We start from the raw sequence: 72,089 nt of genomic DNA on the forward strand, positions 1-72,089 counted from the left end.
GGAGATGGGGAAGAGATATCCCACAGGAGGAAGGGGGATGGGGGAGAGTGCTCCTGCAGGAGGAATGGGGATGGAGGAGAGGGTTCCCTCAGGAGGAAGAGGGATGGGGGAGAGAGATCCCACAGGAGGAAGGGGGATGGGGGAGAGAGATCCCACAGGAGGAAGGGGGATTGGGGAGAGGGATCCCACAGGAGGAAGGGGGATGGGGGAAAGGGATCACACAGGAGGAAGGGAGATGGGGGAGACGTATCCCACAGGAGGATGGGGGATGGGGGAAAGAGATCCCGCAGGAGGAAGGGGGATGGGGCAGAGAGATCCCACAGGAGGAAGTGGGATGGGGGAGAGAGATCCCGCAGGAGGAAGGCGGATGGGGGAGAGGGATCCCACAGGAGGATGGGGGATGGGGGTGAGAGGTGCCGCAGGAGGAAGGGAGATGGGGAAGAGATATCCCACAGGAGGAAGGGGGATGGGGGAGAGTGCTCCTGCAGGAGGAATGGGGATGGAGGAGAGGGTTCCCTCAGGAGGAAGAGGGATGGGGGAGAGAGATCCCACAGGAGGAAGGGGGATGGGGGAGAGAGATCCCACAGGAGGAAGGGGGATTGGGGAGAGGGATCCCACAGGAGGAAGGGGGATGGGGGAAAGGGATCACACAGGAGGAAGGGAGGTGGGGGAGACGTATCCCACAGGAGGATGGGGGATGGGTGAGAGAGCTCCCGCAGGATGAAGGGGGTTGGGGCAGTGAGCTCCAGCAGGAGGAAGGGGGATGGGGGAGAGAGATCACGCAGGAGGAAAGGGGATGGGGTAGAGAGCTCCCGCAGGAGGAACGGGGATGGGGCAGTGAGCTCCCGCAGGAGGAAGGGGGATGGGGGAGAGATCACACAGGAGGAAGTGGGATGAGGGACAGTGATCCTACAGGAGGAAGAGGGATGTTGAAGGGAGATCCCACTGGAGGACGGAGATGGAGGAGAGAGATCCCTCAGGATGAATGGGGATGGAGGAGAGAGATCCCACAGAGGGAGAGAGCTCCCGCAGGAGGAAGGGGGATGGGGGAGAGAGATCCCACAGGAGGAAGGGGGATGGGGCAGAGAGATCCCGCAGGAGGAAGGGGGATGGGGCAGAGTGCTCCCGCAGGAGGAAAGGGGATGGGGCAGAGAGATCCCACAGGAGGAAGGGGGATGGGTCAGAGAGCTCCCGCAGGAGGAAGGGGGATGGGGGAGAGAGATCCCACAGGAGGAAGGGTGATGGTGTAGAGAGATCCCACAGGAGGAAGGGAAATGGGGGAGAGAGATCCCACAGGGGGAAGGGATGGGGCAGCGAGATCCCACAGGATGAATGGGGATGGGGGAGAGAGATCCCACAGAGGGAGAGAGCTCCCGCAGGAGGAAGGGGGAAGGGGGAGAGAGATCCCACAGGAGGAAGGGGGATGGGGCAGAGAGATCCCGCAGGAGGAAGGGGGATGGGGCAGAGAGATCCCACAGGAGGAAGGGGGATGGGGCAGAGAGCTCCCGCAGGGTGAAGGGATGGGGCAGCGAGATCCCACAGGAGGAAGGGGGATGGGGTAGAGAGCTCCCGCAGGAGGAAGGGGGAAGGGGGAGAGAGCTCCCGCGGCAGGAAGCGGGATGGGGCAGTGAGCTCCAGCAGGAGGAAGAGGGATGGGGCAGAGAGATCCCACAGGAGGAAGGGGGATGGGGGAGAGAGATCCCACAGGATGAATGGGGATGGGGGAGACAGATCCCACAGGAGGAAGAGGGATGTTGAAAGGAGATCCCACTGGAGGACGGGGATGTGGGAGAGGGATCCCACAGGATGACTGGGGATGGGGGAGAGAGATCCCACAGAGGAAGAGAGCTCCCGCAGGAGGAAGGGGGATGGGGGAGAGAGATCCCACAGGAGGAAGGGGGATGGGGCAGAGTGCTCCCGCAGGAGGAAAGGGGATGGGTGAGAGAGCTCCCGCAGGAGGAAAGGGGATGGCGGAGAGAGATCCCGCAGGAGGAAGGGGGATGGGGGAGAGAGCTCCGGCAGGAGGAAGGGGGATGGGGGAGAGAGCTCCCGCAGGAGGAAGGGGGATGGGGGAGAGAGATCCCGCAGGAGGAAGGGGGATGGGGGAGAGAGCTCCGGCAGGAGGGGGGATGGGGGAGAGAGATCCCACAGGAGGAAGGGGGATGGGGGAGAGAGTTCCCACAGGAGGAAGGGGGATGGGGGAGAGTGATCCCGCAGGAGGAAGGGGGATGGGGGAGAGAGTTCCCACAGGAGGAAGGGGGATGTGGGAGAGGGATCACACAGGACGAAGGTGGATGGGGGAGTCGTATCCCACAGGATGAAGGGGGATGGGGGAGAGGGATCCCACAGGAGGAAGGGGGATGTGGGAGAGGGATCACACAGGAGGAAGGTGGATGGGGGAGTCGTATCCCACAGGATGAAGGGGGATGGGGGGAGAGTTCCCACAGGAGGAAGAGGGATGGGGGAGAGAGATCCCGCAGGAGGAAGGCGGATGGGGGAGAGGGATCCCACAGGAGGAAGGGTGATGGGGAGAGAGATCCCGCAGGAGGAAGGGGGATGGGGCAGTCAGCTCCCGCAGGGGGAAGGGGGATGGGGGAGAGAGATCCTGCAGGAGGAAGGGGGATGGGGGAGAGAGATCCCGCAGGAGGATGGGGGATGGGGGATAGGGATCCCACAGGAGGAAGGGGGATGGGGGATAGGGATCCCTCAGGAGGAAGGGGGATGGGGGAGATAGATCCCGCAGGAGGAAAGGGGATGGGGCAGAGAGATCCCACAGGAGGAAGGGGGATGGGTCAGAGAGCTTCCGCAGGAGGAAGGGGGATGGGGGAGAGCGATCCCACAGGAGGAAGGGGGATGGGGGAGAGTGATCCCGCAGGGGGAAGGGATGGGGCAGCGAGATCCCACAGGAGGAAGGGGGATGGGGTAGAGAGCTCCCGCAGGAGGAAGGGGGAAGGGGGAGAGAGCTCCCGCGGCAGGAAGAGGGATGGGGCAGTGAGCTCCAGCAGGAGGAAGAGGGATGGGGCAGAGAGATCCCACAGGAGGAAGGGGGATGGGGGAGAGAGATCCCACAGGATGAATGGGGATGGGGGAGAGAGATCCCACAGGAGGAAGAGGGATGTTGAAGGGAGATCCCACTGGAGGACGGGGATGTGGGAGAGGGATCCCACAGGATGAATGGGGATGGGGGAGAGAGATCCCACAGAGGAAGAGAGCTCCCGCAGGAGGAAGGGGGATGGGGGAGAGAGATCCCACAGGAGGAAGGGGGATGGGGGAGAGAGATCACGCAGGAGGAAGGGGGATGGGGGGAGAGAGGTGCCGCAGGAGGAAGGGGGATGTGGGAGAGAGATCCCACAGGAGGAAGGGGGATGGGGGAGAGAGATCCCAATGGAGGAAGGGTGATGGGGGAGAGAGATCCCACAGGAGGAAGGGGGATGGGGGAGAGAGCTCCGGCAGGAGGAAGGGGGATGGGGGAGAGAGCTCCCACAGGAGGAAGGGGGATGGGGGAGAGTGAACCCGCAGGAGGAAGGGGGATGGGGGAGAGAGCTCCCACAGGAGGAAGGGGGATGGGGGAGAGTGATCCCACAGGAGGAAGGGGGAGAGAGATCCCACAGGAGGAAGGGGGATGGTGGAGAGTGATCCCACAGGAGGAAGGGGGAGAGAGATCCCACAGGAGGAAGGGGGATGGGGTGAGAGATACCACAGGAGGAAGGGGGATTGGGGAGAGAGCTCCCACAGGAGGAAGGGGGATGGGGGAGAGTGATCCCGCAGGAGGAAGGGGGATGGGGGAGAGAGTTCCCACAGGAGGAAGGGGGATGTGGGAGAGGGATCACACAGGAGGAAGGTGGATGGGGGAGTCGTATCCCACAGGATGAAGGGGGATGGGGGAGAGGGATCCCACAGGAGGAAGGGGGATGTGGGAGAGGGATCACACAGGAGGAAGGTGGATGGGGGAGTCGTATCCCACAGGATGAAGGGGGATGGGGGGAGAGTTCCCACAGGAGGAAGAGGGATGGGGGAGAGAGATCCCGCAGGAGGAAGGCGGATGGGGGAGAGGGATCCCGCAGGAGGAAGGGGGATGGGGCAGAGAGATCCCACAGGAGGAAGGGGGATGGGGCAGACAGCTCCCGCAGGGGGAAGGGGGATGGGGGAGAGAGCTCCCGCAGGAGGAAGGGGGATGGGGCAGTGAGCTCCAGCAGGAGGAAGAGCGATGGGGCACAGAGATCCCACAGGATGAATGGGGATGGGGGAGAGAGATCCCACAGAGGGAGAGAGCTCCCGCAGGAGGAAGGGGGATGGGGGAGAGATCACACAGGAGGAAGTGGGATGAGGGACAGTGATCCCACTGGAGGAAGAGGGATGTTGATGGGAGATCCCACTGGAGGACGGAGATGGAGGAGAGAGATCCCTCAGGATGAATGGGGATGGGGGAGAGAGATCCCACAGAGGGAGAGAGCTCCCGCAGCAGGAAGGGGGATGGGGGAGAGAGATCCCACAGGAGGAAGGGGGATGGGGCAGAGAGATCCCGCAGGAGGAAGGGGGATGGAGCAGAGTGCTCCCGCAGGAGGAAAGGGGATGGGGCAGAGAGATCCCACAGGAGGAAGGGGGATGGGTCAGAGAGCTCCCGCAGGAGGAAGGGGGATGGGGGAGAGAGATCCCACAGGAGGAAGGGTGATGGGGTAGAGAGATCCCACAGGAGGAAGGGAAATGGGGGAGAGAGATCCCACAGGGGGAAGGGATGGGGCAGCGAGATCCCACAGAGGGAGAGAGCTCCCGCAGGTGGAAGGGGGAAGGGGGAGAGAGATCCCACAGGAGGAAGGGGGATGGGGCAGAGAGATCCCGCAGGAGGAAGGGGGATGGGGCAGAGAGATCCCACAGGAGGAAGGGGGATGGGGCAGAGAGCTCCCGCAGGGGGAAGGGATGGGGCAGCGAGATCCCACAGGAGGAAGGGGGATGGGGTAGAGAGCTCCCGCAGGAGGAAGGGGGAAGGGGGAGAGAGCTCCCGCGGCAGGAAGCGGGATGGGGCAGTGAGCTCCAGCAGGAGGAAGAGGGATGGGGCAGAGAGATCCCACAGGAGGAAGGGGGATGGGGGAGAGAGATCCCACAGGATGAATGGGGATGGGGGAGAGAGATCCCACTGGAGGACGGGGATGTGGGAGAGGGATCCCACAGGAGGACGGGGGATGGTGGAGAGAGATCCCGCAGGGGGAAGGGGGATGGGGGAGAGAGATCCTGCAGGAGGAAGGGGGATGGGGGAGAGAGATCCCGCAGGAGGATGGGGGATGGGGGATAGGGATCCCACAGGAGGAAGGGGGATGGGGGATTGGGGATAGGGATCCCACAGGAGGAAGGGGGATGGGGGAGATAGATCCCGCAGGAGGAAAGGGGATGGGGCAGAGAGATCCCACAGGAGGAAGGGGGATGGGTCAGAGAGCTCCCGCAGGAGGAAGGGGGATGGGGGAGAGCGATCCCACAGGAGGAAGGGGGATGGGGGAGAGTGATCCCGCAGGGGGAAGGGATGGGGCAGCGAGATCCCACAGGAGGAAGGGGGATGGGTTAGAGAGCTCCCGCAGGAGGAAGGGGGAAGGGGGAGAGAGCTCCCGCGGCAGGAAGAGGGATGGGGCAGTGAGCTCCAGCAGGAGGAAGAGGGATGGGGCAGAGAGATCCCACAGGAGGAAGGGGGATGGGGGAGAGAGATCCCACAGGAGAATGGGGATGGGGGAGAGAGATCCCACAGGAGGAAGAGGGATGTTGAAGAGAGATCCCACTGGAGGACGGGGATGTGGGAGAGGGATCCCACAGGATGAATGGGGATGGGGGAGAGAGATCCCACAGAGGAAGAGAGCTCCCGCAGGAGGAAGGGAGATGGGGGAGAGAGATCCCACAGGAGGAAGGGGGATGGGGGAGAGAGATCACGCAGGAGGAAGGGGGATGGGGGAGAAAGGTGCCGCAGGAGGAAGGGGGATGTGGGAGAGAGATCCCACAGGAGGAAGGGGGATGGGGGAGAGAGATCCCAATGGAGGAAGGGTGATGGGGGAGAGAGATCCCACAGGAGGAAGGGGGATGGGGGAGAGAGCTCCGGCAGGAGGAAGGGGGATGGGGGAGAGAGCTCCCACAGGAGGAAGGGGGATGGGGGATAGGGATCCCACAGGAGGAAGGGGGATGGGGGATGGGGGATAGGGATCCCACAGGAGGAAGGGGGATGGGGGAGATAGATCCCGCAGGAGGAAAGGGGATGGGGCAGAGAGATCCCACAGGAGGAAGGGGGATGGGTCAGAGAGCTCCCGCAGGAGGAAGGGGGATGGGGGAGAGCGATCCCACAGGAGGAAGGGGGATGGGGGAGAGTGATCCCGCAGGGGGAAGGGATGGGGCAGCGAGATCCCACAGGAGGAAGGGGGATGGGGTAGAGAGCTCCCGCAGGAGGAAGGGGGAAGGGGGAGAGAGCTCCCGCGGCAGGAAGAGGGATGGGGCAGTGAGCTCCATCAGGAGGAAGAGGGATGGGGCAGAGAGATCCCACAGGAGGAAGGGGGATGGGGGAGAGAGATCCCACTGGATGAATGGGGATGGGGGAGAGAGATCCCACAGGAGGAAGAGGGATGTTGAAGGGAGATCCCACTGGAGGACGGGGATGTGGGAGAGGGATCCCACAGGATGAATGGGGATGGGGGAGAGAGATCCCACAGAGGAAGAGAGCTCCCGCAGGAGGAAGGGGGATGGGGGAGAGAGATCCCACAGGAGGAAGGGGGATGGGGGAGAGAGATCACGCAGGAGGAAGGGGGATGGGGGAGAGAGGTGCCGCAGGAGGAAGGGGGATGTGGGAGAGAGATCCCACAGGAGGAAGGGGGATGGGGGAGAGAGATCCCAATGGAGGAAGGGTGATGGGGGAGAGAGATCCCACAGGAGGAAGGGGGATGGGGGAGAGAGCTCCGGCAGGAGGAAGGGGGATGGGGGAGAGAGCTCCCACAGGAGGAAGGGGGATGGGGGAGAGTGAACCCGCAGGAGGAAGGGGGATGGGGGAGAGAGCTCCCACAGGAGGAAGGGGGATGGGGGAGAGTGATCCCACAGGAGGAAGGGGGAGAGAGATCCCACAGGAGGAAGGGGGATGGTGGAGAGTGATCCCACAGGAGGAAGGGGGAGAGAGATCCCACAGGAGGAAGGGGGATGGGGGGGAGAGATACCACAGGAGGAAGCGGGATTGGGGAGAGAGCTCCTACAGGAGGAAGGGGGATTGGGGAGAGTGATCCCGCAGGAGGAAGGGGGATGGGGGAGAGTGTTCCCACAGGAGGAAGGGGGATGTGGGAGAGTGATCACACAGGAGGAAGGTGGATGGGGGAGTCGTATCCCACAGGATGAAGGGGGATGGGGGAGAGGGATTCCACAGGAGGAAGGGGGATGTGGGAGAGGGATCACACAGGAGGAAGGTGGATGGGGGAGTCGTATCCCACAGGATGAAGGGGGATGGGGGGAGAGTTCCCACAGGAGGAAGAGGGATGGGGGAGAGAGATCCCGCAGGAGGAAGGCGGATGGGGGAGAGGGATCCCGCAGGAGGAAGGGGGATGGGGCAGAGAGATCCCACAGGAGGAAGGGGGATGGGGCAGACAGCTCCCGCAGGGGGAAGGGGGATGGGGGAGAGAGCTCCCGCAGGAGGAATGGGGATGGGGCAGTGAGCTCCAACAGGAGGAAGAGCGATGGGGCACAGAGATCCCACAGGATGAATGGGGATGGGGGAGAGAGATCCCACAGAGGGAGAGAGCTCCCGCAGGAGGAAGGGGGATGGGGGAGAGATCACACAGGAGTAAGTGGGATGAGGGACAGTGATCCCACAGGAGGAAGAGGGATGTTGATGGGAGATCCCACTGGAGGACGGAGATGGAGGAGAGAGATCCCTCAGGATGAATGGGGATGGGGGAGAGAGATCCCACAGAGGGAGAGAGCTCCCGCAGGAGGAAGGGGGATGGGGGAGAGAGATCCCACAGGAGGAAGGGGGATGGGGCAGAGAGATCCCGCAGGTGGAAGGGGGATGGAGCAGAGTGCTCCCGCAGGAGGAAAGGGGATGGGGCAGAGAGATCCCACAGGAGGAAGGGGGATGGGTCAGAGAGCTCCCGCAGGAGGAAGGGGGATGGGGGAGAGAGATCCCACAGGAGGAAGGGTGATGGGGTAGAGAGATCCCACAGGAGGAAGGGAAATGGGGGAGAGAGATCCCACAGGGGGAAGGGATGGGGCAGCGAGATCCCACAGAGGGAGAGAGCTCCCGCAGGAGGAAGGGGGAAGGGGGAGAGAGATCCCACAGGAGGAAGGGGGATGGGGCAGAGAGATCCCGCAGGAGGAAGGGGGATGGGGCAGAGAGATCCCACAGGAGGAAGGGGGATGGGGCAGAGAGCTCCCGCAGGGGGAAGGGATGGGGCAGCGAGATCCCACAGGAGGAAGGGGGATGGGGTAGAGAGCTCCCGCAGGAGGAAGGGGGAAGGGGGAGAGAGCTCCCGCGGCAGGAAGCGGGATGGGGCAGTGAGCTCCAGCAGGAGGAAGAGGGATGGTGCAGAGAGATCCCACAGGAGGAAGGGGGATGGGGGAGAGAGATCCCACAGGATGAATGGGGATGGGGGAGAGAGATCCCACTGGAGGACGGGGATGTGGGAGAGGGATCCCACAGGAGGACGGGGGATGGTGGAGAGAGATCCCGCAGGGGGAAGGGGGATGGGGGAGAGAGATCCTGCAGGAGGAAGGGGGATGGGGGAGAGAGATCCCGCAGGAGGATGGGGGATGGGGGATAGGGATCCCACAGGAGGAAGGGGGATGGGGGATGGGGGATAGGGATCCCACAGGAGGAAGGGGGATGGGGGAGATAGATCCCGCAGGAGGAAAGGGGATGGGGCAGAGAGATCCCACAGGAGGAAGGGGGATGGGTCAGAGAGCTCCCGCAGGAGGAAGGGGGATGGGGGAGAGCGATCCCACAGGAGGAAGGGGGATGGGGGAGAGTGATCCCGCAGGGGGAAGGGATGGGGCAGCGAGATCCCACAGGAGGAAGGGGGATGGGGTAGAGAGCTCCCGCAGGAGGAAGGGGGAAGGGGGAGAGAGCTCCCGCGGCAGGAAGAGGGATGGGGCAGTGAGCTCCAGCAGGAGGAAGAGGGATGGGGCAGAGAGATCCCACAGGAGGAAGGGGGATGGGGGAGAGAGATCCCACAGGATGAATGGGGATGGGGGAGAGAGATCCCACAGGAGGAAGAGGGATGTTGAAGGGAGATCCCACTGGAGGACGGGGATGTGGGAGAGGGATCCCACAGGATGAATGGGGATGGGGGAGAGAGATCCCACAGAGGAAGAGAGCTCCCGCAGGAGGAAGGGAGATGGGGGAGAGAGATCCCACAGGAGGAAGGGGGATGGGGGAGAGAGATCACGCAGGAGGAAGGGGGATGGGGGAGAAAGGTGCCGCAGGAGGAAGGGGGATGTGGGAGAGAGATCCCACAGGAGGAAGGGGGATGGGGGAGAGAGATCCCAATGGAGGAAGGGTGATGGGGGAGAGAGATCCCACAGGAGGAAGGGGGATGGGGGAGAGAGCTCCGGCAGGAGGAAGGGGGATGGGGGAGAGAGCTCCCACAGGAGGAAGGGGGATGGGGGAGAGTGAACCCGCAGGAGGAAGGGGGATGGGGGAGAGAGCTCCCACAGGAGGAAGGGGGATGGGGGAGAGTGATCCCACAGGAGGAAGGGGGAGAGAGATCCCACAGGAGGAAGGGGGATGGTGGAGAGTGATCCCACAGGAGGAAGGGGGAGAGAGATCCCACAGGAGGAAGGGGGATGGGGGGGGAGAGATACCACAGGAGGAAGGGGGATTGGGGAGAGAGCTCCCACAGGAGGAAGGGGGATGGGGGAGAGTGATCCCGCAGGAGGAAGGGGGATGGGGGAGAGAGTTCCCACAGGAGGAAGGGGGATGTGGGAGAGGGATCACACAGGAGGAAGGTGGATGGGGGAGTCGTATCCCACAGGATGAAGGGGGATGGGGGAGAGGGATCCCACAGGAGGAAGGGGGATGTGGGAGAGGGATCCCAAAGGAGGAAGGTGGATGGGGGAGTCGTATCCCACAGGATGAAGGGGGATGGGGGGAGAGTTCCCACAGGAGGAAGAGGGATGGGGGAGAGAGATCCCGCAGGAGGAAGGCGGATGGGGGAGAGGGATCCCACAGGAGGAAGGGGGATGGGGAGAGAGATCCCGCAGGAGGAAGGGGGATGGGGCAGACAGCTCCCGCAGGGGGAAGGGGGATGTGGGAGAGAGGTGCCGCAGGAGGAAGGGGGATGGGGAAGAGAGATCCCACAGGAGGAAGGGTGATGTGGGAGAGAGGTGCCGCAGGAGGAAGGGCGATGGGGCAGAGAGATCCCACATGAGGAAGGGGGATGGGGGAGAGTGATCCCACAGGAGGAAGGGAAATGGGGGAGAGAGATCCCACAGGAGGAAGGGGGATGGGGGAGATTGATCTCACAGGAGGGAAGGGGATATGGAAGTGAGATCCGACAGGAGGAAGGGGAATCAGGAAGAGTGATCCCACAAGAGGAAGGGGGATTGGGAACAGAAACCGAACAGCAGGAAGCGTGATGCGGAAGAGAGACACCTCAGTATGAATGTTTATGGGAAAGACAGATCCCACAGGAAGTGGGGTGATGGGAACAGAGGCCCCACAGGTTGATGGTGGATGGGTAAGGGGGATCCCACCGGTGGAATTGGGATGCGGATGTGAGAAAATCGGATGGACGAGCGATCCCGAAGTAGGAATGAGTATGGGGAAGAGATATCCCACAGGTGGAAGCAGAAAGGGGAACAAAGATCCCGCAGGAGGATTTTGGATGGGGAAGAGAGATCCCACAGGAGGAAGGGGGATGGGGCAGAGAGATCCCGCAGGAGGAAGGGGGATGGGGTAGAGTGATCCAACAGCAGGAAGGGGGATGTGGGAGAGAGATCGCAGAGGAGGAAGGGGGATGAGGGATAGAGATCCCACAGGAGGAAGGGGGATGCTGAGGAGAGATCCAACAGCAGGAAGGGGGAGTGGGAACAGAGAGCCCAGAGGATGAATGGGGGATGGGAAACTGAGATCCCACAGGAGGATTGCTACCCGTGCCACGTGCTAGTGAGGCTAGAAATAATGCAGCTAAATACGTGGATGAGGGGATGGTGCCTGAGGGAGGGGTTCATGTTTCTGGACAATTGGGCTTTCTTCCAGGGGAGGTGGGACCCGTTCGAATTGGGCAGTTTGCACCTGAACTGGAGGGGGACTAACATCCTTGCCGGTAGGTTAGCAAGTTCTGCTCCGGGGGTTTTAAACAAGGTTGCAGGGGGTGGGGGCAGAGTGTTAGAGCAGATAGTGATGTGGAAGTGGATAATGGTCATGCGAGGACTGCCTGTATAGAGAGATATCAATGGTTTGTACGTGATAGAAATGTTCTCGGGTGCATCGATTTCAATGCAAGGAGTATTGTGTGTCAGGCAGATGAGTTTAGGGCGTGGATTGGCACATGATGATTTCGACATTATTGCTATTAGTAAGACTTGGTTTGCAGGAGGGGCAGGACTGGCAGCTTCATGTTCCGAGGTTACTTTGTTTCAGACGTGATAGAGGGGGAGGGATGAAAGGGGGAGGAGTGGCATTACTAGTCAGGGAGAATCTCACAGCTGTGCGTAGACGGGACTGCCCGGAGGGCTCGTCTGCAGAGACCGTATGGGTGGAGCTGAGGAACGGGAAAGGAGTGACCACACGAATAAGGTATTATTATATACGGCCCAATAGTCAGAGAGAATTGGGGGAGCAAATCTGTACAGAGTTAGCACACCAATGTAAGAAACAGAAAGTTGTAATCGTAGGGGATTTTAACTTCCAACATATTGACCTGGACTCCCACTCTGTGAAAGGGTTAGATGGCGTGGAGTTTGTCAAATGTGTTCAGGAAAGTTTTCTAAATCAATATATTGAGGTACCAACGAGAGAGGGTGCAGTACCTGATCTCCTATTAGGGAACCAGACAGGTCAGGTGACAGAAGTATGTGTAAGCGAACATTTTGTGTCCAGTGACCATAATGTCATTAGTTTCAAGATAATTATGGATAAGGATAGGACTGGTCCACCAGTTAAGGTTCTGAACTGGAGAAGGGCCAATTTTGTGGAAATGAGAGAGGATCTGGGAAAAGTGGATTGGGATACGTTGTTTTCTGGCAATGATGTATTCAGTAAGTGGAGTTACTGAACTGCGCTGACATCCGGAGTTTGCATGTTCCTGCCAGGATTAAAGGCAAAGTTAATAGGGATAGGGAACCTTGTTGTTCAAGGGATATTGGTGATCTGGTTAAGTAGGTGTTTAGCAGGTACAGGCAACAAGGAACAAATGAGATACTTGAAGAGGATAGAGAATGTAAGGGAATACTAAAGAAGGAAATCAGGAAGGCAAAAAGAAGACATGAGGTTGTGTTGGCAGATAATGTGAAGGTAAACCTGAAGGGTTCCTACGAGTATATTAAGAGTAAAAGGATAGTAAAGGACAAAATTGGTCCACTAGAGATCAGAGTGGTTGTCTATGTGGTCTATGTGTGGAGCATCATGAGATGGGGAAGATTTTAAACGTTTTTTTTGCGTCAGTGTTTACTCAGGAAACTGGCATAGCGGATATGGAATTAAAGGAAACAAACAGTAGTGTCATGGAACGCAGCCAGTGAGTGAGTGAGCCAGTGAAGGAGTGGAGATTTGAGGCTTTGACTCGAGAGATTCTGGCAGTTTTGGCAGTTGGACTGTGCAAATCAGGACAACCAAGATTTGAATAGCTCAGACTCAGCAGAAAGCAGCTGATTGACCAAGCAGTTTGAAAAGCTCAAACAAATAAATAGAGGGGTAGCTCAAGCTGAGCGGCCCGTGGAAAGCGGCCAGTGAGTGAGTGGAGATTTGAGGCTTTGACAGGTCTTTACAATGCCTCCTGAGACGGTGATGTGCCTCTCCTGTGAGATGTGGCAGTCTTGGGTGAACTCCCCTCTCCCACAGAGTCACATCTGCCAGAAGTGCTTGCGGCTGGTCGATCTGGAAGACCGTGTGAGGAATCTGGAGCAGCAGCTGGATGACCTTCGACTCATAAGGGAGAATGAGGCAGACAGAGATGAGAGCTACAGGGAGGTAGTCACACCTAGGCTGCCGGAAGCAGGTCGTTGGGTGACAGTCCGAGGGGGGAAAGCGAAGGAGAGTAGACAGGAGGTGCAGAGCACCCCTGTAGCCATTCCCCTGAATAATAAGTTTACCGTCCTGGATGCTGTTGGCGGGGACGACCGACCAGGGGTGAGCCACGGTGGCAGGGCCTCTGTCACTGAGTCTGTCCCTGTGGTGCAGAAGGGTGGGACGGAGAGGAGGAGAGCTGTCATCATTGGAGACTCAATAGTCAGGGGAGCCGACAGGAGATTTTGTGGACATGAGAAGGAAACACGCATGGTTTTTTGCCTCCCGGGTGCCAGGGTCTGGGATGTGTCTCACCGGGTACATGACATTCTGGTACGAGAAGGAAAGCAACCAGAAGTCGTGATACATATTGGTACCAACGACATAGACAGGAAGAGGGATGAGGTCCTGAATTGTGAGTTTCGGGAACTAGGCAGAAGGCTGAAGAACAGGACCTCAAGGGTGGTGTTCTGAGGATTGCTGCCAGTGCTACGTGATAGTGATGGTAAGAATTGGAGGAGATGGCAGTTGAATGCGTTGCTGAGGAGTTGGTGCAGGGGGCAGGGTTTTAGATTTTTAGACCATTGGGATCTCTTCTGGGGAAGGTGGGACCTGTCCATATTTGATGGGTTGCACCTGAACTCAAGGGGGAGCAATATCCTTGCTGGTAGGTTTGCTAGCATGGTTTGGGAGGGTTTAAACTAATTTGCAAGGGGGATGGGACCCAGAGCGATAGAGCAGTGAAAGAAGTGCATGGAGTAAAGCCAGATCTAACATATAGAGAGGCTTTGAGGAAAGAGCAGCAGAATAAAGGGTGTAAAGGCAGTAAGGTAGAAGGGCTAAAGTGCGTGTACTTCAATGCAAGAAGCATCAGGAACAAAAGTGATGTTCTGAGAGCTTGGATACATACATGGAATTATGATGTAGTGGCCATTGCGGAGACTTGGCTGGCACCAGGGCAGGAATGGATTCTCAATATTCCTGGATTTCAGTGCTTTAAAAGGGATAGAGAGGGGGGAAAAGGGGAGGAGGGGTGGCATTACTGGTCAGGGATACTATTACAGCTACAGAAAGGGTGGGTAATGTAGCAGGATCCTCTTTTGAGTCAGTATGGGTGGAAGTCAGGAGCAGGAAGGGAGCAGTTACTCTACTGGGGGTATTCTATAGGCCCCCTGGTTGCAGCAGAGATACCGAGGAGCAGATTGTGAGGCAGATTTTGGAAAGGTGCAAAAATAATAGGGTTGTTATCATGGGTGACTTTAACTTCCCTAATATTGATTGGCACTTGATTAGTTCCAAGGGTTTAGATGGGTCAGAGTTTGTTAAGTGTGTCCAGGATGGATTCCTGTCTCAGTATGTTGACAGGCCGACGAGGGGGAATGCCATACTAGATCTAGTATTAGGTAACGAACCGGGTCAGGTCACAGATCTGTCAGTGGGTGAGCATCTGGGGGACAGCGATCACCGCTTCCTGGCCTGTAGCATTATCATGGAAAAGGACAGAATCAGAGAGGACAGGAAAATTTTTAATTGGGGAAGGGCAAATTATGAGGCTATAAGACTAGAACTTGCGGGTGTGAATTGGGATGATGTTTTTGCAGGGAAATGTACTGTGGACATGTGGTCGATGTTTAAGGATCTCTTGTAGGATGTTAGGGATTAATTTGTCCCGCTGAGGAAGATAAAGAATGGTAGGGTGAAGGAACCATGGGTGACAAGTGAAGTGGAAAATCTAGTCAGGTGGAAGAAGGCAGCATACATGAGGTTTAGGAAGCAAGGATCAGATGGGTCTATTGAGGAACATAGGGTAGCAAGAAAGGAGCTTAAGAAGGAGCTGAGAAGAGCAGGAAGGGGGCATGAGAAGGCCTTGGCGAGTAGGGTAAAGGAAAACCCCAAGGCATTCTTCAATTATGTGAGGAACAATAGGATGATAGGAATGATGGTAGGACCGATTAGAGAGAAAAGTGGGAAGATGTGCCTGGAGGCTGTGGAAGTGAGCGAGGTCCTCAATGAATACTTCTCTTCAGTATTCACCAATGAGAGGGAACTTGATAACGGTGAGGACAATATGAGTGAGGTTGATGTTCTGGAGCATGTTGATATTAAGGGAGAGGAGGTGTTGGAGTTGTTAGGACTGATAAGTCCCCGGGGCCTGTCGGAATATTCCCCAGGCTGCTCCACGAGGCAAGGGAAGAGATTGCTGAACCTCTGGCTAGGATCTTTATGTTCTCGTTGTCCACAGGAATGGTACGGGAGGATTTGAGGGAGGCGAATGCTGTCCCCTTGTTCAAAAAAGGTAGTAGGGCTAGTCCAGGTAATTATAGATCAGTAAGCCTTACATCTGTGGTGGGAAAGCTGTTGGAAAAGATTCTTAGAGATAGGATCAATGGGCATTTAGAGTATCATGGTCTGATCAGGGACAGTCAGCATGGCTTTGTGAAGGGCAGATTGTGCCTAACAAGCCTGATAGAGTTCTTTGAGGAGGTGACCAGGCATATAGATGAGGGTAGTGCAGTTGATGTGATCTATAAGGATTTTTGTAAGGCATTTGACAAGTTCCACATGGTAGGCTTATTCAGAAAGTCAAGGCATAGGATCCAGGGAAGTTTGGCCAGGTGGATTCAGAATTGGCTTGCTTGCTGAAGGAAGATGGTCATGGTGGAGGTAGAACAATCAGATTGGAGGGTTGTGACTAGTGGTGTCCCTCAAGGATCTGTTCTGGGACTTCTACTTTTTGTGATTTTTATTAACGACCTTGATGTGAGGGTAGAAGGGTGGGTTGGCAAATTTGCAGATGACACAAAGGTTGGTGGTGTTGTAGATAGTGTAGCGGATTGGCGACGATTGCAGAGAGACATTGATAGGATGCAGAAGTGGGCTGAGAAGTGGCAGATGGAATTCAACCCGGAGAAGTGTGAGGTGGTACACTTTGGAAGGACAAACTCCAAGGCAAAGTACAAAGTAAATGGCAGGGTACTTGGTAGTGTGGAGGAGCAGAGGGATCTGGGGGTACATGTCCATGGATCCCTGAAAGTTGCCTCACAGGTAGATAGGGTAGTTAAGAAAGCTTATGGGGTGTTAGCTTTCATAAGTCAAGGGATAGGGTTTAAGAGACGCGATGTAATGATGCAGCTCTATAAAACTCTAGTTAGGCCACACTTGGAGTACTGTGTCCAGTTCTGGTCACCTCACTATAGGAAGGATGTGGAAGCATTGGAAAGGGTACAGAGGGGATTTACCAGGATACTGCCTGGTTTAGAGAGTATGGATTATGATCAGAGATTAAGGGAGCTAGGGCTTTACTCTTTGGGAAGAAGGAGGATGAGAGGAGACATGATAGAGGTGTACAAGATATTAAGAGGAATAGACAGAGTGGACAGCCAGTGCCTCTTCCCCAGGGCACCACTGCTCAGTACAAGAGGACATGGCTTTAAGGTAAGGGGAGGGAAGTTCAAGGGGGATATTAGAGGAAGGTTTTTCACTCAGAGAGTGGTTGGTGCGTGGAATGCACTGCCTGAGTCAGTGGTGGAGGCAGATACACTAGTGAAGTTTAAGAGACTACTAGACAGGCATATGGAGGAATTTATGATGAGGGGTTATATGGCAGGCAGGGTTTGAGGGTCAGCACAACATTGTGGGCCGAAGGGCCTTTAATGTGCTGTACTATTCTATGTTTTATGGAACATATAGAGATTAAAGAGGAGGAGGTGCTTACTGCCTTACAGCAAATAAATGTAAATAAATCCCCAGTCCTGACATGATACTTTCTCGGACCTTGAGAGAGACTAGTGTAGAAATTGCAGGGGTCCTGGCAGAAATATTTAAAATGTCCTTCACCACAAGTGCGGTGCCGGAGGATTGGAGGGTAGCTCATGTTGTTCCGTTGTTTGAAAAAGGCTCCAAAAGTACACCAGGTAATTACTGGCCAGTGAGCCTGACATCGGTATTAGGTAAATTATTGGAAGGTGTTCTGAGAGATCGGATATACAAGGATTTGGACAACTAAGGGCTGATTAAAGATAGTCAGCATGGCTTTGTTCATGGCAGATCGTGTTTAATGAATCCTGTAGTGTTTTTCGAGGAGGTTACCAAGAATGCACATGAAGGAAAGGCTGTGGATGTTGTCTACATGAACTTTAGTAAGGCTTTTGACAAGGTCCCATATGGGAGGTTAGTTCAGAAGGTTCAGACAGTAGGTATCCATGGAGCGGTTGTAGATTGGATTCGAAATTGGCTGTGTGGGAGAAGACAGAGAGTGGTAGTGGATCATTGCTTCTCTGACTGGAGGCCTGTGACTAGTGGTGTGTCTCAGGGATCTGTGCTGGGACCATTGTTGTTTGTTGTCTATATCAATGATCTAGATGATAATGTGATAAATTGGATCAGCAAGTTTGCTGATGACACTAAGATGGAGGCGTTGTGGACAGCGAGGAAAGCTTTCAAAGCTTGCAGAGGGATCTGGACCAACTGGAAAAATGGGCCAGAAAATGGCAGATGGAATTTAATGCAGACAAGTGTGAGGTGTTCCATTTTGTAAGGACAAATCAAGGGAGGACATACACTGTAAATGGTAGGGCACTGAGGAGTGCGCAGGAAGAAAGGGATCTGGGAGTTCAGATACATAATTCCCTGAAAGTGGCGTCACAGGGAGACAGAGTTGTAAAGAAGGCTTTTGGCATCCTGGCATTCATAAATCAAAGTTGAGTGTAGGAGTTGGAATGTTATGGTGAGGTTGTATAAGACATTGGTGAGGCCAAATTTGGAGTATTGTGTGCCGTTCTGGTCACTGAACTAAAGGACGGATATCAGTAAGACTGAAAGTGTGTGGAAAAGATCTGCGAGGATGTTGCCGGCTCTTCAGGAGTTGAGTTACAAGGAAAGATTGAACAGGTTAGGACTTTATTCCTTGGAGCGCAGAAGAATGAGGGGAGATTTGATAGAAGTTTACACAATTACGAGGGTATAGACAGGGTAGATGTGAATGGGCTCTTTCCACACGGATTAGGAGAGATAAATTACAAAAGGACTTGGCTTCAGCGTAAATGTGGAAAGGTTTAGGGGGAACGTCTTCACTCAGAGAGTTGTGAGAGTGTGGAATGAGCTGCCATCTGATGTGGAAAATGCGGACACACTCTTAAGTTTTAAGAATAAATCTGATAGATGCATGGATGGGAGAGGTCTGGAGGGTTATGGACTGGGTGCAGGTCAATGGGACTCGCGGAATAAAGCTTTGGCACAGAGCAGAAGGGCCGAATGGCTTGTTTTCTATGCTGTAGTGTTATATGATTTTGCGATTCTATGAAGGAATATGGGGAGGTCAGTTCCCACAGGAAGAAGGGGGATGGGGAAGAGAGATCCCACAGGAGGAAGGGGGATGAGGTAGAGAGATCCAATTGGAGGAAGGGAATTGGGAAGAGAGAACCTGCAGGAGGAAGGGGAATGTGGAAGTGAGATCCCACAGGAGGAAGGGGGATGGGGTAGAGAGATCCCACAGGAGGAAGGAGGATGGGGGAGAGAGATCCCACAGGAGGAAGGGGAATGGGGGAAAGAGATCCGACAGGAGGAAGGGGAATGGGGAGGAGAGATCCAACAGGAGGGAGGGGGATGGGGAAGTGAGATCCCACAGGATGAAGGGGGTTTGCGAAGAGAAATCCCATAGGCGGATGGGGGATCGGGAAAAGGGATCTGACAGGAGGAAGGGGAGATGGGAAGGGATAACACTGGAGGGAAGGGAATGGGGAAGAGAGATCCCGCAGGAAGGGGGTGGGGAAAAGACATCCCACAGGAGGATGAGGAATGGCGACGAGATCCCTAAGAATCGAACGGGGATTGGGATAAGAGGTCCCACAGGAGGATTCCAAAGGTAAACAATAATCCTACAAGACGAGAGGATGCAGAAAATTTTTGTACGCGTGTGTTGGGTCTGAACAGAGACCCAGAGGAGATGCGGCCTCGCTCTTTGTGTATCTGGTAGTGAGCAAAGTCACACACTACCAAGGGCAGGGGAGGAGAATCTCACAATGGTATTTCTTTCCTTCTCACTGGGACAGTCTGCAGACGGTCTCTTGTCCCTCACCGGGAAGGGGGTGTGAATCTCTGACCCACCTGCTGCAGTCAGTGTCGGTCTGGGTGTCAGTAACAGTGAGAAGGAACATTGTCAATGGACGTGTCACAGGCAGCAGGAAACATGGCCATTCCTGTGATTTACTACCATTAAACCAATGGTCGTTGTTCACTGATCTGATGAAGTCTCCAACATCCCTTCACAAGGAACCACAGAACCCTCCCGTCCTTGGGGAATTACTGATCGATCCCCTGGGCATTTGTCACAATTCTTCACAATCTGATTTATCACAGTTTAACCCAAATCCCTTTACATTGAAATGACACAATAGAACAGTTTCACAGTTCAGAGTGAGAGATAAATCAAGTTACCTCAACTCCTGGCACTTGTGCAGCCCGGGTCCCAGCCGCTGGATTCCTTCACACTGAATGTGGCAGTCCTCCAGGTCGAGGTGTTTTATTGTATCACAGAGTCCGATGGCATGAGACAGGACCGCGCAGTCAATCGGAGTCAGAGTCATTCTACTGAATGAAAGTGTTTTCACAGATCCCAGTGTGGCCTGAGCCAGTCCACGATTCTGAGACTCAAACAGGTAGTGCAGTGTGTTCAGGAGGCTCCTTTTACCAGCTTCACTCCCTGTGTTTCCACTCTGGCATTTAACCTCCTCCTTCACCCAGTCAATCACCCGGCAGGTTGTTTCATTAGGAAATGGACCCAGAAACTCCACCAGGCCCCGAGCTGTCATTGGGGAGGAGAGACCAGCAACAAAACGGAGAAATACCTCAAATCGCCCATCTGTCGTGCTGTGGGCATCAGTGAGGAATTTCAGGATTTCCCCGGGATGTGGATTCAGGAATTGTGCGACTGCAGCTACAAACTCTTGGATGGTGAGGTGTGGGAATGTGTACACCACACTCTGGGCAGAATCCTCTCTCTCCAAAAGCTCCATCAGGAACCCGGACAGGAACTGGGAAGGCTGCAGATTGTAGCTGATCAAATCTCCATCTGTAAACACAATCTTCTTCTCTGACACTCCTCTGAAGGCCATCTGACCAACCCTGAGTAACACATCACGGGGGTTCTCAATCTCTCGGCCGTGGTTTCTCAGGATGTTGTAAATATAGTAGGAGTACAGTTGGGTGATGGTCTTGGGAACTCGCTGTGGGTCCCTGACTCTTTGTGTGAAGAAGGGGCCCAGTGCCAGAGCGAGGATCCAGCAGTAGGAGGGGTTGTAGCTCATGGTGTACAGGATCTCGTTCTCCTTCACGTGTTTGAAAACAGCTTCGGCCACCGTCTGATCTTCAAAATGTCTGATGAAATATTCCTTCCGTTCCTCATCAAGAAATCCCAGGATTTCAGCCCGGACACTGATCTCCGCCTTTTCCAATAAATGTAACGCAGTGGGGCGGGTGGTCACCAGCACTGAACACCCTGGGAGCAGCTTGCCCTGGATTAAACTATACACAATGTCAGACACTTCACACCACCACTCGGGATCTGGGCACTGGTGCTTGGGTTCTGTATCTCTCCGACTGTCCGCAAAATCGATTTTGTGTTTGAATTCATCTAAACCATCGAATATAAACAGTAATCCCTCTGGGTTCTTCCAGACTTCTCTCAGGATATTCCCAAAGTAAGGATACTGATCCAGAATCAGTTCCCTCAGGTTTATTCTACAATTAACGGTGTTTAAATCTTGGAATTTGAAACTGAAGACAAACTGGAATTGTTGGTATATTTTCCCCGTGGCCCAGTCATAAACAATCTTTTGTACCATCGTTGTTTTCCCGATCCCCGGGACTCCGGCCACTGCTGCTGAACTCCCAGATTTGGATTTACTCCGGGAAAAGCTGCTCTGGAATAACTGATCAGTACGGATTTTTTCCAGCTGACTGCGGAGTTGTTTCTCTCTATAATCCTCATGGTCTCTGCCTCTTGCCAGCAGCTCATGTTCCACCAGTGTCCGATCTCGAACAGTAGAAATGACCGTGAGCTCAGCGTATCGATCAGCCAACTGGAAAACCTTCACCTTCTCCGTCATCAGGATCGTGTTCACTCTCAGTGTTTCAGTTTGTGCCCGCAGAGTTTCCTTGTGTTTCTGTTGAACATCTTCCATGGGAACAGAGAACATATTCAAAACGTTAAATGGCTCATCTGACAAAGAACTTTATAATGGTATTTCAGCATTCAGTGTTTGAGATTACATGAATAAATTCAGTGCTTCCATGGATATTAGGACAGAAAGTAAAATTCTGTTCACAGACACGGAATTGACAGCAATGGATGTCCCTGAAAATGTCCAATCCTCATGTTCTGGTTCTAGTTATTTGTGAAGGTGAACATTCCCCTGATTGCACTTTCTGAGGAAGCTTAAACAAGCATCACTCCCCACTAACATCTTAACTACATTCTACAGAGGCGTGGTTGAGAGTGTGCTGACCTTTTGCATCACAACCTGGGACTCCAGCTGCAGTGCTGCCGACAAAAAGCCTTGCAGGGGGTGGTTAGGGGAGCAGAGAAGGTTATTGGGGTATCCCTACCTTCTTCCAAGACCTCTTTCAACGTCGATGCCTCCAGAAGACACGGTACATCATTAACAACCCCTCACACCCTCTCCATGAACTGTTTGTTCTTCTGCCATCAGGTAAACGTTACAGGAGCATCAAAACTAAAACCACAAGGCTACTAAACAGCTTCCTCCCACAAGCAGTCAGACTGCTAAATAGCTGTTCTATCTGACTCTGCTTTGGACGCTTCTAACTTGGACTGGACACTTACAACTTGATTTAAAGTGACATGTGGCTGTTGTGTTTTACTATTTATTGTAGTGTTTATTATTTAGTGTTGCGTTTGTTATGTTATGATTGCACTGCTCCTGGGAAACGCTGTCTCATTCTGCCCTGCAGAGCTGATGTACGGTTGGAACGACAACAAAGTTTTTGAATCTTGAATATCCTATTGCAATTCTGACTGCACTCCCGTTACAACAACATTTCACTATATTTAAAGCATTGTTTGCCTCATTAACAGAGGATGTTAATGTTGATCTGGTGTGGAACTATGGAGAGCAGGACACTGTGCATTTTGGCCAATCTGCACACTGGGGAGTCACAGGTGTCCACTGCTCTTGCAACAAAACTGGAGCAGAATACGCGGGAAATACTCAAGTCGGGCAGCGTCTGGGGGAGAATCAGAGTGAAGTTGCGGATCGATAACCCATCGGAACGACAGGAATGAAAAAGGGTAGTTTTCAATCGCAGTGATGGAGGATTGGTGGAAAGATGGAATCTGTGTTAATGGAAGAAGCCACAAGCGTCTGTCTCAGTGATGTACATCGTGTCTGTGGGAGAGGGTGGTGAAGTCTTGGCAACTGCTACTCATCAGTCTTGCTGTGGGGGTGTGGGGCTCTGTCTAATGAGGCCTCCATCTGTCAGAGTCGACCATGGATGTCCTGCCCCTGCAAGCCAGGACACTCCGATATGGAGAGGAAGCTTCTGCCGATGTAGCAAGCTCCCTCTCTCCATGCATCTGATGTACACAAAGGAACGGCAGAGACTGACACAGCTTGGCACCAGAGGTGTCGCAGGAGATGCCAGTCTGCGTTGAACACCATTTAACACTGACTCAGGGACTCCAGCTCCAGGCTTTTCCCATTGGGTTTACTCCCAAACTCTTCCCCATGAGGGGTTACAGTTACAAGGCAGTGGAGTTTTGAGATCTTGTTCCTGGGTGAGCTGCCAATCACAGCCGACAAGCCCCATCTGCCCAAAGTGACTGGTTGTAAGGCACCAGTGACCCGCCTCTGCCCCTTCTCCTGTGGGAAGAAACGCTTCCACCGGGATTAGTGGCTAAACCGCACGTGAAGACCAAGAGCTGGACAGAGGCTACTCGCCACTGGGAGCATTTAATAGGTCGTGGCAGCTCATACGCACTGCCCCCCCCCGGTTATAACAATCTTAAGCAACCAAGGGGCGCTGTATTATTGACAATGAATCGGTAAATTGGTTTATTATTGTGACATGCACCACTGTAAAATGGAAAACTTTTCTGCATGCGATCCAAATAGATCATTACATCACATCGGTGCAATGAGGTTGTACAAGGAAAAATGGAACAGAATAGTTCAGGGAAACAGTGTTTCAGTTGCCGAGAAAATGCAGTGCAGGCAGACGATAAGGTAGAAGGCCAAAGGATCATTGGGAGGTCAGCGTTGAGTTTTTTTGGGACTATGTTCCTAAACTGTAGAAATCAACACCTTAAACTACAGTACTGTGCAGAAGTCTGAGGTGTATATTAGGACTGACACATTTTGTCTTTCATTTTCTAGTTTGCACTTTATCCCGTTGTGATGCGGTTTGAACGGCATCGTCTGGATGAAAGGTGCTTTATAAATAAGTCATTATTATTATTATTATTATTATTATTATTATTATTATCATCATCATCATCATCATCATCATCATCATCATCATCATCATCATCATCATCATCATCATCATCATCATAGCCTAAACTGGTAAAACTTGAGGTACAGGCATAGCCAAGCACACTCATGTCTCAATTGATAGGAGATTTCAGACTATTCTCGTGGTGTATTTTCGAAGATTTACACAAGTATCGCCGTGTGGGCCTAATTTATTAATACTGTTCTGTAAAGCCTTTAGGATGATACCAGTTATTGATATTACGATTGGGATAAATAATACCCTGTTCGTATTCCATAGTCTTTCATTTTGCCCTTTCAATTAGGTTGAAAGGAAAGGTTAAAGTTTTGAAAGCGCCGTGGGTTTCAAGCGATATTAGAAACTTGGTTCGAAAAAAGAGGGATGTCTACAATAGATATAGGCAGCATGGAGTAAAGGAATTGCTCGAGGAATATAAAGAATGTAAAAGGAATCTTAAGAAAGAGATTAGAAAAGCTAAAAGAAGTTACGAGTTTGGTTTGGAAAATAAGGTGGAAGTAAATCCGAAAGGCTTCTACAGTTATATTAAAAGCAAGAGGACAGTGAGGGATAAAATTGGTCCCTTAGAGAATCAGGATGGTCAGCTATGTGTGGAGCCGAGGGAGATGGGAGAGATTTTGAATGATTTCTTCTCTTCGGTATTCACTAAGGAGAAGGATATTGAATTGTGTAAGGTGTGGGAAACAAGTAAGGAAGTTATGGAACCTATGACAATTAAAGAGGTGGAATTACTGGCGCTTTTAAGAAATTTAAAAGTGGATAAATCTCCGGATCCAGACAGGATATTCCCCAGGACCTTCAGGAAAGTTTGTGTAGAGATAGCAGGAGCTCTGACGGAGATCTTTCAGAAGTCATTAGAAACGGGGATTGTGCCGGAGGATTGGCGTATTGCTCATGTGGTTCCATTGTTTAAAAAGGGTTCTAGAAGTAAGCCTGGCAATTATAGACCTGTCAGTTTGACATCAGTGGTGGGTAAATTAATGGAAAGTATTCTTAGAGATAGTATTTATAATTATCTAGATAGACAGGATCTGATTAGGAGTAGCCAGCATGGATTTGTGCGTGGAAGGTCATGTTTGACAAACCTTATTGAATTTTTTGAAGTAGTTACGAAGAATGTTGACGAGGGTAAGGCAGTGGATGTAGTCTATATGGACTTCAGCAAGGCCTTTGACAAAGTTCCACATGGAAGGTTAGTTAAGAAGGTTCAGTCGTTAGGTATTAATGCTGGAGTAATAAAATGGATTCAACAGTGGCTAGATGGGAGATGCCAGAGTGCAGTGGTGGATAATTGTTTATCGGGATGGAGGCCGGTGACTAGCGGGGTGCCTCAGGGATCTGTTTTGGGCCCAATGTTGTTTGTAATATACGTAAATGATCTGGATAATGGGGTGGTAAATTGGATTAGTAAGTATGCTGATGATACTAAGGTAGGAGGTGTTGTGGATAATGAGGTGGGTTTTCAAAGCTTGCAGGGAGATTTATGCCGGTTAGAAGAATGGGCTGAACGTTGGCAGATGGAGTTTAATGCTGAGAAGTGTGAGGTTCTACATTTTGGCAGGAATAATCCAAATAGAACATACAGAGTAAATGGTAGGGCATTGAGGAATGCAGTGGAACAGAGAGATCTAGGAATAACAGTGCATAGTTCCCTGAAGGTGGAGTCTCATGTAGATAGGGTGGTGAAGAAGGCTTTTGGAACGCTGGCCTTTATAAATCAGAGCATTGAGTACAGAAGTTGGGATGTAATGTTAAAATTGTACAAGGCATTGGTAAGGCCAAATTTGGAATATTGTGTACAGTTCTGGTCACCGAATTATAGGAAAGATATCAATAAATTGGAGAGAGTGCAGAGACGATTTACTAGGATGTTACCTGGGTTTCAGCACTTAAGTTACAGAGAAAGGTTGAACAAGTTAGGTCTCTATTCATTGGAGCGTAGAAGGTTGAGGGGGGATTTGATCGAGGTATTTAAAATTTTGAGAGGGATAGATAGAGTTGACGTGAATAGGCTGTTTCCATTGAGAGTAGGGGAGATTCAAACGAGAGGACATGATTTGAGAGTTAGGGGGCAAAAGTTTAAGGGAAACACGAGGGGGTATTTCTTTACTCAGAGAGTGATAGCTGTGTGGAATGAGCTTCCTGTAGAAGTAGTAGAGGCCAGTTCAGTTGTGTCATTTAAGGTAAAATTGGATAGGTATATGGACAGGAAAGGAGTGGAGGGTTATGGGCTGAGTGCGTGTAGGTGGGACTAGGTGAGATTAAGAGTTTGGCACGGACTAGGAGGGCCAGAATGGCCTGTTTCCGTGCTGTGATTGTTATATGGTTATAAATTCAACATATTTCTGGGTTTTTCTTTTACTAATTTATTTCTGTAAGTTATGTGTGTTTGGAATGGCTATATATATTTAAAAAGTTGCTTTTGCTTGTTTATCCTGTAAAATTACATCCGAACGCAGATCATGTATTATCCTATCCGAAATAATGATCGGACGCAGTATGATATGAAGGACTCTAACTCTAAAAGTGGAGCAGGCTGGTACTTATTGTAGGTTATTGTGTTTTTCATCAGTTGTAGTTCAAGCAAGCTTTTTGGGAATGTTGTGGAGATCTAGGCCTCATATGGAGCCAGTGATCATTAATGGAGAATGTGTGGAGCAGGTTAAGACCTACAAGTATCTGGGAGTACAGTTGGACGAGAAGCTAGACTGGACTGCCAACACAGATGCCTTGTGCAGGAAGGCACAGAGTCGACTGTACTTCCTTAGAAGGTTGGCGTCATTCAATGTCTGCAGTGAGATGCTGATGATGTTCTATAGGTCAGTTGTTGAGAGCGCCCTCTTCTTTGTGGTGGCGTGTTGGGGAGGAAGCATTAAGAAGAAGGACGCCTCACGTCTTAATAAGCTGATAAGGAAGGCGGGCTCTGTCGTGGGCAAAGTACTGGAGAGTTTATCATCGGTAGCTGAGCGAAGGGCGCTGAGTAGGCTACGGTCAATTATGGAAAACCCTGAACATCCTCTACATAGCACCATCCAGAGACAGAGAAGCAGTTTCAGCGACAGGTTACTGTCGATGCAATGCTCCTCAGACAGGATGAAGAGGTCAATACTCCCCAATGCCATTAGGCTTTACAATTCAACTGCCAGGACTTAAGAACTTTTTTTAAAGCTATTATTAATGCTTTTTGAGTTAGTGATTTAGATGCATATCATATTATTACTGAGTTAAGTATTGTATGTAATGAGTTTTTGCTACAACAAGTGTATGGGACATTGGAAAAAATGTTGAATTTCCCCATGGGGATGAATAAAGTATCTATCTATCTATCTATCTATCTATCTACCACTTGATTGTGCTTGTGCAAGTCATGAGATTCAGTTAAATTACTGCAGGATGTTGTAAAGTGTTGGATTGTTTCTGGATTGACTCAACGATTCAGGAGCAACTTCTCCTCTACCATGCAGTTTCCAAATGGACTTTGAACCCATCGATACTGCCTCACTAATCTCTTTTTAAATTTCTATTTCTGCACTACTTATTTAGTTTAATATTTCATATAATCACACAGACATGCACAGCTATATGTGTTCAACTTCCAGGCCCTGAAGCCACTTCGCTGCTCAGCCAGATCCACTGTCTGACAGGCCACATGTCTCACATGGATAACTCCAGGTTGCCGAAAGCAGTACTCTACGGAGAACTCTCTCAGGGCAAGAGAGATCGTGGTGCCCCGCGCAGGAGGTACAGGGACCAAATTAAGCAGAGACTCTCTCAGGTAAATATGGAGGTCAACGAGTGGCAGCCGCTGATCCACGGAAAAGCCAGGAATTCTGAGGAATCCAGAAGAGCGACTGCTGAAAAGAAGAGGGGATTCAAGAAGAATCCAACTACCCAAGCGCCTGCATCACAGCTGTCCCTGTGTCTCAACTGCTCCCGAGTCCACAGATCCAGAATTGGCCCCTACCGTCACCAACAATCGTGTCGTCATCCAGTACCACCACCCCCCTCACAGACAGACACACACACACACACACACACACACACACACACACACACACACACACACACACACACACACACACACACACACTATTTGGGAAGATAACAGGATTTAGGGTATGTTTCATGATCATTAATGCCTGGTGGAACCCCGGAATGTCCATGCCCTCAAACCCTTTTGTTCCCCAGATCTGGAGTACCTGGTGCTGCTGTGTAAACCTTTCCGGCTGCCAAGGGAGTTCCCGGCTGTTATTATCACAGCTGTGTAATAACAACATCCCCCAGTTGTGTGTTATTGTTACAGAGGGGAGATGATTTCCTTCAGATATCAGTCAGGACTTCCCAAACCACAAAATTTGTAACAACAGTTCCGTGTGAACAGCACTTGCCGTGTGACCGGCTGCTTACATTGCCGGTGATCAGCAGGAGCTCAAGAAATTCAGCTCTGATCTGTGCAAAGTCATCCAGGCAGCGAAACGACAATACAGAGATCGTATTCAGACACAGCTCTCCACCAACAACACACACAGCTTATGGCAAGCTCTGCACTCCAATGCAGACTTCAGAGCTAAGTGCAGTGGTGCTGCCAACATCGCTGCCTGTCTCCCAGAGGATCTAAGTCTCTTTACGCTCGGTTCGATATCGCCAACACTGAGACCCCGAGGAGAGCCGACAAAGCGACCTGCACATTGGTCATCTCTGAGGCTGAAGTTCACAGGTGTTTCCAACGAGTGGACAGTCGCAAGCCTGTGGGACCGGACGGCGTCCCAGGGCGGGTACTCAGGATGCGCGCAGCACAACTGGTAGGTGTATTTACGGATATTTTTAATCTCACCCTCTCCTAGTGTAGAGTTCCCTCCTGCTTCAAATCATCCACCATTGTTCCTGTACCTAAAACAACTAAGGCAACATGCCTGAACGTCTGGCGTCCTGTCGCACTCACCTCAATAATAAGCAAATGCTTTGAGAGACTGGTCAAGGACTGCATCTGCAGCTTGTTACCACCCACACTGGACCCCCTACAATTCACCTACCGACACAACCCATCAACAGATGACACAATAGCCACTGCTCTGCACACCTCCTTAAACATCTGGAGAAGAGGGATGCTTATGTGAGAATGATGTTATTAGACTACAGTTCAGCATTCAATACCATCATTCCCTCCAGGCTTGACAAGAAGCTCAGAGACCTCGGCCTTCACCCTGCCTTGTGCAGCTGGGTCCTGGATTTCCTGTCAGATCACCAGCAAGTGGTAAGAGTGGGCTCCCTCACCTCTGCCCCTCTGACCCTCAACACAGGAGCCCCTCAGAGTTGTGTCCTAAGCCCCGTCCTTTACTCCCTGTATGCGCATGACAGTGTCGCCACACACAGCTCCAATCGGCTAGTTAAATTTGCTGAGGATACTATATTTATTGGCCAAATCTCAAATAATAACGAGGCAGCCTACACAGAAGAAGTCACCACCCTGACACAGTGGTGACAAGAAAACAACTTCTCCCTCAATGTCGCAAAAAAAAGGAGCTGGATGCAATGTTGCACAAACAAGAGGAATGGAGACGGGCTAACCCCTGTTGACATCAATGGGTCTGAGGTTGAGAGAGTGAACAGCTTTAAGTTCCTCGGCATTCACATCACTGAGGACCTCACGTGGTCTGTACACATCAATTGTGTTGTTAAAAAAGGCACAACAGCACCTCTTTCACCTCAGATAGAACCAGAGAACCATAGAACATTTGGCCTTTTGGCCCTTCTTGGCTGCCTAGTCCCACTGACCTGCACCTGGACCATATCCCTCCAAACCCCTCTCATCCATATACCTGTCCAAGTTTTTCTTAAATGTCAAAGTGATCCCGCATTCACCTCTTCATCTGGCAGCTAATTCCACACTCCCACCACTCTCCATGTGAAGAAGCACCTTCCCCAATGTTCCCTTTAAACTTTTCCCCCTTCACCCTTAACCCATGACCTCTGATTTCTTTTCTCCCCTAGCCTCAGTGGAAAAAGTATGCTTGTATTTCCTCTATCTATACCCATCATAATTTTATACACCTCTATCAAATCACCTCTCATTCTCCTACATGCCAGGGAATAAAGTCCTGACCTATTCAAACTTTCCCTGTAACTCAGTTTCTCAAGTCCCGGCAACATCTTTGTAAACCTTCTCTGCACTCTTTCAACCTTATTAATATCCTTCCTGTAATTAGGTGACCAAAACTGTATACAATACTTCAAATTCAGTCTCACCAATGCCTTATACAACCTCACCATTACATACCAACTCTTATACTCAGTACTTTGATTTATAAAGGCCAATGTACGAAAAGCTCTCTTTACGACCCTATCTACTTGTGAAGCCACTTTTAGGGAATTATGTATCTGTACTCCCAGATCCCTCTGTTCTACTGCCCTCCTCAGTGTCCTACCATTTACCTTGTATGTTCTAACTAGGTTTGACCTTCCGAAGTGCAATACCTCACACTTGTCCGCATTAAACTCTATCTGCCATTTTTCAGCCCATTCCTCCAACTGGTCCAAATCCCTCTGCAAGCTTTGAAAACCTTCCTCACTGTCCACTACACCTCCAATCTTTGCATCATCAGCAAATTTGCTGATCCAATTTGCCACATTCTCATCCAAATCATTGAGATAGATGACAAATAACAATGGACCCAGCACTGAGCCCCGTGGCACACCACTAGTCACAGGCCTCCACTCAGAGTAGCAATCCTCCACTACCACTCTCTGGCTTCTTCCACTGAGCCAATATCTAATCCAATTTACTACCTCTCCATGTATACCTAGCGACTGAATCTTCCTAACTAACCTCCCATGCGGGACCTTGCCAAAGGCCTTACTGAAGTCCATGTATACAACATCCACTGCCTTCCCTTCATCCACTTTCCTGGTAACTTCTTCGATAAACTCTAATAGATTGGTGAAACATGATCTACCATGCACAAAGCCATACTGACTTTTTCTAATAAGTCCCTGTCTATCCAAATACCTGGAGATCCTATCTCTTAGTATTCCTTCCAATAATTTACCTACTACCGTTGTCAAACTTACCGGCCTATAATTTCACGGCTTACTTTTTGAGCCTTTTTTAAACAACAGAACTACATGAGCTATCCTCCAATCCATGGATATCGACATAATATTTATGCCAGGGCCACTGCAATTTCAACATTAGTCTCCTTCAAGGTCCGAGGGAATACCCTGTCAGGTCCTGGGGATTTATCTACTCTGATTTGCCTCAAGACAGCAAGCACCTCCTCCTCTTTAATCTGTATAAGTTCCATAATCTCCCTACTTGTTTGCCTTGTTTCCATAGACTCCATTCTAGTTTCCTTAGTAAATGCAGATGCAAAATACCCATTTAATATCTCTCCCATTTCTTTTGGTTCCATACATAGCCGACCACTCTGATCTTCAAGAGGATCAATTTTATCCGTTATTATCCTTTTGCTCTTAACATACCTGTAGAAGTTCTTAAAATTATCGTTCACCCTGACTGCCAAAGCAACCTCATGTCCTCTTTTAGCCCTCCTGATTTCTTTCTTAAGTATTTTCTTACTCTTTTTATACTCCTCAAGCATCTTATTTCCTCCCTGTTGCCTATACATGTTATACATCTCTTCTTCTTTATCAGATTTCCAATATTCCTCGATAGCCAAGGCTCCTTATTCTTATTCATTTTGCCTTTAACCCTGACAGGAACATACAAACTCTGCACTCTCAAAATTTCTCCTTTGAAGGTCTCCCACTTACCAATCACATCCTTGCCAGAGAACAACCTGTCCCAATCTACGAATTTATAGATCCCTTCTCATTTCTTCAAACGTGGACCTTTTCAAGTTTAGAAAGTCAACCCGAGGACCAGATCTATCTTTATCCATGATCAAGTTGAAACTAATGACGTTATGATCACTGGAACGTACGTGTTCCCCTACACAGACTTCCGTCACCTGCCCTAACTCATTTCCTGATAGGAGATCTAATATTGCATTCTCCCTAGTTGGTACATCTATACATTGATTTAGAAAACTTTCCTGAACACATTTTACAAACTCTAAACCATCTAGACGTTTAACAGTATGGGAGTCCCAATCAATGTGTGGGAAATTAAAATCCTCTACAATCACAGATTTCTGTCTCCTGCAGTTGTCTGTTATCACTTTGCAGATTTGCTCCTCCAATTCTCGCTGACTATTGGGTAGTCCATAATACAACCCTATTAATGTGGTCATACCTTCCTGTTTCTCAGCTCCGCCCATATGGCCTCAGTAGACAAGCCATCTAATCTGTCCTGCCGAAGCACTGCTGTAATATTTTCCCTGACTAGCAAAGCCACCACCCACCCTTCATCCCTCTGTCTCTATCACGTCTGAAACATTGGAACCCTGGAACACTGAGCTGCCATTCCTGCCCCTCCTGTAGCCAAGTTTCAGTAATGGCTATGATTTCGTAATTCCATGTGTCAATCCAGGCCCTCAGCTCGTCTACCTTTCCCACAATTCTCCACGCTTTGAAATATACACACCTCAGAAGATTGTTACCACCACACCCAACCTTACTATTTGTGACTTTGCATGAACTACCAACATCATTTATTTTTATCCCCGTTCCACTTTCTACTCTGGCACTCTTGTTCCCATCTGGTTTAAACCCTCCCCAATAAAACTAGCAAACCTCCCTGCAAGTATATTGGTGCCCTTGTAGTTCAGGTGTAACCTGTCTCTCTTGTACAGGTCCCACCTGCCCCTGAAGATGTCCCGATGATCTAGAAATCTGAAGCCCTGCCCCCTACACCAGTTTCTCAGCCACGTGTTCATCTGCCAGAGCATCGCACTCTTACCCTCACTGGCATGTGGCACAGGCAGCAATCCAGAGATTGCTACCCTCTATGTCCTGTTTTTCAAGCTTTCTGTACTCACTCTTCAGGACATCCTGACTCTTTCTACCTGTGTCATTGGTACCGATGTGTACCACGACATCTGGCTGATCACCCTCCCACCTCAGAATGCTGTGCAGGCGATCAGAGACATCCCTGACCATGGCACCCGGGAGGCAACAAACCATCCGGGAGTCTCTATCACAACCACAATATCTCCTGTCTGAACCCCTGACTATGGAGTCCCCTATCACTACCGCTCTTCTCTTCCTCCTCCCTCCGTTCTGCACTGCAGAACCAGACTCAGTGCCAGAGATCTGGCTGTCGCAGCTTGTCCCTGGTAAGCCATCCTCCACAACAGTATCCAAATTGGTATACTTATTTTGGAGGGGAATGGCCACAGAAGAACCCTGCATTAACTGCCCTTTCCCCTTCACCCGCCTGACGGTAACCCAATTACCTGTGCCCTGTTCCTTAGGTGTAGCTACCTCCCGGAAGCTACTATCTATAATCTGCTCAGTCTCCCGAATGATCCGGAGGTCATCCAGCTCCTGCTCCAGTTCCCTAACGCGGTCTGTTCAGGTGAGATGGGGTAAATTTACAGCAATTGTGGGTAGTTTTTTAACAGAGTTCTGGGTGCCTGGAATTTACTGTCTGAGTCAACATGGCTGTGAAGGGAAGGTCGTGCCTCACGAGGCTAATTGAGTTTTTTGAAGAGGTAACAAAAAGCAATTGATGAAGGTACGGTAGTAGATGTGATCTACATGGATTTTAGCAAGGCATTTGACAAGGTCCCTCACGAGAGACTCATCCAGAAAATCATGAGGCACAGGCTAAGTGGAAACTTGTCTGTTTGGATAAAAAATTGGCTTAAAGGATAAAAGCAGAGGGTAGTAGTGGAAGGAAAGTATTTTGCCTGGAGGTCGGTGACTAGTGGAGTGCCGCAGGGATCTGTCCTGGGACCCCTGCTATTTGTGATTTTTATAAATGACCTGGATGCAGAGGTGGAAGAATGGGTGAGTAAATTTGTGGATGACATGAAGATTGGAGGAGTTGTGGATGGAGCCGTAGGTTGTCGAAGGTTACAAGTGGATATAGACAGGGTGCAGATTTGGGCAGAAAAGTGGCAGATGGGGTTCAATCCGGATAAGTGTGAGGTGATGCATTTTGGAAGGGCAAACCAGCATGTTGAGTACAAGTTTAATCGTTGGTTACTTAAGAGTGTGGATGAACAGAGGGACCTTTGGGTTCAAATCCATACATCTCTTAAGGTCGCTGCACGGGTTGATAGGATATTTAAGAACTCCTATGGGATGCTAGGCTTCATTAATCGTGGGATTGAGTTCAAGAGTAGAGAGGCTAAGTTGCAAATCTACAAATCTCTGGTGAGACCGCACTTAGAGTATTGTGTTCAATTCTGGTCACCTCATTATAGGAAGGATGTGGAAGCTATGGAGAGGGTGCAGAGCAGATTTACCAGGATGTTGCCTGGTTTGGAGAACAAGTCATGTGAAGCAAGGTTAGCAGAGCTGGGACTTTTCTCGTTGGAGCATAGAAGGATGAGGGGGACTTGATAGAGGTCTAAAAAATTATGAGAGGCATAGATAGGGTGGATTGCAAATACCTGTTTCCCAGGGCACCAACAGCAAACACTGGAGGGCATATGTACAAAGTTAAGGGAGGGAAGTTTAGGGGAGTCATCACGGTTAAGTTTTTTACAGAGCGTTGTGGGTGCCTGGAACAACTTGCCAGGGATGGTGGTGGAGGCTAAAACATTAAGGGTATTTAAGAACCTCTTGGACAGGCACATGGATGAAAGAAAAATAGAGGGTCATGGGGTACTGTGGGTTTAGTACTCTTTTTAAAGAAATACATGGGTCGGCACAACATCCAGGGCGGAAGAGCCTGTACTGTGCTGTAGTATTCTTGTGTCTAGAGTCTAGTGACTAGGGTCATGTCGGAGGCAACTATGTTATAGATGCTCCTAGTTATACATGAATGTGCAGGAAATGGTCAATAATATAAGAAAGGATACCAAAGTATATATTTTTTTCTTTCCCGGATATATAAAGAGTGAAAAAAGGGAGAGGGTGGATATCGGACCACTAGAAACTGCTGTTGTAGTTGCAGTAACGGGTGAAAAGGAAATGCCAGACAAACTCTGTGCAAGTCACTGGCAGAATTCCAAAAGGTAAAGATCATCAGCAAACAGAATTGCGTGTAGTGCTATTACAAAGGAAAAGGGGCTTGGAAGATGAAAGGTCTGAAGATAGAAAAGTCACCTGGACTGGGGCATACTGTGTATCAGGAGCCTGCCTGGGGTGTGCGGGGATTCCCAGAGCGTGAGGACCTGGAGTGAAGGCTTCATCAGAACCAACAGCTGGATTAATAGAAAAATATATCGTAGAATATTCAGGCTGCAAAGAGAGATTCGTTGAATTGTTACTTGAATCCAGAGATCAGCGAATGATTAATGGCGAATTTTGATTCCCAGGTTTTGCCAAGTCACAGACTAACACTTGAGATGTGGTTTGAACTGTGCATTTGATCACTCACCTATCAGCTGAGTGGGTAATTCAGATAAACCTTGGCCGATGTTCATGTATTCCTGTGGATCAGGACCTGTTTAAATATAAAAAAAAACATCCATGGAAACAGAGCTAAAATAATTAAAATAACTAAAATGTTTATCTCAATGTGCCTTTGTGTTCAGTGCGTGGTTTTAACATACCGAGCTCCTGTATTTCCCTCAGTATTCTGTCCAACTTCGGTAACTCAGTCCTCCACATCAGAAAGGATTCCCACATCGCCCTCCGGGCCCGGGAGCCTTTGCCATTCACCAAACTGAGGAAGAGTCTGGAACTCTCTGTCCGGTTTCCCTTCTCTGTCAGTTCAGTGACTTTCTACAAAAGGAAACAATGGACTTATTGTGGAGCAGACAGACAGACATGGAAAATGTACAGGAAAGTATCTGTTCGTGGCACCGGTAGCTTCAGAACAGATGCAGTCACTGGGCTGCTGCCTCATCCTCTCTGGGTTCAGTCATTAACAGAGAAACAGTAACTGAAGGAAATTCTAAATCAATAGTGTGTAAGAATAAGGATTTCCTGACACCCTGCAGTAGATGCAATGTGATTAATTTCCTCGATCTGTCAATGTGCAGCATTACATCAACAAGATGTGACAACAAGAACGGAAGAGAGGGGAGAGAGAGAACAAAAACAAATGGATGGCGGGCATCACTGAATCGTGGCTGACAAAAGTTTATAGTTGGGTGCTTAAATCCAAGGATAAATATTGAATCGAAAGGATACGCAGGTAGGTGAAAGTGTTGGGTCGAAACTGCTGTCATTAAAAATGAAAAGTCCTGAGAAAGAGGTGATGTCGGATTAGACGATGAGGATGTTAAGAAACTGCTTAGGTAAAATGACCCTGATGGAAATTATATACAGGCGTGTTAACAGTAGGCAGGATGTGGGCTACAAATTACAACGGGGGAGAGGAGAGGCATGGAAAAAGGTCACTGCTAAAATTGTCACGGGGAATTTCAATATGTAGGTAGCTTTGGAAAATCAGGTCGGTGCTGAATCCCAACTGAGGGAATTTATAGAATGCCTATGAGATGGCTTTTGAGAGAAGCCTATGGTTGAGCCCACTATAGGAAAGGCGGATCTGGAGTCTGTGTTGTGTATTGCGCCAGATTTGATTAGGGAGCTTCAGCTAAATAAACTCTTAAGAGGCAGTGATCATAAAATAGCGGAACTCAGCCAGCAGGTTGAAAGGGAGAAAGTAAAGTTAGAGGTATCAGTGCTACAGTAGAATAAAGGAATTACCTCGGCATGAGACAGGAGCTGGGCAATAATAAATTTGAAAATGACACTAACAGGGACAATGGCAGAGCAGGAATGGCTGAAGTTTCTCGGAGGACAAACAATCACAACGATGAAGAATTATTCTAAAGAGAGGATGATCAACCGTGGCTGACGAGGTAGTCAAAGCAGCACAAAAGCAAAGGAGAGGGCACAGAATATTACAAAATATAGTAGAAAGCTGGAGGACTGGGATGTTTCTACAAACCAACAGAAGGCAATTAAAAAGCCGTAAATAGAGAAGATATGAAATAGGAAGGCAGGCTAGAGAATGATGTAAAATAGCTTACCAAAACGTCCGTCTGATATATGAAGATTGAAAGAGAGGAGAGTGGATATTGGGCTGCTTGAAAATGACAGTGGAGCAGTACTGTCAGGGGACAAGGAAATGCCGGAAGGTATTGGTCGGCATTTTGCGTCAGTCCTCACTGTAAAAACACTAGAACGTGCCAGATATTTGAGAATATCAGGTGGCAGAAGTGAGTGTATTTGCAATTATTGCGGAGAAGGCGCTTGGGAAGCTGAAAGTTCTGAAGATTGATGAGTCCAGATCAACTGCACGCGATTGCTTCTGAAGGAGGAGGCTGAAGAAATTGTGGAGACATTAGTAATGATCGCTCAAGAATCACTAGATTTTGGAATGGCTCCGGAGGACTGATCATTTTAAACTATAGGCCAGTTAGTCTGATCAGCGTTTGGGAAGATGTCAGCAGTCGATAACTGAGGATAAGGTTTCGGGGTATTTGGACGCACATGATAAGAAAAAGGCCAACATCCATGGGAGGGAATCTTGCCTGACAGAACTGTTGGAATTTTTTGAGAGAACAGCATGCTGGGTCGACAACGGAGAGTCAGTGCAAGTTGTTTACTTGGACTTCCCGAGGACCTTTGACCAGGTGTCCCACATAGACCGATGAAAAAATGGACACATCAGTGGCAATTGGAATGTAGTATAGTGAGGTACGTGGCCATATACTTTAGCAGAAATAATGAAGACGTAGAATATTTTTGAATCTGGGAGAAAATTCAGTAATCGGAGTTGTAAAAAGTCTCTGGAGACCTGGTGCAGGATTTCGTGCAGGTTGAGTCGGTGTTCGGAAAGGAAAATACAAATGCCAGCATTCATTTCGAGAGGATCAGAATAGAAGAACAAGCACTGGCCAGACTGCACTCGCATATTGTGATCCCCTGATCAGAGAAAATATGTGATGGCATTGTGAAAAATCCAGAGAGGAATCTAAACTAACAGAACCTGTGATATTAAACCAGTTTTTGATGGGAATGAATCCTGGATGCACCTGTACTGGCTGGAGTGTGGAAGGATTAGGGGGAATCTAATTGTAACCTGTGGAATATCGAAAGGCATTGAGAGGACGTGGAGATGATGTTTCTAAGTGGGGGAGTCTAGAACCAGACGGAACAGCCTCAGATTAGAGGGACGTCCATTTAGAACAGAAATGAGCAGATTATTTAGCTGAGGAGCAGTGAATCTGTAGAATTCATTGGCACTGACAGCTGCGGAGACCAGGTCATTGTGTATATTTAAAACAGAGGCTGGTATCTTCTTGACTAGTCTGGTCAGCAAAGTTGAGAGGGATAGTAAATCACCCATGATGTAATGGCGGAGCAGAATCGATGGGCCTAATGGCCAATTGTGCTCTGATGCCTTATGGTCTTATGATGTGTAAAGATAAAGGAAGATTAAGAAATGTCAGTGCGGCTATCTTATAATGGAGATGGTTACTGCCTGGCACTCATACCGTAAAATGCTGATCACTTCCTGAATGCAGGCATGGGCTTCCAGATTAACTGAGGAATTATGAATTAAACATTGAATAGTCTTCAAGCAACATACACCTATGATGGAATTAAGGTAACTGAATATGGATGGACTTAGGACATTGCTCTGAGAAATAAGAGAGGCAGCGTTTAAGGGTAAGCACAACATTGTGGGCCGAAGGGTCTGTACTGTGCTGTACTATTCTATGTTCTATGTTCTCTGTCCTGGATTTGAATGATTGATCTTCTGGAACAGATATCAGTAGGGAATAATGGACAACAATTATGAAATAAATCAGCATAATTCCCTAATGGCCCACTGCACTGTAAAATAATCCCTCAGTTTCACTGCTACCAGGTCTGAGGAGTTACAGTTGTGAAAGAAATTTAACCAGTAAAGCAGACGTCTCCAGATGATGAATTTATAGATCAGCATCATATTTACAGATTACCTCTTGCCTTTGGATAATGCCTGTGTGATTCGCTACAGACAGCGCCAATGAATCCCAACGAGAACAGTTACTCACGGGTGTAACACACTTGATTTTCTAATACCACTCATGGCTGAATAGGTCAGATCTAGGACAAGACAATCACTGTTTGTGAGCTCCAAGGAGAGTGACCTGAAATGGTGTGTCCCTGTCTCTCATTAGTCAGATATTCAGCAAGTTAGCAGTTTTTTTTTGTTTGCCCCTTCCCTTTCAGGAAATCCTATTGATCTTCTTCCCTTTCAGGACAACCTGTTGATTTTTTGGGATCATGAGATATCAGCTAGTCACCAGATTTATTTTATGTTTTGTGCTTTCTTCTGCCCTTTTAGATCAAACTATTGATGTTTGTGGTCATAAGATATCAGCTTTGTGCGTGATCTTTCACATCTATTCAATCTCAGAGTTTTTCGAGGAAGTTACCAGGAAAGTTGATGAAGGCAAGGTTGTGGATGTTGTCTACATGGACGTCAGCACGGTATTTGACAAGGTCCCGTATAGGAGGTTGGTCTGGAAGATTCAGTTGCTTAGCATTCAAGATAAAGTAGTAAACTGGATTAGACACTAACTTTTTGGAAAGAATCCGGAGTGTCACTATAGACTGTTGCATTTCTGTTTGGCGCCTGTAGCTCGTGCAGTGTCACGGGAATCGGTGCTGTGCCTGTTGTTGTTTGTCATCTATATCAATGATCTGGATGAAATTACGGTTAAGAGCATCAGCAAATTTGCTGATGACTCCAACATTGGGAAGGAGCAGTTGACAAAGAGGTAGATTACAAGAGCTTGCAGTGAGGTCTGGACCAACCGGAGAATGGGTTTAAAGGGGGCCGATGCAATTTAATGCAGACAGGTGCAAGATGTTGCACTTTGGATGGACCAATCAGGGTAGATCTTACACAGCGACCGGTAGAACAAAGTGATCTGGGAATGCAGGTACATAAGCCATTGAAAGTGGCAGCAAATGTTGATAGGCTCTGAAAGTAAGTTTCTTAGCGCATTATCCTTGGTAAATGAAAATATCGTGTACGATATGATGTTGTATAAGACGTTGGAGAGGCCTAATTTGGATATTATGTGCAGTTCTGCACACCTACCTGCAGGACAGATAGAAATGTTTGAAAGAGTACAGAAAAAAAAACATTACAAGGATGTTACCTGGACTGGAAGACCTAAGTTATAAGAAAAGAGTGAACTGATTAGGACTTTATTCATTGGAACATGAAAGACTGAGCGGAGATCTGATAGAAGTGTACACAATTACTTTTGGATATAGATAGGATAAATACAAGCAGGCATTTTGTACTGAGGTAAAGAGGTACTCCAACAAGAGGTTATCACCAAAGGGTGAAAGGTGAAAAGTTCAAAGGGTACAAAGGTGAAACCGGTTTACTCAGAGGGTGGTGAGAGTGCGAAACTAGCTGGCAGGGCAAGTAGTGCAAGTGGTTAAGAGAATTCTGAATAGATGCTTGCGTAATGAGCGTATAGAGCGCCATGGCCCGGTGCAGGTCAATGGGAATAAGTAGATTCTGTAGTCTGGCATGGAATAGATGGGCCAAAAGGCCTGTTTCTGCACTGTACTTTGCTGTGACTATGACAAGTCAGCCACACATTGTTTGGGAACACACGGAACCAAGACAAGCTGTGGTTAGCTGGTTTCCCTGCCTCAGGTACCGCAGTCAAGCCGGTTGGCCCAATTGACAGTTTAATACTCATCCTGGATTAATGAGATGACATGAAGCTACCCGACGGTTCAGCCAAGATTTGAAATTAGTTTCAGACTGATTGCCTTTTGGAAGTCCAGATATGCAGCCACTGCTCTTACTTCACACTGATAAATACAGCAGGTGATACAAGAAAAGGTGATGCTAAACCTGCAGTTCCCAGTGCTCCCCACCTTAAAAACTGAAACCAGATCTGCGAGAGACGAGTCAGAGATCAAAGCCTCCATTCCCAAGTCGATCTCCTAAAACGTGCAGGAGTTTAATGTTGATCACTATTCCCGCTGATACCAGCAGATCAGTGACAATACACGAACTGCACTCACCTCATTTTCTTCTCTACTGAAATGTCCCTCCTTTGTCAACATCCAACCCAGTCTCTCAACCTTTTCTTCAATTGCTTGTTTGAGTCTGTCCCTGTAGAACTTTGTCAGTTGGTACAGTCGATATTCCTCCCCCTGTGCCAGGAGGTCAGAGATTGTAAACTCTGGCTCTGTGAATATAAAAAGGAAAATGTAGGCTTGAACTCAGATATCCCTCGTCTCCACCGCTCTTACCCAACTCAAAAAAAAACCGTGTCTTGAACCTGCCTCCAGATACAAAATTGGATTAATTCTCCATCACACTGAGCACGGAGTCCCCCTACGGCTGTGTGCACAGACCACTGCTGTTCACTCTGCTGACCCACGACTGTGCTGCAACACACAGCAAGAACGACGAGTCAGCTTACAGAGAGGAGGTGCAGCAGCTAACGGACTGGGGCAGAGCCAGGAGCCTGTCTCTGAATTTGAACAAAACAAAAGCGATGGTTGTTGACTTCAGGAGGGCACGGAGTGACCAATCCCCGCTGAACATCGACGGCTCCTCGGTAGAGATCGTTCAGAGCACCAGATTTCTTGGTGTTCTTCTAGCGGAGAATCTCACCTGGTCCCTCAACACCAGTTCCAGAGCAAAGAAAACCCAGCAGTGTCTCCACTTTCTGTGAAGGCTGAGAAAAGTCCATCTCCCACCCCCCATCCTCATCACATTCTACAGGGGTTGTATTGAGAGCATCCTGAGCAGCTGCACCACTGCCTGGTTCGGAAATTGCACCATCTCGGATCGCAAGACACTGCAGCGGATAGTGAGGTCAGCTGAGAAGACCATCGGGGTCTCTCTTCCCACCATCACGGACATTTACACCACACGCTGCATCCGTAAAGCCAGCAGCATTATAAAGGATCCATGCACCCCTCATACAATCTCTTCTCCCTCCTGCCATCTGGGAAAATGCACCGAAGCATTCGGGATCTCACGGCCAGACTATGTAACAGTTTCTTCCCCCAAGCTATCAGACTCCGCAATACCCAGTGCCTGGCCTGACACCTTACTGCCCTATTGTCACGTATATTATTTATTGTAATGTCTGCACTGTTTTGTGCACTTTATGCAGTCCTAGATAGGTGTGTAGTTTAGTGTAGTAGTTGTGTGTTTTTTTTTTCCTCTGTGTTGTGACCAGATTTGGAGTGGAACTGTGCTGGTTAATGTGAACCGTACACCCTGTCAGGTGATCATCCCGATAAGCCGGTGACCGGACACACTTACTCCCAGTAAAATAGCACGATAAGCACAGTAATACTAATCACAGCAGTTGAACGCACGGATGACCACGGGATCATAATGCACCGGTGTCCGGTGATACCAGGAAATATCACTGTGATTATCTTCCACAAGCTAAAATCTCCCTCGGTCACTAACTGTCCAGTAGTCTGTGTCACACAAAGACCAGCAACGGGATTACACATGGTGCCGTCTGCTGGATCACACATTGTCCAGTTGCTTTGTCACACGAGGGGCTGGAGACTGGACAAGGGGACTGGAGTTGACCAGGCTGACCATTCCCTTGAGATCTATGCTGTCCTCTCCCCTGGTTCCCTTCTTATCCCCCACCTGCTGATCATCATGTAACAACTATGCATGTCATTGGCAAAGTCTTGGTTATAGAGCTTTGTGTGTAGTTGTAGTTGCTAATCTATAGGATGGAGGTGATGAAGCTGGAAAGTGTGAAGTGAAGAATGAACACTACGGTACTGGACTAGGGTGTTGTTTTTTCTGTTATATGGTTGGGCTGGGGCAGCTTGCCCTGGAGCTCAGGAGCTTGAAGGGAAACCTTACACACACACACACACACACACTCACACTCACACTCACACTCACACACACACACACACACACACACACACACACACACACACACACACACACACACACACACACACACACACACACACACACACACACACACACACACACTAATCAGGGGTGCAGATAGGGTAGATGGTCACAGTCTTTTTCCCCGGGTAGGGGAATCTGAGACTCGAGGGCAGAGATTTAAAAGGGACCAAAGGGGCATTTTTTCACGTGGTGGCTGATGGGTATAAATTACATGCATCCAGAGGAGGCCGCAAACACAAATAAAATTACAAAATTGAGAGCATGTGGGGAGGAAAAAGGGGAGAAGAAGTTTACGAGGGAAATTTGGGAAAACTGCAGGAAAATGGGACATTTAGATCAGCATGAATTATATGGGCTGAAGGACCTGTTTCCAGGCTGGAGCATCGTTTTTATTCCAGCTGGAATCTCAGATTTGAGCACAATCACATTGTCTAGAGGTGACAGAGAGATTTGGTCATTGGTTATGCCGGGTTTCCCAGCCAAGATCCTGGGAATTTAAATTCAGGTAGAAGATCATCTCAAGAGGGAAATATTTAGAATCTCAGGTTCACCATTTCTCCACAGCCCAGACATTCACTGGGGTGTTAAAACTCCGAAGCAGATCACAAATGTATCTACAATGAGCTGCCTCCTGATCCTCAGCCATTCCCAGCACCGGCAATGATCTCCGCTCCGCTACAGAAAACAGATTTCGGTGACACCCCTCCTCCTTTGCGTAGCAGGCAAGAAAAACCAGGGGGGAGTTGGTAGCTTTCCTTCCAAAACCTGAAATGCTGTGTTATCATAGAATCTCGGAAATCCCGGAAATGCTCCTATCATCTGCTTCTGAATTTTATAAATGAAAGTTGAAGATGTCTTACATATCAGGGCCTGTCTGGAGGTGAAATGGACCCTGACCGTGAACATTCACATAAACCACAAGTTCGCTGTCACATTCCTGTCTGTGTTTCACTCACGACCACCTGATTCAGGAGTCCCTGCTCCTTTCACTCAGCTGAAGCTTTGTATGATGAGCGGAGTGGTTCCACCATTACTGGTGTCAGGTCCCTGCGCTGGAACTGTTGGATTGATCAATTACTCAAGGCCGCTTTACCAGTGGGATAAATGACTCTGCTGGATGAAACTTTTCTATGCCCTGTTAACACCTCTGTCAGTTTTTTTTTCATCTGAACTATTGTGTACAAACGCGACAAAAAATTAATTCAAAGATCCCTGTGATCATACCTTTGTCCATTCTGATTCTGACTGACGATTGTTGATTGTCGTCGTCTTATTTACACTTTGGTCGCTCTGCAGGACAGCTCCTCCTGCTGGTGAGGCTCTAAATTTCACAACAAGCAGACAGTGAGTCAGAGAGTACGACTACTTTGCAAATATGACAGTATTTCCATCCCCTGTAGCATTTGGCATGGGTACCAAACACATCCTGTTAGTAACCACTTCCACACCATATCTGTCCACTGATAACTGGCGCATCTACTGACAGAGTCACAGTGCAATAAAATGCAAATTCAGAGCGTTCAGCCCAACGAGACAATGCCAACCACAGTGCCCACTGAGATGGTCACAATTGCCTGTGATGGGGCCATCTCCCTTCTGGCCTCTTCACTCCATCTACACACCCCAACTGCTTTTTGATTTATGCAACTGCACCTGCCTCATCCACTTCCTCTGGCTGTTTCCTCCACATGATCCCCAACATCTGCATGAATCCGCTGCTGATCAGATTGGCTTTGCAATCTCTTTACCAGCCCCTGTCCATTTAGATCCCCTAGATGCTACGATAATCTTCTCTGTGAACAGATCTACTAATGTTGTGCATTCTGCGAACTTACCTGTCAAGTAATCCTTGTGCAACCGCATCCAAATCATTGCTATAAAATAACGAATATCAAAGGTCCCAATTTGTAGCCTCACGGCACATCGCTAATTACTCACATCCATTGCGAGGAGAAACCTTCAACCAGCACTCTTTGCTTGCTACCTTGAAGCTAATTTTGAATACATCCAATTTGCTCTCTCCGGACAACATGGGACCTAATCATCGGGGCCAAGCTGTCATGTGACACTTTGTCAAAGGCTTTACTGAAGTCGCATGCACAACATCCATGGGAACATAACTTTGAATTTCCACCTCTGCTTAATGTCACGTTGACAGGTTCTGACAATTTGATTAGCAGAAAAGTACTTGATGAGGCCAAGGTATGTCAATGTAAATTATGGGTTGCCATGTGCTAGTTAGGACTGAATAAAATGCAGCGTTGGGATATTTTGCTTTATAAATGGTCTGTTCTCCGCGGAGGCCTACGTGACGATATATTCGAGGGTAAGTATACCACTGAAGATTGCAATAGCCAATGGGATCAAGGGCATGTTGCTGCAGTTCATGGTAATTCCACATTTCGACAATCACTACAACACGACACACTTGGGGCTTCTTATAAAGGGAGGAAATTGTCAACGCATTTTAAGATGATTATAACGTAACAAGGAAACATTAGAACTAACCAAAAGCTACTTCAGATGATGCAGGACCTTCAAATGAGCAAAGACTGAGAGAATGTGATTGACTGTAAAGAGCTGGGCTTCTGAAAGCACATTACCAGACCTGGAGTGATTGCAACTTGGTCTGACCGAGGCATTCCACCTATTTCGTACCTTCCTTTGTAAAGATATGTAATGTTTACAGGACCAGTGTTCGAGTGAATGAGACTCACCAAACTTTCTCCTGACTGAATCAATGAAAACTCTGAGTCAGAGGGTTCTCTTCAGTTGGTACTCTCAGTCCTCGGGTTGGTTCACTTGTCGCTGTTCCCTCATTCTCATTCGTGGCTTCTTTCCAGCTGTGGGCTTTTCTTCCAATAAATCTCTCACCGCAGGTCTAACTTTAACCAGAGAGATAATGAAGCACATTAACAATACAAAGGAGAAAAAAATATTTCTGCTCAATTTTTTCAAAAGCGAATCTCACTGAAATATAAACGCCTAAGACAAATAAAAGAATCTCATGGAACAAATCTATAATTGTCCCTCACACGTCACAAATCCTGATACGGGATACGAAGGACTCATCATTCAGTCATGATAAGATATCAGAGCAGAATGAAGTGATTCAGTCCATCGAGTCTCCTCCATCATTCAATCATGGCTGATTTTTTTTCCCGCCCCAATGTCATATTCCTGCGTCCTCTTATAAAGTGCTGGAAACTCGGTACAGCAGATTGCATCTGTGGAACAAGACACTGTGGAAGACCCAGTATCAGAACTGGGATTATCCAGGATGATGCGTGATATGCTGAACGCTTAATTGCGCAATTTGGCCCAGATCACATCCTTGCTCATACCTATAATGGGGGAGGTACTACACACAGTGTTCTGAAAAGGTAGTAAAAGTGATTATCGGGGCATTAATAGTGATCTTTCGAGAAACGAAAACGAAAAGCTCTTGAATTTATAGTAAATGGACCGTCTAGTTATTCGCGGCTCAATATTAGTTCTATATCGTTCAGCACCTGAGCGTCTTTGCCTCACAGTACGCTCCCACGGACAAGGCGAAACTATTATTAATTTTTCTTGCGTTATTCATTACTATTTCCTGGATACCAGAGAGGCTCCCGGTGAAACTGTTTTGTCCACTCTATTGACTTTTAACATCTCCTCGATAACAGGAAGCACGATAATGTACCATATTCAATCGTGATTAATATGCATAGAATGTAACGTGGTTCGGTCTCCAATGTTCCCTCTAATTACTATTTTTGCAGCTACATGGATCAACCATTGCTCTGAGCCGGAAATTTTCACACGGACTGAGAAAAGCACAACATCATAGATGTGTCCTCTTTTGTAAAATGCATCTATGAATATTTTAGGATGAAGACAGACAAGAGAAAAAAAACATTTTTTTGATTTTACTTACTAATTAAAGAACAGGATAAAAATGCAGTACAACAAAGAAAAACGTCCAGGTTTCATAAACGTTTGTCCGGCAGTGTTTAATTCCATCTGCGCTGCAACAAAGGCTCCGTTCGTGGGAGCATTTTGCTTCTGCAGACTAAAGTCCCTTCCCGTACTGAGCATGCGCGATGTCGTCAGCGCGTTATCGGAGCTGTGAGCGGGGCCTCGGAAACGGACCTGCAGATGCTGCAGCCCTGCGGTACAACGGGATCACATGACGGGTGGACGGTCTCCCACGTGACTCGGTGACTCCGCTCCTCGCCCCTCACACGCTGCCCGACACCCCCCCCCCACACCGCATTTCAAAGATCATCTCATAATTACACTGGATATATTTTAAAATTTCCCTCTGCATCTTCCCCGTCCACATCCCTCCAGCCCCCAGGTCACAGTTACGGGTCTGAATCCCATCCCGGTCCGGCACACATTTTAGACCCAAACCAGAATTGTGCAGGTTTTATTTAAATCAGTCTATGTTTCTATTCACATTTCCCCGGCCGCACTGAACAGGATCACTGAAACATCAAGCGAGAAGCAACAGGAGGTGGCCATTCAGCCCCTCCAACCATCAACAAGATGGCGGCTGCTCTCCCATCTCAGCCACATGTTTCTGCCCGATCCTCATTTCCTCCATCCCTTCGGTCTCCACACATCTGCCGGCCTCTGTTTTATGTGAGGACGATCACCGAGTCTTCACCGCCCTCTGTGGAGGGGATTTACAGACATTCACCACCCTCGGAGTGGAGACATTTCCCCTCATCTCAGTCCCGGACAGTCCACCCCCTTTTCCAGAGACTGGGATCGCTGTTCAACCGGTAATGATGTTGTGCATTTCAAAGTGTTCACCTCTCAGTCCTCGATTCTCTAAATGAAAGGGCTATCACATTTTATCTTTCTTCATATGATGACCTCACCACTCCAGGGATCAGTCTGCTGAATCTTTGTTGCACTCTCTACAACAAATACTCTCTAACCTCTTTGTTCATCCTCTATAGAATTAATTTCCATCTTCTGCAGCCCCGTGTTGCCCCAACCACTCACCTCCCACCCCTGTCACTATTTCCACCTTCCCACCTCCCCCCTCACCTGGATCCACCTCTCACTCCCCAGCTCTTGCCCCATCCCCACCCCTCACATCTTTTCTCGGACTATTTCCCGTCCACTCTCAGGCCAGAGGGAGGGTCTCGGCTCGAAATGTTGACGGTCCATTTCCCTCCACAGATGCTGCCCGACCCACTGAGTTCCTCCGGCAGTTTGTTCTTTGGTCTATATAACCCGTGTTAGTATTGAGGTGGGGCAGGATTTTACACCATATTCCAGGTACAATCTCAACAAAGTCCAAATAATCGTTAAAGTCATTTTCATTCTTATACCTGATAACTATTACAATAAATACAATGTACTTTCTACCTCCCTCCCTAGCCACTGCACCTCAGTCCCTCATTACTTAACGCACAGATGGTGCAGAAGAGGTTTACCAGGATATTGCCTGGATTAGAGGGCATGAGCTATAATGAGAGGTTGGACAAACTTGGGTTGTTTTCTCTGGAGCTCTGCAGGCTAGGGTGAGACGATGGAGGTGTATAACATTATGAGAGGCAGAGACAGAGAATACAGACAATATTTTTTATCCTGGTCTAATAGAAGAGGCCATGCATTTAAAGTGAGGGGGAGTAGTCTGAAAGGAGATGTGAGGGGCAAGTGTTATTACCAGAGAGAGTGGCGGGTTGCTAGGATGTGTTGGCCGGGGTGCTGGTTCTGGCAGACACAGCGGTGACTTTTAAGAGATATTTAAATCAGCACATGAGTGTGAGGGACGTGTGGACATTGTGTTGGCAGAAGGGATTAGTTAGCCATTTGATTCCTAATTTAATTAGCTGAGCAAAACGTTTTGGGCCGAAGGACCTGTTCTAGTACTGTACTGTTCAATGTTCTGTGTCTCTTGTCAAGAGGTTTCAGGGAAACTGAGGTAAAAGGAGTGAGTTGGAGAAACAGGTCAGCTGGAGCCCAATGTGGGAACTGTGAGATCACCCACTTCTGTAGCAGAAACAAATATTGAATTTATTGCCAAGTGCACAATATGGGAAGGTACAGGGACAGAGAAACACTGACTTGTAGCAGTATCACAGGCAAGTACATTCAGATGACAAATTATACAATTCTGCGCCATTATCAATATAGAAATACAAGTTTTATGTCATTAACAATATACAAATATATATGTTGTGTCAATAATCATAAATATAGATTTTCTGTCATTAACAATGTACAAATATACATTTTTTTCAAGAGCAGTCTTGAAAATGTTAAATTGGTTCCCTCAACCAAGTTGTTGACACAGTTTGGAAACGACTGGGCTCCAAGCACCGGTCCCTACAACACCCACGGGAACACCACGGGGACTGCCAACACAGATGCCTTGTGCAGGAAGGCACAGAGTCGACTGTACTTCCTTACAAGTTTGGCGTCATTCAATGTCTGTAGTGAGATGCTGAAGATGTTCTATAGGTCAGCTGTGGAGAGCGCCCTCTTCTTTGTGGTGGCGTGTTGGGGAGGAAGCATTAAGAAGAGGGACGCCTCACGTCTTAATAAGCTGGTAAGGAAGGCGGGCTCTGTCGTGGGCAAAGTACTGGAGAGTTTAACATCGGTAGCTGAGCGAAGGGCGCTGAGTAGGCTACGGTCAATTATGGATAACTCTGAGCATCCTCTACATAGCACCATCCAGAGACAGAGAAGCAGTTTCAGTGACAGGTTACTATCGATGCAATGCTCCTCAGACAGGATGAAGAGGTCAATACTCCCCAATGCCATTAGGCTTTACAATTCTACCGCCAGGACTTAAGAACTTTTTAAAAGCTATTATTAATGCTTTTTGAGATAGTGATTTAGATGTATATCATATTTTTTACTGAGTTAAGTATTGTATGTAATTAGTTTTGCTACAACCAGTGTATGGGACATTGGAAAAAAGGTTGAATTTCCCCATGGGGATGAATAAAGTATCTATCTATCTATCCATCTATCTATCATGCAGACCCAAGAAGGGTCTGGTTATTCATTCTCTTTTAACACCAAGACACCAGAAACAGGAGCAGGCCACTCAGCCCGTTCAGTTCATCCTGTCATTCAATAAGACTCAAGACCAGTTCATTCTTGCCCCCCAACACGACTCCAAACCACTTTGCCCGGACCATCGGCCACACTTGCAGATCAACAGTGTGCCGGTGTTTGCCTCCCAATGTGGTGAATCCCTCTGCTCGCCTCTGTATCCTGTCCGACCCCTCTCACACCATCTTCATCCTTTCAATAATATACCCCCTTCCCCCTGTCAATGGGCTCCTTCCCCAGAGACAAACAACCTCTCAGACTCACACCCCTCTCACACCATCTTCACCCCCCTTTCCCACTGTCAATGGGCTCCTTCCCCATCCTGCTCCTTGACACAAACAACCTCTCAGACTCACCCCCCTCTCACACCATCTTCACCCCCCTTCCCCACTGTCAATGGACTCCTTCCCCAGAGACAAACAAACTCTCAGACTCACACCCCTCTCACACCACCCTCACCCCCCTTCCCCACTGTCAATGGGCTCCTTCCCCATCCTGCTCCTTGATCCCCCAAACGACCTCTCCGACTCACCCCCCTCTCACACCATCTTCACCCCTCTTCCCCACTGTCAATGGGCTCCTTCCCCAGAGACAAACAACCTCTCAGACTCACACCCCTCTCACACCATCTTCACCCCCTTCCCCACTGGCAATGGGCTCCTTCCCCATCCTGCTCCTTGATCCCCCAAACGACCTCTCAGACTCACCCCCCTCACACCATCTTCACCCCCTTCCCCACTGTCAATGGGCTCCTTCCCCAGAGACAAACAACCTCTCAGACTCACCCCCTCTCACACCATCTTCACCCCCCTTCCCCACTGTCAATGGGCTCCTTCCCCAGAGACAAACAACCTCTCAGACTCACACCCCTCTCACACCATCCTCACCCCCCTTCCCCACTGTCAATGGGCTCCTTCCCCAGAGACAAACAACCTCTCAGACTCACCCCCCTCTCACACCACCTTCACCCCCTTCCCCACTGTCAATGGGCTCCTTCCCCAGAGAAAAACAACCTCTCAGACTCACACCCCTCTCACACCATCTTCACCCCCCTTCCCCACTATCAATGGGCTCCTTCCCCAGAGACAAACAACCTCTCTGACTCACACCCCTCTCACACCATCTTCACCCCCTTCCCCACTGTCAATGGGCTCCTTCCCAGAGACAAACAACCTCTCAGACTCACACCCCTCTCACACCATCTTCACCCCTTCCCCACTGTCAATGGGCTCCTTCCCCAGAGACAAACAACCTCTCAGACTCACACCCCTCTCACACCATCTTCACCCCCCATCCCCACTGTCAATGGGCTCCTTCCCCAGAGACAAACAACCTCTCAGAATCACCCCCCACTCACACCATCTTCACCCCCTTCCCCACTGTCAATGGGCTCCTTCCCCAGAAACAAACAACCTCTCAGACTCACCCCCCTCACACACCATCTTTATCATCTCAGTAAAATTCTGCCAGATCACTCACTCTGCGAGTAGCCTGAATCAAGCCAATGGGCCGAACGGTCTCCTCCTCTCTGTCAGCAATACATTATAATCCGGCCACAGAAGTCACTTCACGTGGAGGGAAATGTAAATAAATAAAAAGGCTGGACATTTACTTTGAGATTTGTTCTGTTTTGAATGGGAGTTTGAGGACAAGAGCGGAAGTCGGTATCAGCAGGTCCATCTCTATTATTGGGTGTAAGCAGTGATTGATATCACTTCTCACCAATGTGAAGAGGGTAACACCTCTGTTGACTGTCGGGTGGGGTGGGTGGGTCAGGTAGCTGTTACCTTAGCCGGTAAAATTCAACCGTCTCAGCACCAGTGTGACGTAAGGAAGTGCACACGTGACGTCAGATCCTAGTGTGGGGGAACTCACACGTGACGTCAGGCACGAGGGGACGCAGAGTAATATCAAATCCCAGTGTGGGGAATGTGAGTGACTTTAAAGAGCTGGGATACTGACAGCACATCACCTGACCTGGAGTGATTGTAACTGGTCTGACAGAGGCATAACTGGTAATTCTGGGCACTTTCAGTCTCATCCCAACTATTTACTACCTTCCTTTGTGCAGGTATGTAATGTCTAAAGGACCAGTGTTTGAGTAAATGAGACTCACGAGACTTTCTGCTGACTGAATCACTGGAGACTCTGAGTCAGATGGGTTCTTTCCAGTTGGTGCTCTCAGTCCTCGGGCAGGTTAACTTGCTGCTGTTCTCTCGTCTTCACTCGTGGTTTGCTTCCATTTGGAGCATTTCTTCCAATAAATCTCTCACCTCAGGTCTAACTTTAACACAACGGGTTCAACGGACTCGGAGTCCGCTGTGGTCGGGGCGCTTTCACTGTGTGCTGCGTCTGCGAGGCTGGGTCTGACGGAGCTTTCATTGTCTGTGAAGCTGAGTCCACAGGCGCCTTGGAAGTCCATAGCGGGGGTATTCCCTTCTGCCGACTGCGTGGGATAAAGAGTCTATCGGGACCCTGAGGACTTGTGGAAACTGTGTCATGGTTTCTTTCGAACTTAGAATCTTTTAACATCTTTGGACTATTTTTTACTGTGCCCATGGTTTTTTTTTAAACAATTATGGTATTGTCTGCACTGTTGTAACTATACGTTAACTGTAACTATATGTAACTATGTGGTTTTGTGTAGGTCTTGTAGCTTTAGTTTTTGGTTTGTTGGGTGGTAGAGTTGGTCTCTTGACTTGGTGTGTCTGGGTAGTCTTGCTTTGTCTGGTGGGTTTGGAGCTCCTTTCCGGGGAAACACATTAAGATCGTAGCGCCTTCCGGTTCACAGTCCGGTCCATGTTCCTTATTCCAGGTTTTCCTCAGTTTCTGTTGAGGAAGCTGATTCTTGTCCATACCCCCTGTCTGTATCCCTTCCCTTCACCTTCCTCCTGGAGCCTGCGTCGCCTGGAGCCTTGCCTTGCCTTGAGCCTTGCCTTCACCGCTGTCAAGTCCAACCACCGGAGCAAGATAAGGAACTGTCTTTCATTGTTTTCAGCTGGCGTTCCAAGGGTTTGCCCACCCCGATGTAACACTCACTGGTCTATAATCCCCAGGATTAAACCCATTGGGTTTATTGATGTGGCACAGAGCGACTGAGCAGAACCCAAGTGCAGGACACCGGCGTGGAGATTGAGCTGGGGATGCGGCCGCAGGCGTGAACGTTGGACAGCAAACCGGAGGAATCTTGACACGGAGCTCTAACATGGAGTCTTGACACGGTGACGGGGTTTTCATGGAATATCTTGAGACTGGAGTTGAACTTAGAACAAACAGTTCTAAGCAGTCGAGAGACAAAGTATCACATGGGAATAGACCAACAAACTGGCAACCTGTGATCGTGTCGCCATCGTAATTATTTCACAGTCTCTGATGAAAACCAGGTGTATGGTAAACTAGCAGCAATGGAGATCTAATGACTGAAATTAGGGCATAATTAGGGAGAAAGGAGCGTTAAAGGGGAACAGCCAACCGGAACCATGACAGTTGAATTATGGAACAACATTTGACAGCCTCCAATCATGTGTTACTATCCCTGTGGCCAGAGAGGATACAATGATCATTGTCAATGCCCGGTAACCTCCCCCCTCACTTCCTGTAGTAATGTGGTGTATATTGGTAGATTGAACATCTCTTTCTTAATATTGCCATGCTGCTATTCTATCATCACAATCACTGTCCACCTCATTGGTAACTGAAGCAAAGCATTCATTAAGCACCTCACCTATCACCGCATCCTCCAGGCACGTTTCCACCATTGTTCCTGAGTAGTCCTAGTCCTACCCTCAATCTATTCACCCTCCTCTTCTTCACCCACATGTAGAATGCCTTTGGTTTTCCTTCGTCCTACTTCCCAAGGACTTCTCAAGTTGCCTTCGACCTCCAAGTCACTTCTTAAGTTCCTTCCAGGATACCATATAATTCTCTAGAGCCTCGCTTGAATGTTGCTTACTGTACCTAAATAATGCTTCCTTTTCCCTCTTGCTTAAATGTTCTCATCCCTTGTGAACCACGGTTCGTTTATATAAACATTCTTTCACTGTGTGTGGAACAAATCTACCCCGAACCGCATTCAAGTGTTCCTGAAACAAACTTCACAGTTCCATCTGGCATTTCCCTTTGAGAATGTTTTCCCAATTTACACCCCCAAGATGCTTCGAATACCATTGTAACTATCCATCCACTGGTTAAATACTGCCTCGTATCGTCTGCTACTATCCTTGTCCATGACAATGATAAAAGTTGGGGTGTTGTGGTCTCTATCTCAAAAAGGTCACCCATCGTGACATCTGTCACCTGACCAGCATCATTGCCTCATACTAGATACAGTATGGCAAATCCTCCAGTTAGCCCATCCACGTACCATGTCAAGAATCCTTCCTGGACACACAACACATTCTGCCCCATTGACACATTTTGGAACAAAGAGGTGGGATCAACATCAGGAAAGTTGAGATCAATAATGATAATAACCTTGTTGTTTTTGCACCTTTCCCAAATCTGCCAAGTTATCTGCTCTCATTATCCCAGTGGCTTTGGGGGAGGCCTATAGAATACTCACAGAATGATAGCTCCCTTCCCTTTTCTGACTGCCACCCACATTGATGTCCTCTGTTTATGTAACTGTCATATGATTCCTAATTAGTAAAGACAATTCTCCGCCTTTCACCTCCCCCCCCCCCCCACCCCATATGTATTATGAAACAAGTAAAACCTGGAGCATCAAACACCAATCCTGCCCTTGTAACAGTCCGGTCTGTGTAATGGTGATCCATGTTCTAAGTTACTCGTATTCTTAACACATATTGTATTGAATTAAAGACATTTCCAACTGACTACATGATGCCCTGTCCACATCCGATCCTTCCACAGTCTCTGTGAACTTCGCATCTACCTTTATATCAACCCTTCTATTATCTGACCAAACACTCTGGTTCCCATCCCGCAACGACTGAGTTTAAACTAACCCCGGCAGCTCCAGAAGTCCCGGCTGCAGGGACATCTCAAGTACAGATATAACCCATGCCTTTGGTACAGGGCCAAATGGGAACATAACTTCATTATAAAACCTAAATATGCTTAATCACAGGTTCGTAGGTTCTGACAATTTATTAGCAGAAAAGCATTTGATGGCGACAGGGTATACAAATGTAAATTATTGTTTGGCATTTGCTAGTTAAGACGGAAATGTGGTGCTGGGACATTTGGCTTCAAGAGGGTTTGCAGAGGCTTGTGCGACAACATACTCGAGGGCAAGTATATCGTTGCAGCTTGCAATAGACAGAGGAGTCAATGACATGTTGCTGTAGTTCACGGTAATTCCACATTTCTGCAATCACTAGAGTAGGAGAAAACTGCGGCCTCTTATAAAGGGAGGAAATTCTCAATGCATTTTGAGATTGTTGTGACCTAACACAGCCAAGCAAGGAAACAAGCAGAACTGATAAGAGTTTGAAATGAGGAAACAATATGAGGGAATGTGCGTGGCTTCTCAGAGTAATTAGCAAATCTGCAGTGAGTGCAATTGGGTCTGACAGACGCATACTGGTATTCCGAGGCTTATTCAGTCCCACTCCAGCTATTTCCCACCTTCCTTGATACAGAAATGTAATGTCTAAAGGACCAGTGTTTGGGTAAATAAGACTCACCAAAATTTCTCCTGACTGAATCAATGGAGACGCCAAGTCAGATGGGTTATCTCCATTTGCTGCTGTCCGTCTTCGGGCTGGTTCATTGTTGCTGTTCACTCGTCTTCAGTTGTGATTTTCTTCCTGTCGTGGGCTTTTCTTCCAATAAATCTCGCAGGTCAGGTCTATCTTTAACCAGAGAGACAATGAAGCATGTTACTCATACAAAGTAGACCAAAGAAGTAAACTTATTGGAACTTAAACTTGAACTCATATATAATGATGCGAGTGAAGAAATCTGTAACTGCCCATCACACTTTCCAAAGCCTGACATGGGATACAAAGAAACACACACACAATTGCTGCAGGGCCTCATCACACCAGGCAGCATCTGTACGTCGACTCTACTCTCTTCCATAGATGCTGCCTGGCCTGCTGAATTCCTCCAGCATGTTGTGTGTGTTGCTTGGCAGCATCTGAAGAGTTTCTCTTGTTTGTGATGGGACACAAAGAACTGATTACTCAGTCATGGTATAAGATACAAATCATAATGCACAGGAGTAGAATTAGGTGATTCGGTCAATCTAGTCTGCTCCAAAGTCAATCATGGAGATTTTTTTTCCCAACACCGTATTCTTGCTTCCCTGCTATAGCACGCAACCTATTTAGCAATCCAGAACATGAATATACCCAACGACAGCCTCCACCACCCTCTGTGGCATCGAATTCCACAGATCAACCAACACTTGGCTAAAGTAATTGCTCTCATCTCAGTTTTTAAAGTGAAGCTTCTTTATTCTGAGGCGGCACTCTCAGATCCCAGACTCTCCGTCTAATCAAGACACCCTCTCCATTCCCACTGCAACCAAACTTCCTGTCATTCAGTCGGTGTAAATAATCACCCCTGTCCTAACCCGCCAACCATTTGAACTCCACTGAACACAGGCCCAGGGCCATCAAATGCTCCACATGCATAATGCTTATCATTCCTCGGATTATTCCGGCAACAAAGAGCCCTGGGAGAGCTGGTGCTTGAGATACAATCTTGGGATGGGGGATCCAGGAATATGGAGCTGTCAGTGTTTGGGCTTCAGTCTACGTTGGTGCTTTTACAGATGCGGCTGGATGTTCCTCCTTCCGCAATGAAGCAGACGTCTCCGGGGGCTGGATCTTGGTAGCGTGAATCTGTCAGTGTGAGATGTGGAAAAGATGTGCGAGGCTCTGGGTGCGGGCTGTGACCCTCTGAGGTTGCATCCTGGGATACCACACATGTCTTGACCCAGATAAAACAAATCAGGGAATCAAATTGTCCGCGTTTATGAGATGTTGAGCGAGTATTTCTGTTCTGTGCTCAGATGTTTGGTTCTGAAGTTCCTTTGGAAGCAAAGCAGAGAATGAGTTCCCATTCCATCTCTCACAGGGAGAGGCTGTGATTAAATACCCTGTTTTGTGTTTGCACCGGTAGAAATAGGCCGGGGTTTCAGAACTGAATTCACATTTGGAAATTCCCCCTCACTCTCACCTGTCTATCTGCCAGTGGAAGTCAAAGAGAAACACTTGATGCTGAAGATAGAACAGAACATGGAACAGTACATCACAGGAACACAATAGTGTGCCAAACCAGCTGAAAAGTAAATCAAACCCCCCCAAAAAAACTACACTACATTTTCTGTGTAGCCATGTACATTCATATACAAATCAATGGCATGAATAGTAAATTACAGAGATCTCAACACTGACACTCACATCCCACTCGTCACAGACCTCCATTCGTTACATTCATCCCCCTCTCCTTGTTCTCTAGCCCGGTGTGAATCCACCTCGCCAGGCCCCTGTGAATCCCACTTGACCGAACCTCCCCGATCAGCTGCCATGCAGGATCTTGTTACAGACTTTACCAAAGTTCAGATGAACAACATCACTGCCCAACTTCACCTAACGCCCTACTTCATTCTTAAATAATCTCCAAAATACTTGACAGATATGATATCCTATTGGAAAGTGTTGACTGTAATTTCCCCATAACCAATGCCCAACCGCCCGGGATTTCAGCTTCACTGCAGACTGAGAAAATTCCGATCCCAGCTGCAGAATTACCAACCTGGACTGTAGCCCGTATACTGCCAGTTCCATATCATCAGAGTCACCAGCCCAATATTATCACCCATACAAAGACGCCTTGGTGCCGGCAATTTGCCGTGGAGTTCCTGCCATTTCCGATTCACAAACTAATGTGGAATTGGAACCTAATGACCCTCTGCCGGGGCCGGTGCTCAGGCTGGTTCCCCGGTCTGTATAGAGGATGCGGATACACTTCAGCCTGACCCCAGCAGCTAAACCGAGCACATTTGATCTCTATGTCATCGCTGTGTGGGATCTTGCACAGCAGAGCGGGCTGCCATGTTTCCTGCAGTGTAGCAGGAACAAAATGTAAAATTATAAAGTTGAAAATGCTGGGAGCTCAGTACATCAGACTACGTCTCTGAAAGGAGAAATGGTGGAAGACCCAGTTCCAGAACTGAGACTGTCCAAGATGCTGCCGATCTGCTGAGCGTCTCCAGTATTTTCCCTTCCTTACTTTAAATTTCCTGCAACTGTAGTATTTTCTCCCTCTTCATTTTAATGCACAGATAGTAACTGATTGCCACCCTGAACTGTAAATGCCACCCCACCCCAAACAATTTATTAGTTCTGTTCATTCTGACCCTGGTATAACACATCCCACACAGTCAATGCTCACAGCATCCTTTCCCCCCACTATCACTCTGTTACATTTGCTCCCGAGGCCACTGTCTCTACACTGAGAGGCGGTGACCACAGAGCGATAAAAACTGCAATACTTGCTGCAGCTCTGACGGGCCGTTACCCTGGAAACAGAGGAAGTGGCTCACTGAAAATAACCGAGAAAGGAAATAACAAACTCAACATCAGATGCTGTGAGTTCCGTTATGACAAAGATTAACAGTGCAGCCATTTTGTAACGGTGAATCTAAAATTGAAATGGTTGCTTTTACCCTGTCACGTGTTGTGTCCAACTAAACCTCTGGTATTCCTAGCGAACAATAACTAACTAACTAACCAACTAACTAACTAACTAACTAAATAAATAAATAAATAAATAAATAAATAAACAGACAGGCACACAAATAAATAAATAAATAGAAAGCTGCAATACTAAACTTCACAATGAAGACAAAGTTTAGAAGAGAGATTGCTGAAATATATCATTGCGGCATTGGGATACAGGCTGGACAATCATTGAGCAAGCAGGTTGATATATATATCATTGAGTTGGTGGCATACAGGCAGGACAGAGATTGAACTAGAAGGTTGATATATATCATTGAGGTAGTGGGATACAGGCTGGACAGAGGTGGAACAAGATGGTTGATATATATATCATTGAGAATGGTTTATTTTACCGAACGGCCGCTTCCAGTGTGCTGGAAATATGTAAAACAATTATCGACCCCACGCGTCGATCCAGGTGGAGTTTGGATCCGATACCGGGCCGGGTGACGGAGGTAAAGTTCACCAGGTACATCTTAATGGATGGGTTCAGTCTCGGCATCACCACCTCATCCCGCTCCTGGGACCAGAACACCAGGGGCTGAACATCGGCTCATCTCAGGCGGTTCGGTGTGAAGGTCCCATAACCCGGACCGACCACGACAGGTTGTATCCAGGAAGCGGGACGAGGCCGCCAGTTCGAGGAAGTTAACGGGACTCTCTGCCCAGCATGAGGATCCCCGCCCCCGGGATCGACTTCAGTACTCACCGATGGGAAATTGTCGGTTGCGTTCAACCCCAGTGACCGGCTCAATACTGACCGATGAGAACTTCATCAGTTTGTCCGGAGAGCAGCGAGATCCGTCCACCGGTTCCCCACAGACGATCAGCTTCAACAGAGAACGGAAAGAAAACCCCGCCCATCCGGAGGCTGTGAGAGCGGGGGCGGGGCCTCGGAAGCGAAAACCTGAGATGCTGCAGATCTGCGTTTGAAATGGGAGCGAGAAGCCGATGACTCTGCTCCTCGCCCCTCACACGCTGCCCGACCTACCTGCCGCATTCCCCACATTATTCCATATTTACACTAGCTACATTTTTAATGTTTCCCTCTGTATCTTCCCCGTCCCCATGGCTCCATCTCCCGGTTCTCAGAGTTAAGGGTTCGATTCCCATCCCGGTCCGACATACAATCCCCACCCGAAAAAGAATTGTGCAGGTTTCATTGAAATCACTTCTATGTTTATAAACACTCTTTTTCTATTCACATTCCTCCAGAGCCTCACTGGACAGGAACACTGAGACATCAAGTGAAAAACAGCAGGAGGTGGCCATTCAGCCCCTCTAACCACCAACAAGATGGCGGCTGCTCTCCCATCTCAGCCACATGTTTCTGTCCGATCCTCATTTCCTCCATCCCTTCCGTCTCCACACATCTGCCGGCCTTTGGTTTTTTTTTGTGAAGACGATCACTAAGGTGTTGCTCCTCCACCCTGAGGGCGGTCTGATCGAAACGTCGGAATGGGAATCAGAATTAAAACGTCTGGCCGCTGCAATGTCCCCCTTGTGGCAGATGATGCAGAGATGCTAAACAAAAACCGTCTCCCAGTTTATGGCGGGTCTCACCAATGTGGAGGAGGCCGCACCGGGAGCACGGGGCACAATAGATGAGCCCAGCAATAGATTCACAGATGACGCGTTGCCTCATCCGGAAGGACTGCTTTGTGTCTCTGAATGGAGGTGAGGGAGGAGGGGTACGGCAGGTGTAGCACTTAGGCTTATGCAGGGATAAGTATCTGGAGGAAGATTAGTGGGGAGGGATGAATGAACAAGGGAACCAGGGGTGTGTCAGGAATGGACAGGAGGAGGAGTATAGGAAACTGATACAGGACTTTGTGATATGGTGCAACTCAAACTACCTGCGTCTCAATGTCACCAAGACCAAGGAGATGGTGGTGGACTTTAGGAGATCTAGGCCTCATATGGAGCCAGTGATTATTAATGGAGAATGTGTGGAGCAGGTTAAGACCTACAAGTATCTGGGAGTACAGTTAGACGAGAAGCTAGACTGGACTGCCAACACAGATGCCTTGTGCAGGAAGGCACAGAGTCGACTGTACTTCCTAAGAAGGTTGGCGTCATTCAATGTCTGTAGTGAGATGCTGAAGATGTTCTATAGGTCAGTTGTGGAGAGCGCCCTCTTCTTTGTGGTGGCGTGTTGGGGAGGAAGCATTAAGAAGAGGGACACCTCACGTCTTAATAAGCTGGTAAGGAAGGCGGGCTCTGTCGTGGGCAAAGTACTGGAGAGTTTAACATCGGTAGCTGAGCGAAGGGCACTGAGTAGGCTACGGTCAATTATGGATAACTCTGAACATCCTCTACATAGCACCATCCAGAGACAGAGAAGCAGTTTCAGTGACAGGTTACTATCGATGCAATGCTCCTCAGACAGGATGAAGAGGTCAATACTCCCCAATGCCATTAGGCTTTACAATTCTACCGCCAGGACTTAAGAACTTTTTAAAAGCTATTATTAATGCTTTTTGAGATAGTGATTTAGATGCATATCATATTTTTACTGAGTTAAGTATTGTATGTAATTAGTTTTGCTACAACAAGTGTATGGGACATTGGAAAAAATTTGAATTTCCCCATGGGGATGAATAAAGTATCTATCTATCTATCTATCTATCTATCTATCTATCTATCTATCTATCTATCTATCTATCTATCTATCTATCTATCTATCTATCTAATTGTGGAGGGAGTGATCCCTGTTGAACCCTGTTTGTGACATCCTAAACAGATTTGCATGAATGCAATCCCTACATTCATTAGTTATCTCTTTCCTGCGATAGAAACGTTATATATTCCATACAGTGAATGCTCAAGACATCTGGGCCTCCACACCGGCTCCTGAGGTCACTGAGGGGCGGTGACCAGAGAGCGATAAATATGTTCAACAATCTGCAGCTCTGCTGGGCTGTTACCCTGGTGATGGAGGAACTGGCTCAGCAGAGCTATCTGAAAATAGGAAGTAAGGAATTCAACTTCACATGTTCTGTTTCATGAACCTATGAACATTTGGAGAGGCATAACATGATCAGGAATAGTCAGCTTGGCTTTGTCAAGGGCAGCTCGTGCCTTACCGGCCTGATTGAATTTTCTGACGATGAGACTAAACACATTTATGGAGGTAGAGCAGTTGATGTAGTGTATATGGATTTCAGCAAGGCACTTGATAAGGTACCCCATGCAAGGCTTATTAAGAAAGTAAGGAGGCATGGGATCCAAGCGGACTTTGCTTTGTGGATTCAGAAATGGCTTTGCCCACAGAACGCAAAATTGTTTGTAGATGGGTCATATTCTGCCTGGACGTCGCTGACTAGTGCTGTTCCTCAGGGATCTGTTCTGGCACCACTTCTCTTCGTCAGTTTTATAAAGGACCTGGATGAGGAAGTGGAGGGATAGGTCAGTACATTTACTGATGACACAAAGGTTAGGGGTATTGTGGATAGTGTGGAGGGCTGTCGAGGTTATAGCAGGACCCCGATTGGAAGCGAAGCTGGGCTGAGAAGTGGAAGATGGAGTCTGACCCAGATAAGTGCGAGGTGGTTCACTTTAGAAGGTAAATATGATGGCAGAATATAGTATGAATTGTAAGACTCTTGGCAGTGTGGAGGATCAGAGGGATCTTGGGGTCTGAGTTCATAGGACAGTCAAAAATTCTGCGCAGCCTGACTGTGTGGTTCAGAAGGCATACGGTGCATTGGCCTTCATCAACCTTGTGATTGAGTTCAAGTGCCAAGAGGTAATGTTACTGCTATATATGACCCTGGTTGGACCCCACTTGGAGTACTGTGCTTGGAGTGCAGTTCTGGTCGCCTCACTACAGGAAGGGTGTGGAAGCGATAGAAAGGGTGCAGAGGAGATTTACGAGGATTTCTCTGGATTGGGGAGCATGACTTATGAGAATAGGATGAGTGAAATTGGCCTTTTCTTCTTGGACAGATGGAGGATGAGAGGTGGCCTGATAGAGGTGTATAAGATGATGAGAGGCATAGATCGTGTGGATAGAGGCTTTTTCTCAGGGCTGAAATGGCTAACACGAGAGGGCACAGTTTTAAGATGCTTGGGAGAAGTGACAGAGGCAATGTCAGGGGTAAGTTTTTTTACGCAGAGAGTGGTGAGAGCGTGGAATGGGCTGCCGGCGACGGTGGTGGAGGCGGATACAACAGGGCCTTTTAAGAGACTTTTGGATAGGTACATGGAGATAAAAAGAAGAGGGCTGATGGGTAACCCTAGGAAATTTCTAAAGTATGTTCATGTTTGGGAGAGCACTGTTGGACGAAGGGCCTGTGTATTATGCTATGGGTTCTCTATGTTTCTCTGGTTCTATGTTCTCAGTTCATTCCATACAGCCAATACTCACAGCATCCTTTCCTCCCACTATCATTCTGTTACATTTGCTCCCGAGGCCATTGTCTCTGCGCTGAGAGGCGGTGACCACAGAGCGATAAAAAGAATGTGCAACTCTTCTTGCAGCTCTGGTGGGCCGTTACCCTGGAAACGGAGGAAGTGGCTCACCGAAAATAACCGAAAACGGAAATAACAAACTCAGCATCGTATGCTGTGAGTATAATTTTGAAAAAGGTTAACACTGCAGCCATTTTGAAATGAAGAATCTAAAATTGTAAAGTCTGCTTTTAACATGCTGTATTCAATAATTCTCTGATAGTTCTGGCTAACAAAAAATGACAATAGTTAGCGATCAATAATATATTAACCTCTGCCGGAAATATATCCAGTGACAGCCCCAATCATCATCTGTTGCAACAAACTCCACAGATCGACCACTCTTTGGCTGGAGAAGTTTCTCTCAGTTTTAAAGGGAAGCTTGATTATTCCGAGGCTGTCCTCTCAGACCCCAGACTCTCCGTCTGATGGAAACATCCTCCACGTGTCCACTGTCTCCAGGCTGTTCAGTATTCTGTGGGTTGAAATAAGATCCCGTCCACCTCTGTACTTCTGAACTCAATAGAGTACAAGCTCAGAGCCATCAAATGCTTGTCATACGAGCGGTGGTTGATACGTTCGTGGCCCAAGGTAGAAGGAGTCCATTTTAGAAAACCCAGCACGTTTATTTTCCAACGTAGTCCCCGCTTACATTTACACGCTTAGTCCAGCGGTCGTGGAGCAAACGGATCCCTTCTTTGCAGAATTCGACAACTTGGACCTCCAGAGTTGGTCGAGAGTAAGAGTGATTGATAAGTTCATGGCCTAAGGTAGAAGGAGACGGGTTATACAGCTCTCGTTACATGCACATTCAGATCAACTCTTTGAGTGATTATACATAAAGTTTGAAGTTAATAAGTCATCTGCTTCCACAACAGGCCACAGACTTATCAATCACCCTCGTACAGAAACCCTCTCGTTCCTGAGATTACTCTTGTGAACCACGTGAGCCACAGTTGTACTGAACACATCTGCTTCATTTCCAACGATTGACAGACAGGAGACAATGAGGGGGGGAATTCCAAACACAGTTTGAACACCAAACTCAGGGTCTATTTCTACTGTTGCAAACACGGTACAGCCCGTTTACTCACAGCCTCTCACTGTGAGGGATGGGATGGTAACTCATCCTCTCCTCGGTATAGCAGTCATTTCTTCCAAAGAAACTCCCGAAACAAACATCTGAGCCCAGAACAGAAATACTGGCTCAACACCTCATAAACCTGGGCAGCTTGAACCCCGGGTCCATTGTACTTGGATCTAAAACTGTGATTTCTCAGGACCTAACCTCACAGGGTCACACAGCTGAATCTGCCACTCACCGACCCCCGAATCCTCACACGTCGTCCCCGCATCTCACACTGCGTGGTGTAATCAGAAATTTCCCCATAGCCAATGCCCAGCACCCCGAGGCTTTTGATTCATTGTGAAAGGAGGAACATCCAGCCCCCATCTGTGGAAGTATTGACCTGGGTCAAATCCCCGATACTGACAGCTACATAGGCCCAGTTTTTCCCAGGGTTACAGCTCAAGCAGCAACTCGCCCAGGACTCCTTGTTGCCAGTAATATGCTGCAGTGTCTCGGCCATTCAGACTTCAAACACAAACACTCCGACATCAGCCTGTGTCAGAACGGGAACCTGATGAACCTCTGACTGGGCCAGAGATCGGGCTGGAAAACCTGGGCGCGGGGCAACAGCAGGCGGGTATAATGTTACCCATTGTCTCCACCAGATAAACTGAACACATTTTATCATTGTGCTATTGCTAAATGAGATCTTGCCCAGCACAATTGCCCGTCACATTTCCTGCAGGCGAATAGGAATAAAACATTTTAAATGTAAAATTGAAAGTCATGTGTTGGAAACTCGGTACATCAGATTGGATGTGTGGAAAGAGAAACTGTGGAAGACCCAGTATCTGAACCGGGACTGTCCAAGACGCTGCCCGATCTGCTGAAGATTTCCACCATTTTCTCTTTTTACTTTAAATGATGCACAACTATTAACTGATTACACGATATCTGTGACGGTCAGAACAAATTAGCACAAATGTAACACCAATATTCATTAGTTTTCTCTTCAATCCAATACAGGGATAATGCAGTCAATGCTCACAACATCCATCCCACCCCACTATCAATCTGTATTCTCTGCTTCCAACCCTCCTTCCGACAACGATTAATACAGCAGACATTTTAACTTTGAAGCTAAAATCGCAATGGCTGTCTTTAACTTACTTCGTGCTGTATTCAGTAAACCCTCCGGTAGTTCCAGGTAACAAACACCGATTTCAGTATCAACTCAGTGAGTCAAAAATACGTCATAATGAAGACAATGGCAGAAGAGAGATTGTTGATATATAATCGTTGATGGGATACAGGCTGGACAGATGTTGACCAAGATGATGTATATATATATCTTTGAGGTGGTGGGATACAGGCTGGACAATGGTTGACCAAGATAGTTACACTTACATCCTTCATATACATGAGTAAAAATCTTTACGTTTCCGTCTAAATATGCAATGTGCAATTTATAGTACTTTGTAATAAATAGTATGTTCAACAATAGAACATAAAATACGATTTTGCCAGCATGAATTAATCATTCTCATAGCCTGGTGGAAGAAGCTGTCCCGGATCCTGTTGATGTCCTGGCTTTCATGTTGCCGAAACACGGGGAAATCTGCAGATGCTGGAAATTCAAACAGCACACACAAAATGCTGGTGGAACACAGCAGGCCAGGTGGCATCTATAAGGAGAAGCACTGTCCACGTTTCGGGCCGAGACCCTTCGTCAGGACTAACTGAAAGGAAAGATAGTAAGAGATTTAAAAGTTGTGAGGGGAGGGGGAACTGCGAAATGATAGGAGAAGACCGGAGGGGGTGGGATGAAGCTAAGAGCTGGAAAGGTGATTGGTGAAAGTGATACCGAGCTGGAGAAGGGAAAGGATCATGGTTTCGGGAGGCCTAGGGAGAAAGAAAGGGGGGGGGGGACACCAGAGGGAGATGGAGAACAGGCAGAGTGATGGGCAGAAAGAGAGAGAAAAAAAGGAGCAGAGGGGAGAAAACTAAATATATCAGGGATGGGGTAAGAAGCGGAGGAGGGGCATTAACGGAAGTTAGAGAAGTCAATGTTCATGCCACCAGGTTGGAGGGTACACAGCTAGTATATAGGGTGTTGTTTCTCCAGCCTGAGTGTTGCCTCATCTTGACAGTAGAGGGGGCCATGGATAGACATATCAGAATGGGAATGGGACGTGGAATTAAAATGTGTGGCCACTGGGAGATCCTGCTTTCTCTGGCGGACAGAGCGTCGGTGTTCACCGAAACGATTGAGCCAATTGAATCCTCGCTGATAGCTCCAAACGCCTTGTTACGACTCATCCTCCCGGCCTCAGTAGGGCGAATCTAATCTTTTGATCCTATCTCTCTTGCTTCCTTGACTCTGCTTAATAGAAGAGACCTCTTCTAGTTCACGGGCCTTCAGCAGATCCTCCTCAGATTAGCCAAGTCATTAATGAAGGTCTTCTGTGCGAAGTCTCTCACTGCCAGTCCCAAAACAGAGATCTACAGGCAACCTCGCATCGCGCCCGAGCGTCAAACAGTCCGGCGATTGTCCAGGACCTTCATTCTGTGCCCAGCTGTACCCGCGGACCAAATGCCTGGTATGGTGACTGTATGTGTTCCTCTTGTTGGTATCCATGGCTCCGAGCAGGTCTCGCCGTATCCGGTTGAAACCCCCAGGCTGGGGATCATCCTGAGGGCGATGAGGCGGGGCTTCCACTGGATCAGTCCTTCGCGAGTCTCCTGTGTTACCCACAGAATCTAAGGGACGGGCGGACAGCACGCAGGTTCTTGAGCCGTGATTTTAGAGAGAAACATTACAGCACAGAAACAGGCCCTTCCACCCTTCTTGGCTGTGCCGAACCATTTTTCCACCCAGTCCCACTGACCTGCACCTGGACCATATCCCTCTATACACCTTTCATCCCTGTACCTGTCCAAGATTTTCTTAAGTGTTAAAAGTGAGCCCGCATTTACCACTTCAGCTGGCAGCTCACTCCACACTCCCACCACTCTCTGTGTGAAGAAGCCCCGCCCCGATGTTCGCTTTAAACTTTCCCCCTTCACCCTTAACTCATGTCCTCTGCTTTCTTTCTCCCCTTGCCTCAGTGGAAAAAGCCTGCTCGCAAATTGACCATAAATCCTGCATCTCGCGATCTTCTCCAACATCCTTCCAACCGCTGAGGTAAGGCTCACCGGTGTATAATCTCCTGGGTTAATTTAATTATTCGTTCATTCATTTCTGTCATCAATTTACTCATTTATGTGCTTCGTCTGTCTGTCTGTTTGTTTATTCTGCAGCTGCGTTCGCCCGGAGAATAGAGACGATTGTCTCACCAATCCGCACAGGTAAAGTCCACCACAGCGAGAGGAAGGAGATCGGGGCTGTATTTTGGACAGTATTTTAATAGACAAATGACACCTGAGTTAATGACTCAGAGACGGGGGTCTGACTGTCACGTGACAGCTGAAGGATTATAGTTCAACTTAGCAAGTAAATCAAAGTCAAAGTAAAATATATTATCAGTGTACATACATACACGTCACCACAAGCACCCTCAGATTCTTTTACTGTGGGCATATTAGCAAATCTATAGAACTGTAACTGTAAACAGGATCAATGTAACTGTGCAAATGCAGATATAAATAAATAACAAGAAATCACGTCTATGAGATAACAGGATAACAGGGCCCTTAAATCAGTGTGGTAATCTCCTTTTGGTGAAGAGTCTGATGGTTGAGGGTCAGTGACTGTTCTTGATTCCGGTGCTGCCAGTCCCGAGGCAGCTTTACCTTCTACCTCATGGCAGCAGCGGGAAAAGTGCACACACTGGGTCGTGAAGATCTTTGTGATGGTGGATGATGCTTTTCTCCGACGCGTTTCACGTGGATCTGCTCAGTGGTTTGGAGGGTTGTGCCGTGACGTGCTGGGACGACTGCGCCACCTGCTGGGTGATTTGCCGCTCGAAGACATTGGTCTTCCCACACGATGTCTGACTGCAGACTCTCAGTGCACTTCCCACAACACATCCACAGAGGTTTGCCGAGGTATTTCATGATATGCCGGATCTCGTCAGGCCCCTAAGGAATAAAACTAGTTCTCGTGCTTTTCTCGCAATTATATTTCTACGGTGGTTCCAGGACTTGTCCGATGAGAGAGTGGCACCCAGAAATTTAAAGTTACTGACCCCTCCACCTCTGATCTTCTGATGATTACTAGCTCATGGACCTCTGGTTTCTCGAAGTCCGAACATCTATGTGATGATTACGTCGCTTTGTTCGTGACTCTCCCTCCAATGAAAACAATTTACTATCACACATAGAGCTGTTCCGTGCAGGAGCAGAGCCATCAGCCATCGAAAAAAAAGTAAATCACATGCCCTCTCCATGACCCCGTGGAACTGACGCCGCGCCTCCCTCTTCCTGAGCTGTCATTCATTTGTCATTAGGACCAATACGTCGGACACGATCGTAATTTGGTCTGCAGCTTCCCAGCTGAAATGATTGGACTGCAGTAGAAAGGAATAATTCCATTCCTCTTTCAGTTCTATTGGCAGAGCCCGTGCCTCGTGTCAATGTAAACATCAACTCGTACAGTCTCAGAAAAACAACGATACAGTTGTATTCTCCTGTGACGCTAAGGGCTCAATTCAGATAGAGCATGATTAGAATACATCTGACCGAACTGATATCTTGTAGGTACGCAGTTAGATCATTACGTTAATTTACACTCAATATCACCGATCACAGAAACAGCATACAATCTCTATTTCTGTTGTAGATGGGTCAGGCAACATCGGGATTCAGCCGCAGGGTCCGGTTGTCACAGATACTGTCACAAGTCTGAAATTAACTTGTTCTGTCCAGTCAGTTTCCAATGCTGACTCTAGATGGCGCAGTGGAGCTGACAGCAGACAGGACAGGGCGACACCATCGAGTCAGTCGTCAACGTTGCCAGTGGAAATGGTAGTTACCAGGTTCAGAACAACGTAACAGTGTAACGCAGCGGCTTTTCTGTAAATATCAGCCTTTCGCGTAAATAAAAGTTTCTGCCGATATTCCACTTCAATGGACAGCTTAAACGTCCAGTGATTTTATTTTGCAATTTTGCAATTTTCATGCTGTGGTCTTCTGTCGACGTCGGTCACCAGAGGAAAAAGAAAGTATGTAGTAAATATGGAGCAGCGTATCATGGAGGGTCTGGAGGGATTTATTTAGAGGTCAATTTGCCGGATATTTAAAATACTAATTTAAGGGCAAGGCGCATAATATTTCATGTTTCCCAGAGGATAAAGAACTAAAGAGCAGGTAGAACTCTACAGTTAAAATTATGGAGTGCCATGTCGGCCTTTCTGCCTCAGTAACCGAGGGCCGGTGCTTGTCATCAGGATCGCTCAAAGCCGCTCTTCATAGTAGCAGCTTCACTTGACATCACCACACATTGACGAGTGAATCTCTTAACGTTTTACGCAGATGCGTTTCTGAGAATACAGATCCCCGAGCAGTGCAAACCTGACTTCACTAAGTTAAGGAAGCTACCCCTTTGTGAATAAAATGCAGCCGCCGGACACAGTGAGCGAACCAATCTTGGAGCCAGTTACCGGGGGTAGGAGTAACATTACATTAAGGGGTAGAAACATAAACCGCTGGAAACACTTAGCAGGTCGGGCAACATCTGTGAAAGGAGAAGCAGAAGTCGAGATTGCAATGCAGGACGGGAAGGCGGGGAACAACAAAGCGGCACTAAAATATGAAATTAACCTTCACCGGAGCGGGAGGGACATGGGGCCGAAGGGATTCGTCCAGCAGTTCTGACAGAGGATCTTGGACTTGAAATCTTAAACATTCCTTCTCCACAGAGGCTGTCTGACCATCTGAGTGTATTCCGGGATTTCCTTTTTCTTGATATTTCTAACATCCTCAGCGCCTACGTTGTCATAATATCCAGTCAAATCCAATTTATAGGTGAAAGGAAAGATCTCTTCAGGTAACCCGTCCAGATGGGTGACCACTGGGAGATCCCGATTTTTCAGGTCCTCGGCAACAGGGTCTCCCGATCCTTGCCGGGTCTCACCGCTCTCTGTCTGTAAATCCGTCAAGACCGTACACCCCTCTATCCGAACCTCCCCTCCCCTTTACCCTTCCTTGTTTCTGAAGCACCCGGCAAGCACTACACATCTCCCCATTTCTGTCCCCTACAACCACCCTGTCTCTGTAAACACCTCCATTGCTGCTTCCGTCAGAGTCTGAGTAACCCTCTCCGGTCCCGAGAACCTTCCCCATCTCTGCAACTGTGTACACTGTTAATAAAAAAAAATAAGTTTCCCGGGGAGATCTGGACCTTCTGTTGTGAAGATGCATTTTTTACCCGCTGCGTTACTATTTGTGGATGGGACAGAATTGCAAGTTTAAATCCGTTGAGTTTGGGTAATGCTGTTCTGATTTCAGGAATCATCTACCCAGGATGGAAGTTGAAGTCCCATGGAAAACAACGTTAAGGTTGAAGTCACTTGTGACGAACAAGGGAATTCCTCAAAGAAGAACATGGATAAATGATGACAAACCCATCCAGGATAATGACAGGAGGTCTCAATCTTCAGAAAAAGCTAATCTGAACATAGCCCATCTTCACAGAAACGACACAGGAAAATATAAATGTACCGTAAGCAATGATTTCAGTTGTGACCGCGCTGAGATCTACCTTCAAGTGAACTGTAAGTTTGCAGGTAGCTCATTACGTCAAATTGCCTTCCGGATTACTGATTACAGAAACAATGATTACAGATGCTGACACTAGAGGGCGCAATGGGACAAATGACCAGCAGACAGGACAGGACTACACCATCGAGTCATTTATCAATGTTGATAAATAAGTGGAAATTATACTTGCCAACACAGCAGCCTTTCTGTAAAGATCACTTAAACGTAAATGACCAATTAATTTTAGTTTGCAATTTATGGAGCAGAGATGCAGATACCATGGAAGGTCTGGAGTGATTTATTTAGAAGTCAATTTGACGGAAATTTAATATCTTCATTTAAGCTTACAGCGAATAATGTTTCATGTTCCCAGAGCATGGAGAACCAAAGAGCAGGCAGAACTATTCGGTTAAAATTACGGAGAGCCATGTCGGCTTATCTGCTTCGGTACCCGAGGGATATACTGTGCCCAGGCCTGCAAGCAGGATCGCTCAAAGCCGTTCTTCACAATAGCAGCTTCAGTTGACGTCACGACGTATTGTCGAGTGAAACTCCTGACGTTTTGAGAAGTCGATGCGTTTCTCAGAATACAGATCCCTGAGCAGTGCAAACCTGATTTCACGAAGTTAAGGAAACAAACCCTTTGTGAATAAAATACAGCCGCTGTACATACTGAAGGAATTAATCTTGGAGCCAGTTACCCGGGGTATAAGTCACATAACATTAAGGGGCAGAAACAGAATCTGATGGAGACAGTGAGCAGGTCGGGAAGCATCTGTGAAGGGAAAACAGAAGTCGACATTGCAATGCAGGACTGGGAGGTGGGGAAACAATAAAGTATTAAATGAACCTTCACCGGAGAGAGAGGGAAATGGGGCCGATGGGACTCGTGCAGCAGTTCTGACAGAGCATCTTCGACCTGAAATATTAACCGTTCCTTATTCACGGAGGCTGCTCGACAGCCTGAGTGTATTCCGGGATTTCCTTTTTCTTTTTGATACTTCCAACATCGCCAGCGCTTGCGTTGTTGTCTCCATGTGTGCATCCGACATCAGATGTTCTGGACACTGTAGGTACAAAACAAGTATCTGATCTGACAAAACAGGATTAAGCATGTCATAGTCTGACATTTATCGAGATGCTTCTCCATTGTTTTCCAGATAATTAAGGGCTCGTTGAATTGAACTCGGGGAGTGTTGGTTACACAATACCAGTTTGCTCAGAACCAAATTAATTTACAACAAAGGCTGGAGCCGACTGCAGCTGCAGAAATCAGATCCACGGCAACACAATTAACCCTTTATTAGCGTCCAGTGATAGGGAGAGAGAACGGAGAGAAAGAGATTGAACACGGGACTCTGTAGCTGCGCCACAGCAGAACACTTTGGTCTCTGATCTCCTGTTAGTGATTTCTTTCCGACTGTCAGTTCTTCCTCGAATGGGCACAAA

The 72,089-nt window shown here is 48.4% G+C and overlaps 1 protein-coding gene across 1 annotated transcript; it reads right to left on the reverse strand.

Moving 5' to 3' along the window:
- Positions 1–19,602: 19,602 nt before the first annotated feature.
- LOC140724349 (NACHT, LRR and PYD domains-containing protein 3-like) lies at positions 19,603–45,529 on the reverse strand. The gene is made up of 6 exons (XM_073038800.1): positions 45,377–45,529; positions 43,884–43,980; positions 40,772–40,938; positions 35,323–35,494; positions 35,148–35,213; positions 19,603–21,344 (listed from the first exon to the last, which is right to left on the reverse strand). The coding sequence occupies exons 2-6, from the start codon at positions 43,891–43,893 to the stop codon at positions 19,603–19,605; spliced, it is 2,157 nt and encodes a 718-aa protein (XP_072894901.1). The 5' UTR covers positions 43,894–43,980; positions 45,377–45,529.
- Positions 45,530–72,089: the final 26,560 nt, after the last annotated feature.

Source organism: Hemitrygon akajei, unplaced genomic scaffold (assembly GCF_048418815.1).
Source record: "Hemitrygon akajei unplaced genomic scaffold, sHemAka1.3 Scf000194, whole genome shotgun sequence".
In the NCBI taxonomy this organism is placed as follows: domain Eukaryota; kingdom Metazoa; phylum Chordata; class Chondrichthyes; order Myliobatiformes; family Dasyatidae; genus Hemitrygon; species Hemitrygon akajei.

Coding starts and splice junctions, on each gene's coding strand:
- LOC140724349 (XM_073038800.1), bottom strand. Junction 35,495..40,771: donor TCAGTAGAGAAGAAAATGAG/GTGAGTGCAGTT, acceptor TTCCTTTTGTAG/AAAGTCACTGAACTGACAGA. Junction 35,214..35,322: donor GAGGGAAATACAGGAGCTCG/GTATGTTAAAAC, acceptor ATATTTAAACAG/GTCCTGATCCACAGGAATAC.